The following is a 72,089-nucleotide window of genomic DNA, read 5'->3' on the forward strand; positions in this document are numbered from 1 at the left end:
CTTTTTATACATAAATGATTACTTGTAGTCTATATTCAAAGTTATTAATCATTTCCCAGATATTAATCAACTAATATTGATTATATATAGCATGATTTTGGGTTATTGAGTTATTATATAATCAGAGTTCTTGAACACAAATGATATCTATATTAGCCTCTCCAGCAATCTATAAGAAAATAATATAATTAAAGTATCCATACCCCATATTCACCTATACAATCGTAACCCCCTTCCCCCTATTGAATTCGTATTGATTATACAACTCATACAAAAATGATAACAGCTTCGTCAATATTTGACTTACTCCCCTTGCTTATTTCAGAGTCGAAAAATAAGAAGGCTTTTTCAGCTATAACTGCTACATTATAGTTTATTTCTTTATTAACATAACACAAAGAGTTACAGCCCAAAATATAAATCGGATTATTAGAAAGGCCCTCCCCTGATTAAACCCGTTTAAATGATTGGTTTACTAATTGCTATTTATTCTTGTAGACAATAATGCAAGCTCCCGATATAGGGGGTTTGGGGATAACCACTTGAGACTGTTTGGCTAGTATTGGAGTAAATGCCTTTCCCTTATATACTTTCTGAGTTTTCCTTCAACTAATAATTCTGATTTCTCTTACTTGTTAATAAATAAACCTAATCAGTTTTCTATTGACTGATTGTAATACCATTAAACAATTGCTATACATAAATCGAAAAGATTCTAGATATCCCATATATTAAGCATCGTTTTGATATTACTTATAAATCTTTCCATTAATATATTTAACAATCAGTTTGCTACACCTAAACAACAAACCAAGCAATAACACATATACAGGTTATAATATAACTAATATTCATTAGAGTACTATTGTAATTAAAAGCATCACGATCTATCAAGAAACTTCGAATATTCATTAATATTAAATAGCCAGAATAATTTTATTGTCTTCTTGAAACTAACTATTCAATTAACCCTCTCTATAAAAAGGTTTACCCCATACTTAAAGACTCTGTATTATATTAATTCCTTTTCTATTTATACCTTAATCTCTTCTCAAATAATCGTATCTAGGAATATTATAAACGTGCCTAACATATTGTAAAGAACCTGAGGCACAATATAATTATACCAGATCTCTATGGCTTAAACATTATTCACATCAAATGTAATAATCAGCCATATACGATTTTCGTCTTGCAAAAGGTTTTTGTATTCCTCTAGCGTTTTGCATCCCAAGGTTCACCCCATCCTATTACAATAGATTGATTGATTGATTGATTTAATTAACATCCCTCTTCAGTCCATAACTATATAGGACAACTAGACCAGAGAGGTCTAGCAGGTAAATTTTAAAGTATAATGATTGGAATAATGTGTTAGGGGAAGTGAAAACAAAGGTTGGGGCCTAATACCTACTATTATATGTGATTCATATAGTAGGTCTTTTGAAAGGAAGTATATTCCTTTTACTCTTCTCTCTCTTCTTTTCTTTCTTTTTCTATTCTTCTTTCTCTCTCTTCTTCTTCCTCCAATTCGAGAACTACTCTCTCTCCCTCTCTAATCGTCTCCTCCTCTTCTATTATTTCGTTTGGATATCGGCTCTGGCTAGATGCCAGGTCCGAGTTGCGATCTTGGTTGTATTGATGAAATTGATTGCTAGCTCAATCCCTATTGTAGTATGTAATAGGAATTGACGATTGCGCTTATTGTTGAGGAGGTTTTCGAAGATCTCTTTTCTTTCTTTCGAGTATATTGGGCATTCAAAAAGAAGGTGTGGAATTGTCTCAATGGCATTGCAAATACACTTATTATTCGAAAGTTTGAATCGATATAGATATGATTTGAGATACCTATAGCCTAGTTTAAGTTGGAAGAATGCATTAGCGATATTACGAATTGTGCCTTTCGGAAGTTTGATCTTGTTTCCTAATTTCCATAAATATAATTTGGAATAAGTATTATTGGATTGTTCTGATCGACGATCGTATTGGTCGAGGGATTCTCTCCATTGATCTATATCGTATTCCTTGACAACCATACCGAGTAAACCAAAGCTAGTGTCGTTTGTAAAGGGCTGTATTGTTGTAGCTTCCTTGGCTAGTTTATCCGCTAGCTCATTTCCCCATACAGTTGTATGGCCTGGAACCCAATTTAGTGAGATTTCAGCGCCTGCAGCTCTAATTGCTTCAGCAGCTTTTATAGCTCGTATCTGATATGCCTGTCCTGGATGATCTGAGGGAGTCTTTAGACAATAGAGTCCAGCTTGATTGTCAGAATATATTTTGTATTTTTGGCCTCTATATACTAATATATTAGCATATTCCATTGTCTTTGTTATTCTATATAATTCTCCATTATATACCAATTGATTGGAACCAATATTGATACACTCGGAATATAGAATCCGGTTATCTGATAGAATTGCAACAAAGCCTATTCCTATACCTATACCTTTCTCAATCGAGGAGGCATCTGTATATATATAAATTGTATTCTTATCTTTATACTTAAAGATAATATTGTGTAGTATGGCTGTATCCTTCTTCGAGGCTTTGCTGATATTGATTTTATAGGGGGTATCCCTTTTCCAAGGTGGGAAGTGGAAATGAGAGATTTCTTCGAATGATGAGTGATTTAGATCTTGTTGTATTGATTCTCTTATTCTATCTAATTGAATTGGCTTATATCGTTTCCTTTTTGGGGTTTGTATTGCTTAGTGATTGTTGTAATATTGAAGCAGAGCTTTCTTTTCCTTATTGATTGGATGATTAGGTGAGATTTTGGCTAAACGAAAGGCGTATTTCCTAATATTTGAGTCTAGTCGGATAAAAGTGGGTTTGAAACCTGCTTCTGTTTCTATTGGTTGGATTGGGGCTGTTTTGAAGACTCCTAATATCTTTCAAAGAGCTAGGTTCTGAAGTGATTGAAAAGTGTTTTTGAAATTGGCTTGTTGTTTCCATCAGATTATTGAACTGTAATCTGCTATACTGGTTATACAAGCGATATAGAGCTGTCTCATAGCTTTAGAATTAAGACCTCTTTTTATATTTACAAGTTGTGTTATACGTTGTGTCACGGATTGGTTATAACTCTACTTAGTAGGTTTGATGTTGATCAAACTACTTATACCCTTTTGGGGTTACGTGGCTTAGTGGTAGAGTACTTGGCGCCGTGACAGTTAGTTTGATCCTACCCGAAGGCTTTTCGTGATGGAATCCGATTAGTCAGGGAAAAGCGGTCCCGCCCACTTTTAGGTACGTAATCAATTTCTACTACTAGAATCCTTGGCAATCCTATTCCGGGATAGGGGACGAGATCCCGCTATGCCCATTCCGGGGTTGAAGGAGGAAGTAGTGTCACGGATTGGTTATAACTCTACTTAGTAGGTTTGATGTTGATCAAACTACTTATACCCTTTTGGGGTTACGTGGCTTAGTGGTAGAGTACTTGGCGCCGTGACACATTGGAAGGCTTCTTTTGCTTGTGCTGCTCTAATATTGACATATTAATCAAATTTAAAATTCGGATCGAATTATATATTGAGTTATCTAATTAGAATTTATAGTTCTATAATTTTTTGATTAGATAGTATGATAAAGTATTGAGTTGTTAGTCCTGATAAGGAGAAGTATATTAATTTTGTTTTGGCTAAATCGAATTGAATTGTATTCTTTAAACTAAGTTTGTATAATTGTTTTGTAGTTCTTTTTAATGAATTAATATTCTTTTTCCAAGAAATGGAATTGGATATAAGTGTAATATTGTCAATATAAAATAAAAACTTAGTTGAATTGTATTGAAAAAAGTCTCAAATATATATTAAGAAAAGGATTGGCAAGATTAAACTTCCTTAGAATATTCTTATAGATATTGGCTTGAAGATTTCTATTTGATTATTAAAGGACAGTTTTAATTGTTTATATTGAAGAAATAAGACTATCCAAGTAATAAGACTAATAAGCAATTGAAGTCTTTTACAAATCTCTAGAAATCGATTTTTTGATATATAATCGAATGCTCCTTTTATATTTATAAATAAAATTGAAATCTTAAATCCTTCTCATTTATTGCTTTCGATTTCTATATTCAAAAGAAGAGCTATATCGATTACTGATTTTTTTTGTTGTTCTCCTATTTGACTATTATATAAAAGATAAATGGTTTTTACAAAATACCCTAATTATTAAACTAATATCCTTTTATTAATTTTGTCTAGATAATTAAAAAAAACTATAACTCGATATACTTTAAATATTAAATAATCTGATTTGAAAGCTTTCTTTAGAATTGCTTTAGTAACTTGTTTCCAATATTATAGATAATATTCGATATTAAGGAGTTTACTATATAAAATATAAAAGGTTTGTAGAATAGCTTTATATACTCTTATAATAATCTCTTGTGAGATTCTATCTAGATTAAAGGTTTTGCCTTATATTTTGACCGAGCAAGTATTCTTTAATTCAATTTGAATAAGTTCAGGCTACTCCCATATATCCGATTGTTGATATCCTTCCCATATTGGTTCTAAGGTTATTGGGGGTTGAAAAAAGAGAATGGATCTGAAAGCTTTACATTTCCCTTCGAAGGAGGTTTCTATTATAATATCAGGAATTCTCTGATTTTGATAATTCTTTATATAAACCATTACTTTGAAAATTAATTGAATATCCTCTTTTTCTAGAAAGTTATTCTAATAATCTTTTTTTGCTGTTTTTATTACTTGAAAATAGATATTTCTGATTCTTTTGAAGGCCTCTTTTGAAATATCATTTTCGAGATCGAGATCAGCTTTTTGTTTAGCCTTACTAAATTCTTTTCGAAGAGATTTTAGCTCAAATGATCACCATAGTTTAGCTCTTTTATTGATTGTAACTTTCGGAGTTGAGCTTTTTATTACTTTTCTAATAATTCTAGTAAGTTCACTAGCTGCTTGATCCAACTTCGATTGATATATATCATTTTCTATTAGGAAATCAAAGAAGGTTTCTTTAGTAATTGGAAATGTCTTCAATTCAACTAGAGTGGGAAAGCGATTAGCTTTGAATTGTATATCGATTCGAAGATTTCCCAGTTGATAAGTTTTGTATAGTATCTGAATATTGGTATCTCAAGGGGAGGATTTGGATGACTTTTTCCTTTCAATTCGAAAAGGATTCCTAAGTGATCGGAGCCTATATTGTTGAGTGTTTGTTAGTCTTGTATCCTTGAAGCAATACTTTCGGAGGTTAATGTGAGATTTAGTACACTTGGATTTAGAAGATTCGTTCAAAGAAAGTACTCGTTTCGGGCTTGTTTAGAAGATTGAGATTTTGATTTTCGAATTATTCAGTTAATTGATTGGTATTTCCACTTTTATTAATATATGAATTCCATCAGGGATAGTGAATATTGAAATCGCTTAAAACAATAGTATATTGATTTAAAGAGATATTATATAAGAATCTCTCGATAATAGATCCTTATGCTTTTTTTTGATCTACTTTATTATATATATTGATAATCTGAAAGGATTCGCTTTTGTTTTGATAATCTATTATCTATATATCCAAATCTATTGGTAAGCTTGAAGAGAGGTTGAGTGTAATACAAAGGTTTTTTAACTATATAGAAAAGGGTTTGCAAATAAAGTTTGGGATTGAATTTAGATAGAGTTTGAGTAAAATTGGAATATAAAATAGATCTACAATTGATAAAATCAGTTCCACTCTTTATAATCCATGGTTTTTGAATAAGGATTATATCAATATTAAGTTTAAGAACCAATTGAAGAGTATTTTTTGTAACTTGAAAGCTTCTATTAAGGTTTATTTGAAGGAATTGTAGATTAATATAACTCATAGATTGATTTTATATAATTTTTGTTAAATCGATTTAAGAACTTTACAGCTTTTAGAGCTAGTGATATAGTTTCTTTGATAATTGGAGTATTTGGTGAGTAGATGAGAGTAAAGTTTGCTTCCCATATTGTATACCATACAAAGATGTATTGAGGTAATATGTTTATCTCCATATAATCTATAAAAAGGATCTTTCTTACAATAAGAATCTTAATATCCAAAGCCTTAACATTTTTGACATTATATTATAAATTTAGATTAGGTTTAGATTTATAGAATCTTTCCATTTTTATATTATTTCCTGTAATATAAATATGCTTTTGTATTGTTAGATCAGCTTCGGCTTTAGAAGAGAGAGCAATAATTACTACTCCTTCTTTCTAATTTGATTACTTGGTGAAAGGGATTAGCCAAAAGGGAGTTCCTATTGATTTGAATTCCGGATTGAAGGTTTTAATTTTATTCAAGATTAGCTCTATTCCCTTATTCTCTGAGAATTCTCTAATAGGGATATTGTAAAGAATAACTTTATGTTATTCTTGATCTCTTTGGATTTTTTCGGTTTTGATAACTTGATTTTAGATAGTTTTCTTTTCTATGAGAAATTGAGCTGTATATGGATTGTTGGTAGTGAGGATCAGATTATTATTGAGAGAAAGTATTGCTGCAGTTATAACTAGATCTTTAATTTTCATTTTCTGAAAAGCTTTATTAATATTATCTCTTATAGTTAATAAGAAAAAGATTTCCAGATTAGGAATATTGGGTTTAATTAGAATTAATCGTTTTTGAGTAATATTGAGTTTCTTTTCTTCGGGGATAGTTTTAATGCTTTTCCCTTTGGAGATTAGATTCCATGCTCCTTTTTTAGTGATGCTAGTATAGGTGGGTTTAATTGTAGGAATAGTATTATTTGGAATAGGTTTTTCTAGAGCTTTCACTTGCGTTTCGATTTTTCTAGTAACTGATTCGAGGTGGGTTATTTGTAATATAATAATTTTAGAGGTTAAGGTTAAGTTTCCTTTTTCGATATATTCACGGAAGATTTCAAGGAAATCCAGTAGTTTGGATTATTCCTTGTGTGATTAAGTTAGGGTTAAGGCTAGCAGGATTAGATCTCTAGCTTTCAATATAGCTTCTTTTGGTGTGATAAGAGTGCTTTGAGTTCGGGGTAGTTTGTTATAATTGGAGAGAGAGTTTGATGGGCCTCTTTTCTTATTAGAAGTAAATAGCTGGGGTTGGGTTTGGCTTTGAGTGATAAAGGGGTTGTCTGATTGATTGAAATCTTTGATTCTGAATATAGAATTGAAGGATTTGAAAGAGCTAGATAGTATATTGATTGGATTTTTTGGGGATGAAATGGGATTGGATTGGATTGAAGTGTTTAAATAGATTGTAGGAATAATAGGTAGTGATAGAATTACTATAATAATATCCTTTATTATATTTATATTATTGGATTCAATTAAACTAACGATATAGCTTATATTAGAGATATAGTTGTTATTCTGAAATATTTTGAGTAGAGTTTTTCACACATTTTTTCGCATACGTTTTGTATTTCGAAGTGCCGATGATAGTATTACAACAATTATTGGTTAGAATCATTTGAAGATAATTACAATAAGATTTTATTGATAACTATAATCTAAAGCGATCGTGAAAAGGTCGTATTTCGAAGAAAAGGTTTCCTTCGAAATTTGTTGTGTCTGAGTTCCTAATACAATAGAGCAAAGGAATCAGTTCAAGCCTTAATCCAAGAACTGCTTTTATAATCTTTAGTTACAATTCGAAAAAGTTATTAACAATTATCTGTTACCCACTTTCTATTTTTATAAAGATCGTACAGCTATTTTGCTCCCATTGTTCACATTCCTGTATCGTCTCCATCGTTTTGAGCATACTCGCCTTGGCACTCTTCAATACCTGAGGCACCCCCCCAGTCTTGAACACATCAGTATAGGATTTAACAATTCCCTTTGAAGTTGCTCTTATAATTAATATAAAGGTTCTCTATATAAGCCCAGCTTGTCTTATAATCTTAATCATACCATCAATACACACAAACCTCAACACATCGACATAGCTCAATTCCATCTTGCTTAGGATTTTAATACACATATCAATCACATTTACAATCTTTAAGATTACTCATTACTTTCCATCCTCCTTATAGAATTAATCAGTTATTGCTTTATAAATAAACCATATCATCATCTCTACTCATTTCAATTATCAATATAATCATCATCATTATCATTAAAACAATTAGATTGCAATTTGACATACTCGATAGTACAACAGATCGCTCATAATCATACATTAACAATATTATGGTATTATAAGATTCCTTCAATATGATTTGTTATAATATGTAAAGCTTTCAGATAACTATGCTGGAAATAATCCCTATATCTCAAAGAAAACAATATGCTTTTTAATCATATTTATAAGTTATTGACTTTATAATTTATTGTAGGTTATAGGCTAATAGTATTATATAAAAGTTAGCTCAATTTAATAACTAAAATAGATTATATAAATAGTATAACATATGATATTAAAAAATCTATATATTAATATTCAATTTCTTTTTTATATTTAATAAGAAAAAGGTCTTATTTTATACTTTTTTTTACTAATCTAACTTTTCTACTTTTATTAATCTTTTACAGATCTCTTTCTAATTCAGCTATTTTTTTGAAATAAAACTCCTTTTCTTATTCTTTAATCTGTAATCTGTCTTCAGATTTATAATTGTTTTCGTATTTATAACTGTTTTTCGAAAGCTTATAATCGACGATCATGTGATTTGATTATATAATACGCTCATATTAGGTTGAATGCTTTCAAAAGATATATATATATTATATTATTTTTATTAAAACAATAGAAATAAATAAGAAAAATTCGAATTTATTATATTTAAAGATATTAAAAAATAAAGAATAATAAATAAAAAATTGAATTATAAGAATTTTGAGGGTTCAAAAATCAATAATATAAGATTCAGATAAATTACTAAAATCTTCCTTCTTATTAATCATTCTTCTATATTTAAAAGAAATAGTTTTATATATATTAATAAAAGCTTATTAATAATAGTCTATATATATTAAGAATATTCTTCTTGAACTAAAATATTATAATTTGATATATGTTTTGAAAATATATTAATATAATACAAATATCATTTATTTTAAGATATTTAATTCTATAATATTATATCTTTCTTCTATTTTTTTTTTAATAAAATAAATTATTTAGGAATCTTTATTTGATATATATTCCAAATTTATATCTATCAATAATAAGCTACTAATACTATAAAATTTATAGATATTTTAAACTCTTAATATTAAATAATAATATAGATAATGAAATTAAAGAATTGAAATCAAAAAGATTATTTTATAAAAATTTAATAGATTTGATTTGAATAAAGATTTCAATATTATTATTATTATTATTATTATTAGTAATTTTCAACCGGGCCGTATAGGCGAGCCTCCCAGGGGGCATTACAATTGGGCTAACTGCGGGATAATCTCTAATTCATATGATTCTTTTCTTCTAAAAATGAGATTTCAATATCTTTAATAGCTTTTCAAGCGATAGCTAGTGCACTTGTGCTTTTGTCTCCAATCCTTTGAGTGCCTTTGTGTGCGCTTTCCGATCTTTTATATAATATTTTGATTGAAAGCTGCTTTATCCTGTAAGGATAGTTTTTGTATATATTCTAGTGTAATGCAGTGTATTGTGTATATCAATTTTATTCTTTATAGTCTTGCTATATCGATTGCCTCCTATTCTATATTTGTGTTCATCCGGATTGGTCAATCCATTTCCATTTCCTTTTCCTATTTTTCTGATAGCGTTCTAGGGTATATACTTCTATAGAAGTTTATTATAGTAATAAATTCAGTGAACTTGATTGATATGTATATTAGCTGTTTCAATAGTTATTCTTGAGCCACTTAATTACAGGGTGGATATTTAGGCCTGATATCTAGGAGCCAGGTTTTATAGATTGTAAGGACTTTGTGGTAATATATAATGTGCTCAAGGGATTTGTATACGCTATATAAACAATAGATTATTGTTTTCTTGTATTTAAATTGTTAATAATAGCTTTCGAAATTGTTGTATACTAAGCGGATTGCTAATATATAATGAAGAGTAGTTTATAAGAGTTCTAATTCATTAGGGCATTTATTTATACTTCTTGAATTCCATTTCTGATACTGTTTGGAGAGTATTAGTTTCTATTTAATCCACTACGTTTATACTGCTGATTTCATAGTAGTTTTTGCTATAAAGCGGATATTGTTTGTTGTAGGTCGATTTATATGCTTTGAGACTGATTTTCTTGTTCCTTTATAACGAGTGTATCCACACACTCATTCCCTTCAATCCCTATGTGGTCTAGCAATCATTTGATCTAGATCGAATGTGTTTGTATTAGTTTGTGATATTTGAGAAAAGCCCATTGCAATATGATAAAGGCTATGCCTCTCATTCCCTATATCACCAATGTGCTATTGATGTATATACAGATTTCCATTTGTTTTATACTGATGATATTTCTAATTACTACTTAGAGACCTTAATATACCCTAATCGCTTTCGTGTCGAATACATAAGAATTGTAATGTAATTTATTGTTTCCTTTGCATACTATTATTTATCCTCTATATACAACATATCCATATTCTACTCGTCTATTATTCTTATCGGTCTATTCCGATTCATTAGAGAATATAGTAATCTGATTATATATGCGCTTGTTTCACCATTCCTGAAACTACTTTGTTACTATCTCTTTTATAAAGCTTTTAGTAGGATCCGTTCGATATCCTAATGTATAATAAAACCTTACTAAAATCGTCTCCTTAATTCGGGGAAAGCATTGACTGATTATCTGGATTTTTGTTCTGACTGGCTGTAATTGGCTTTCCCTATTACCAGAGGAATAAATAGCTTTTATTCCTTAGTAATAAAAAGAATATTTTGAATTAATAGTTTAAACATAAAGGGCTGCTCTCTATTTTATTTGTTTTAATACTATTTCTACTAGTAGAAAAAGCGCTATCCCTTATTATCACTATATTCAGGGTTATTCGCTAGACTAGAAGAACCTTCTCTGATCGCTATTCGTAGAATCTTGTTGATAGCTAGAATCATTCCTCCTAATCGGGCATTTATTACTACTAGTATCCCGTCTCGATACTATCCAATGGTTTTTGTTTATCCTATATATTATATTTCTACCCTATAAAATAAAACTAGATATAAGCAAATAATTACTGCTTTCCATAAGGATACTACTAGGAATCTATTTGTAATCCAGGCTAGCCCTTGAATATGATAAGCCAATTTCCGGTTTTTGACTGCTTGCATTTCGATATACTGTTTGAATATAAACTTACAATCAAATCACACGCCTAGCCATTATAGAGCCGATCCTGATATAATCGAAAAGATAATACAATCACAGTTTATTTTATATACCAGATTGATAGAATACTTATATTGTATTATATAAATTATCTCTATCTTTTTGAATATAAAGATTATTTTATTTCTAGCTCCCCAATAAAATATACTTTCATATCTCTTACTAGCATTACAACATTTTGTTGAACGCTTGCCGATGATCGGTATAAACAGATATTATCTACATATCTAAATCAGAGTTTAGAGTCTTGCTGGAATAGCTTTGCAAGATAAAGCATATATAGGACTAGCGAAAGGGGTAAGCCTTATAGGATACCGCATTCCATTATACTATAGCTAATTATTGCTTTATTAAATCTAATCCTAAATTACCTTTAGATTAAGAAGAAGTCGATTAGAGTAATTAGATTTTGTAGAAACCCCTGTCCCCTCATTCATCTCAAAAGTCTGTTTTTAAATAGAGTATCGAACGCTCTTTATACATTTAGTGTAACTATTATAATCTCGTAGCCTTTATTGAATACTATTTCTATATTATAAACAAATGATGCTATTAAGTTTATAGCCGATTGTTTCGAAAGGGTACCGCAATATTGTAGACTGAGTATTTCTTGTGTTAAGGCTATCTACACTAGATGTCTTGCTATAATCCTTTCAAGGCCCTTTCCAATACAGAAGAGGAGAATAATAAACTGCTATAATCGTAGGGATATTCAGTCTGTCTTCCCCACTTTTGGTAATATAACTATCTCTACTTACTTTCATATTATAGGAAAGTGATTGAGCTATAAATACTTATTAAAAATGATATATAGAATTGGGTCTATTTTCATTCAAATAGCCTTTAGTAGTCTCACTATAATCCGATCTGTTCCTAAGGATATACTTAAGATCCCTATAGTGTTACGTTTCATTTTCTTTATAGAGATAGACTCCCCTCAGAATAGTTTTTCTTCATTTTGATTATATCCGGAGTCTGGGAGATTGTTAATAGTTTTAAAGTATTATAGAATCTCTGAATATAGTAGCTCAGCCTTTTCTTCATCCAATATAACAGTGTGTTTGCTTATTATAATCAATGGAAAGCAATATATAAAGCTCAGGTTATATCATCTGATCACTTTATATAGATCTCGATCTAATTTCATCTCATTAAAGAATTTCCTTCAATATTCTTTTTTGACCTATCATATATACAATAAGAATACTCTATATTCTATAAAGTAATTACTATTAATTGTATAGCTTTAGAAATATATATCTTGAGTAATTGTATAATCAGATATCCATCAGGAAACCGATTTTCCTATTTTCCAATCCAATCTTCCTATTGTTCTGATTACCTGTTGTAATACCTTCTATATATTTTCGATAACTCGATCCAAGACTATACTTATAACTATTATCTGTGCCTTCTGTTTGATTCCCATTATATTAGTTGATACCATTCTTTGAAACAAAGGTAGATCTTCCTCCCTAATACAATATACATATTGAAATCTCGATACTAAGCTCGTTTTTTATATAATAATAAAAAAAGTATTGTAATCAGATCCGTAATATATATCAGCCCTTATTTCTATATATATTTCTAGAATATTGGAAAAGATTAGATCAATTATATATCCTACTTTATATATCGCTTAACCCAGAATATTTATAAACTTGAAGTTTTTATTACTAGATTATTTCACAAGCCGATTACTACCATATACTATATTCACATCTAACTCGAATAATGTATAATAAATATTGAAGTCTCCTTTAATAATTATATCCCCAATTAATATTAGGTTAAGAATCATTTTCAGAATTTTTAAGATATTCGGTTTTCTATATAGATTTAATAGTTTAATTCCGTTTATAGAAAGCTATATATAATTTTTATACTCCTTTCCTGCTAATTATAATATTTGTAGTCTAGTCTCAGTTCTAATATATATCATTACTCATAAGTATCCCTACCCTTCCTCGTATATTCCATTCCCCCTCCAGGAGGTTATTGGGGACAGATATTAGTATTCATTATATATTTGAGTATATATATTGAATACTCAAAACTTTTATATATATATTACATTAATCTTTTCCTCAAACGCTCGCTATAATACTACTGTATATAATACAAGACTTTTCCATATATTTATTTAGACAATAAATAGCGAATTTGATTTATTTATATAGATCTTTTATTGTTATATCATATCCCCTAGTTATAATCTAATTATTCAGAGTTTCAAGGTTGAGATTCTTGTTGATCTTTATTACTTTATTATAAGTAATACGTTGATCTTGTATATCCCGTTTTTTATTTGTTGAGCTTCCCAAAATATCGTTTGCTTACTCTTTTTCAATATCGCTTTTCGAGTTGCTGTTATTTTTGTATCGGGAGACTGCATCCATTCTAGATTTCCTTTTCCTTTTTGTATTATTACTAGTATTTGAATTGTTATTGCTAATACTGAGGCAATAATAATACTGATCTCCCCTGTTTATCGGATGATCTGGATCTGTTTTCGATCTAAATATACTGTTTTGCTATTTATCCACTAAGGCTTGATAGGGCAATTGTTTATAATCCGCTGGAAAGGGCCTGCAGCATCCTGCACATATATTGGATAATTACAATCCCTGGTTGACTTATAAATAGATAGCAGGTGTGCACACTTTCTGTATACCGCTTCTCTTTTGCATTTCTAGTTTTCATAATATTGCTAACATCCTGAGTTATATCTTCCCAAGGCTTGTTTTCTACTTGCTAGGAATATTCGGATTTGTTGAATAGATTACAATGAAATGATTGCTCCTGAAAGGATAGTATCCAGATGATCCGATTCTGCTTATCTGCTTCGAGCTTGGATCTTGTTATCTATACTAAACATAATCCCATTTGATATAGATTTCTTCCCTCATTTGTTTTTCCCCAATTTTTGTGAGTATTCCCAGAAGATTGGTAATGATCATCGGAATCTCTGATTACTATATATGTATACCATAGCTTATTAATTACAAGATCTATAGCTTTAATAGTTGCTATAGCTTGTGCTTGTTTGTAAGAAGGATTATATAGGCTTCTGGGAAAACTATGACTGCCTACCCAGTTTGGATAAATATTATTACTGCAATAACTCTAGCCCCTAGAGTAACAATCTCTAGAACCGCTTTTACTAATATCTATCTGATCCCCTATAAGGACGACTCTATCTTGATTCGTTTGTCGAATTAAAGGAAAAGTCTTTATCTGTGCGTTCTAATCTCGGTACTCCGCTAATCACCCGCTTAGGCCCGTTTGCAGCCCCTGCTTCCATAGTTGAGCCAGAGGGAATAGCGATTGCGGTTTTGGGGGTTCAAAGCATCCCCATATACGTTTGCATAATTGGCTTTACGCTTTCTATTGCTAGCTTCGAGTTGAAGGTCCCTTTTATACCATCTATAATGACTGTTAATGCTCTGCATACCAATTCTCCTGCCAATCAGCTCAGATCCTGTTCCGCAAATTGCACTGTAAACTGTACAAGGATCGTCTCGAAGCTGATAAGTACTAGAGCCTTGTCTGCAGTACACTTCTATTATATATCGATCTTCTTCTGAATAGCTATCTTTACAGCTGTTTCAATAGTGTTCTGACCACTCTCGAATAAGCTTGAGAGGGGATCAGCGCTTTTGTTACTAATCCGCACTCTCTTCGGAGTAGTAATTGAGGAGCGATTATCGAGATCGATCGGGGAACCTGCTGTCCCTATAGGTAACGACTAGCTCGCCAGCCCTCTCTGATTCTACTACAACAACATTCTCGAGCCAAGCAGCTCGAGCGCTACAGCAATCGCACTAGTATATATATTATATAATATGATTTCGGGATATCCGTAGATATAGTTGTATAAGCTCGTGTGTCTTGTAAGATTTCAATAAAAATAGAAATTCTTTAAATTAAGAGTTTTCTTTTGTAAAAAATAAAATCTATAGAATTTAGAATATTCGAAATATGAATAAAAGATATTTTGAAGAATTGAAAGTAAAATAGAATAATAAAATAAATAATTATCTATGTAAAATCAAGGGATTTTATATTATTAAATAATAATTAATTTAATAAAATCATTATTTTATTCATTATTTTTAGAATTTTTAAAACAATTAAATTTTATAAAAACAATATTTCTAATATCAATATCATATTCAGGAAATATCAAAAATATTAAAATATTTGATAATATTAATGATTTTTATTTAATTAATAATAATTCAATTAATTCAGGATTTGATATAATTGAAATCTAAGAATAACCTCAAATTCGCATATTTCAGTTTATTCTATATCAATTAGAAATCCGTATTCCTATATTTTATTAGTAATATTTAATATTAGAATAATATTGAATTCCATACTATATATATATATATATTTCGAAAAAATTCGATATGCACCACTAAATTAACCTGTATACAGAATACAGGAAATACTAATGCCTATACTGTCCGAGAGCAAGATAAGTGGCAAAAACAGTCTCCCAAAAAGGAGCTTTCTGTGCGATCCAATGCCAGAATATATAGTGCAGACTTGTGGTCATGAATTGCCATTTTTTGTTCTCAGTATATCTTCATTGGAGCTTTAGAGAAGAAGCCTCTTACGCTTACCTCGGGAGTCACAGATATTATGTATCTCGCGGAATCTTGGAGAGAATTGAATGAGAGACTCTGTGCTCGCGCTGTGAGATGACAATTGCGGATCAGACGAGGTATCTCTTATAATTATCAGTGTTTTCTTTCATGAATTTGCTATTCAGCAATGCTAGGTTGAAGTAGACATGTTGCCACACACCAACAATGACATTTGGGAGAAGTCCATTCTTAATTGATACGAGCCTCTCAACACATTTTGTCACTGCATCATGTTTTTGATAAAGATCTTGCAACTAAGTGATAGAGGATTGCTAGAGAATCAGAATAAAGGGCAAATTTGTAGCCTGATAACTAGGTAATGCTAGCCATAACACATATGAGACAGTAGATCCATTTAACAGATTACATCAGCTTAACCCCCCTGCAGGTAATATAAGGCGGCCACGCCATCGCCTCGAGATACTGGGTATCTCATAGTTTCTTTGCTTTCTCATCGATACTATATGCACCTGGGCCATTTTTTACTAGAAGAATGAGACCTCCTGCGATAGATAAGGTTTGCAGAAAATCATATTTAGCAAAAGATTTGCGAGGATGAGTCTGATGAAGCTATATTCCTGATCAGCGGATTTTCTCGTTTGCAAATATCATCTTAAACTCACATTCCAAAAATCATTGATAAGAAAGTTGAGGACACTTAACATGGAGACGAGAATAACGGCGCTCATCTTTGCTTTGTATCCGACAACGACCATAACGCAGACACCAAATCCAATGATGGATATGAAGACGCTTAATATATTCAATTCCAGGCTGCAAAAGAATGCAAGGAAGGTTAAAACAATGAGGACTCGACCGGCGAGCTGAACATACATCTTGTGGTCTTTTTCTTCAATCTCAGGTAAGCCAGGTGTCCGCTGATCTCCTGCGCGCCCATGACTCGCAGAACATTATCAGCAACCCCCCAAGAACCGAAAGGTTACGCAAGAAGTAGCCAAAGTCCGAAATCATGCCATAACATAATGCTTGCGTTATAACCACGAAAATGAGGCCTCCAGCTGCAAATCCAGTGTGTTTTTCTGGCAAGAACGAGGGAAGAGCAGGATAACATCAAAAGAACATTAGTAAGAAGTATGAGATTAGCTAATCCGTAGTAAACTTGAAGTAAGTTAGCAAAAAAATCCATGGTTAAGGTTAACCATACAGTACATACTTTTTCGGTATTGATTCAGAAATATGAGCTGATTCTTCCACTCAGTAACAATCGTAAAAGCATCCTCCAAGAATGTCACAACTATCAGGAATCTGCCCACGAGTGGTATATACCTCAGAAAATGTCAGTAAATAAATGCCTCAGCTACGTAATTAAAAAACCTACTGTTTGATGGTGCCGTTGTGGTCCTTCATAAAAGCTTCCATCTTGCTCACTTAGTGAATTAAAGAACTGAAACAGTCCATATAAATGATTTGGTTATGAGAGCTCATAGAGGTATGCGTGTCACTAACGTAAAAAATTCGGATGTTTAATGGATGCAATATAAAAAGAGTATGAGTTAAAACAAACGAAATTAGCCCAAAGGAAATGTTGGCTGTTAAGCTTTATTTACAGTTTCAGTTTGGCAGTACTACACAACAAGTGTGACGGCGCAATCTCATTATCCAGGCACTGATGTTTAAAGGGGCATGTGGAGTGGCTCACTGCTGTAAGCGACTGCGCACATTCCTGTCTAGAAAAATTGGAATGAATCTATGCCCGATACTCTGAGGTCAAAGTGTATTTGACGCAGTTCTTTCAAAGAGCAGCTGCCCTCGGAAAGAGTAAGTCTCTGAACACACACCAAGACCCTACAAACTTCTGACTATATATAGGCAGTCGTTGCTGCGTAATCACCTAGTCACAACACATCACATCCAGACATCCTTATCAATATTCAACCTTTTCACTAGATCCAACAACTCCAACTCCAGACAGAATTCGCCATCATGCAGTTCTCTCAAATCATTGTGGCCGCCGCCGCTTTTTTCGCTACCCTCGCCGTCGCTGGTCCTTCCTACCCTAACTTGTTAGATACTCGCGAGCCTCAGTGCTCCAATGGCCAGGTTTGCGAAGGTGTTAGCTCCGACACTTGTTGTTACAACGGTGACTGTTGTTATAACTGCTCTGATGGCTCTGATTCTGAGTGCTCCCCAGAGGTATGGTCAATTCCTGAAACGATGTATGGAACAAAGACGCTGACTCAATTACTTATAGATCACTGAGCGCTCTATCTTCGTCGAGATTGCTTAAAGAATCTGCGCATTGATCAAAGCCTATAGCACGGGAGAGGAGCTCCAAGCATCTTTCTTTGGTCACAAAGTCTTAGTACTTGAACTGCAGAGCGTGGTAGTGGGATTAAATGGAACTGGTGTAACTTTGTCTGAAGAAGAATGGATCTGGTTCTGGGCCCAATTCGAAACTCAAATACTCTCCACTGGCAGGTTTCCATACCCAGTTAGCAAATAAAAACTTTTTGGACCTCCATTATTGTGTTCTTTGTCGCTCGATACTTCATGTACCAAAATATCTGATGTGAAAATCTCAAACTTGCAACTCAGAACAAGAAGATTTGTCAGCACAAGTTGAACATTCTCTTGTCGTTAATTTCGAGCTCATCATTGAATCAGCCTCCTTTCAAAGTCAAATAAAACTTATATCAGGATGATATTGACGGCTCGAAATAAGTGCTGTAATAAGTTTTAGCATCAAATTGAGGTAAACTTAACTTTCATAAGGGCAAATACTAAATCGAAATTTTTGTTCTTTCGCTAGGCTAAATCTTCGATAATTCTCTCCCTGTGAGTAATATTTCAACTTTCCTAACCCTAAGAAGAATAATCTAAGACCCACCTCGAACGAAACAAGCTTTGGACTACTAGGTATGATTATCAAAGAATATGCCTCAGATCAATAGCTTAATATTCTTAATCAATACGAACTCAGATCAAACCAATCCCCATCAATTTACTCGAAGCTATTTCCATGGAAAATAGGTTCCAAGATCAAGCTATCAAGTAAAACTATTCGAAATACTATTAGCACATTCTTTTAATTCAAATTAGGTTACGGATATATCAAATTCTATTTATATTATTTCAAACTCATTAATAACAAATGTATATACAGTAATATTGAGGTACTACAATATCTCCTTATCAGCTATCCTATATATAAAACAGAAAGAAAAGAAATCTTTAAGAAAATCCTATTATCCAAAATCACTATACAATTTCTATTGTATATAAAGATAGGTATCGAATTAACTATCAAATTTATCAATATCATCAAAATCGCTATAAGGGTATGGCATCTAATAAGAACTTTTGAATAAGAAGTAATAAAGTAAGAAGTAATAGTAGAAAAGGAGAAAGGAAAAGAAAATGAAGAAGAAGCAGTTGAGGAAATAAGAGGAGGGTTTGACCTCCTCATAATTTCTTGATTTTCAAAATTTTCTTATTATATGCAATATATATAATGAGCGGTGTCACGGGATCACCTCTGGGAGTATTCAGAAGCTTTACCGCTGAGCTAAACGCCCAAAAGACTAGGAGGTAGAACTGGAAGTTCTACCTTACTCTCACATATATAGCAGGACAGGACAGGACAGAAAGGGCTTAGTGTCACCCCGTGACACCACCCCCCTCCCTAAGGTATGGTCCTCCATACCATCACCTACTAGGAGGTTTCAGGATTCTGGATTCTAATGCCTCAGGCATTCAGACAGGCAGACAGAATCTATATATGCTAGCCCCCAAACCAATGAAGGCTTGTAAGCTATAAGTGGGCCCCCCACACAGCTCCACTTATAACCAAGGGTAGTTCTACCTAATGTCACGGGATCACCTCTGGGAGTATTCAGAAGCTTTACCGCTGAGCTAAACGCCCAAAAGACTAGGAGGTAGAACTGGAAGTTCTACCTTACTCTCACATATATAGCAGGACAGGACAGGACAGAAAGGGCTTAGTGTCACCCCGTGACAAGCGGACATTATTCCCCAGGATTTGTTTTCACTTCCCTAATTAGATCATATCCAATATTGTAAATTAAAAAGTTACCCGTTAGGCCCTTAGGGCCTAGCTGTCCTATATAGTCTTGGACTGAAGATGGACGTTAATAAAATCAATCAATCAAGAATAATCTAATCTAAATGAATTGATTATAACAAAATTCAAGTCATTGATCTAAAATTCGCGTGTAAGGTGCCATTTCAATGTCAACTATATCGTCTTCTCTATGTCGATATCTTTGTATCATATACACAGCCTGAATAATCAGTACCGCACCCATGCCAGAAGTGACATCAGGTATAGTATGCCAGATCAGCCAATCCGCAACGAGGGCAAGAACCACCTGGCAGTAGATCATATGAACGGCATAACCATTACCTTCATCAGAAAGCCCTGCTGTGAGAAGGTACTCCTAATTGACTCGGTCAGTGTTGATTAATGTTTGAGGAATATTGTATTACCATGAAGGTTCCAGAGAGCCCAATACACCCCATTATAGACCACTGTAACAAGCCTAGATTAAAGTTGAAGTTGACTCCTGGGGCGGCAGCAAAACAAACACTGCTCACTATCAGGATGCCAGTGGCAAAACAGTTAGTTGTCACAAGTGGGTGTGATCGTGTCCCGATCTTGAAAATTGAAGAGTAAGCGCACTGAAAAGCTGACGTCAGTAGAATTCTAGGGAAGAAATTGATATTTTCAGCTTACTACTCCGCCCAGCACCCCGATCATTGCACAGGCCAGTCCCTGCCGCGACTGAGGGTTCCAAGTCTTCTGGGGATCATATCCATCATTGTAGTAAAGCAGGTCGGTGATGAAACTTAGTTTAGTGATAAGTACCACACCAAGGAAACAGATTGCTATGGAACCAATCTGTATCAAGGTTAATCTTTTTGTTGTGACGAGGCTAGCTCCCAAGGGTGCGAGGAGGTTCAAAGTTGTTGCGTCTGCTAGAGGAAGATACTGCAGAGAATCTGAGACGAAATTGAGAGTCAGTCGAGGGTTCGGAGGTGAAGATGCTCTTAACCTGATGTCAAACGATTGACAGGATACCCACAATAAAATCCAGCTGAACCACAAATGCCACCCAGACTTCTCAGTATGAGCAGACCTCTAACACTTTTCTTACCAAGAGGCAGCTCTTTCGGATAGCGTATCGTGAGGAAGAGACTGTTGATACTCAAAGTGATGAACATACGGACTTGGAGAATCTGTTGGGGGTCTACCGAGGCGGTTGTCTCTAGGAACTTGGCCAAGCCATGAATCATTACAGCAACAAATTGAGAAGCAAGTACTAGTAATGGTCCGTTGCTGATCATCCTGAAAAGACTAAAATAATAGAGTTGATGACTTGGCGGCTAAAGACATACAACACCGGAAGAGCGTATGTATATTTGGAAGGAGCTGAAAGAAGATGCAGACTCATAATACGACTTCAATCATATCGTTAAGCAATTGTATGCGACGGGCTCAGGCTTCAGCACGGACTCCGCCCTCGCCAATTCACCCTCGATTGCCGGCTAACACTCAAAATTGCAACTCCTTCAATCAAGTAATGTGTTACCCGGGCTTTTTTCACGATAAGGTTTTCTCTCGGGGTTCGTGAGAATTATGCGACTCTTGTTTAAATTGCAAAGCACCCTGCCCCGATAAGCGAGGCGACGATCAGACCGGATTTATTTCGCGGGGCACTTGCCACATCAAATGAAAACCACATCGAACGGCTTCCTCTACATCAAAATACCCATCACAACCATCCGATTATTTGAGTTCTTCTTCATTCACTCTTTCATCCAACATGGCTTTAATTTCGTCATTGTTCAATCCTCAGGCCGAAAGATGGAGAGATCAACATACAGTCGACAAAGCATCAACGGAAAGTGAAGAAAATTTGCTACCGAAGGATGAGGGCGACACAGACGCACCGAGACCATTGAGACCTGTAAGTAATACGACTCAAGTGGTCATCATAGTTACCATATTACTCTTATGGGGTGCAGCGGCTTTTATGGCGGGTATTATGACCAGTAAAATGCAACGGGATAGTTCTTTCGGTTCGGCTGAAAATGGATTTGTTGAAGAGAGAATTATTAGTAAGTCAAATGAAATCCATGTTTCCTGCTTTCGCCTCAAGATCGTTGCTAACTTTCCTTGACTAATAGCACCCTCTCAAACATTCGAGCTTATGCAGACAAGATTTTCTGGCGGGGTGGACTTCACCCCTGAAGGCGTAGAAGTCCTCGCTCCCTCACTCTACGTCGGCGAGCCTAGTCCTGAAATCGACGAAGCATGGAATGCTATCATCGGTGGAGAATCTCATTACTTTTCGGTCTCTGAGGATGAAGCTAGAAGTCTTTGGGGTACAGAGTCCGACAGGTATAGAGACAGAATCAGGGGTGGGTGGACTGGCACGTGAGTTTATACCGACTCTTCCAGGTGGCTTGCATATTTAACAGAGTTAGGCTCGACATGTTTCACTGTCTACATTGCCTGGTATGCTTTGCACTGAATCATGTTCGATATAAACGCCGCTGATAACTTGGCAACAGAATCAATTAAGAAAAGCACTGCGGCGCGACGTCTATCCCGAGGAAGAACATCGAGGGATGATACACCAATGTAAGTGGAACAAGACCCCTCGTCTTATTTGGAAAATCACAGCCAATCTCATTAATTTTGCAGTGCATTGTATCGATCATTTAAGACAAGTGATAATGTGCCAGGGTAGCAGCGTTATATCCCCTAGCGAATGGCATGATAAACGTGGCCAGTATATTAATCCTAAGCAAGTTCATACCTGCAGAGTTTTTGAAAAGCTTCACGAGTTTTCCAAAGCGAGATACAATGGGAGTATTGCTGTCCCACGCGGGCCGAAGTTACCTCTGCACCGACATACATCAGTCCCGCTCTTTACCTAGATTTGAATGAACAAATGAAGCGTCGGAGCTAAACCTTGTATTTAATTCTCACATTGACCGTTCATGCCCGAACTCCAGTGATACCTTGAAGTTTTTCTGCACTTTTCCCATACTATAGACTCCTGCTTTCTATTTTGAAGTATTCACTGAAGGCAGATTAAAAATGAGAATGTTGCAGACTTGACTAGTAATTCCGCTCTGGTCGAACGTACGTGAGTAAACACAACGATTCTAATGTGGTGAATTTCCAATGAATCGTAAATGTATGTTAAGCGGGAAATATCGCCTCAAAAATAAATCTAGCCAAGAACTTTCAACTCACTCCCATTGTATAGCTACTACAAAAAAAGGCATCAACATCAGCACTTCCCTTTTGGGGGAACTTCTCATAGTTACTCCACAAGCAGTTTCAACCCTCCCAGCATATCTGGTTCTGCGGCTTCACGTGAATCGGCGTTCCAGTCTTAAACAATGCCTTCTGAGTCGAAGTATAATTCTCGGCGGTGTGAGCGGTGAGGATTCTTATACAATGCTCTATATGATGCTGGCTTCTTGTGATTGAGTCCAAGACTGGACGTCTTGAGTTTGCGGCTTTTATTTGCTTTTCCCAGAGGAAACTGTTATTTCATGGCCCAAAGTCAGTAAATGTATAGTACCACTATTGAAGAGCTTGCGAGATCTGCTGCTGATTTCTTGCAGCCATGAATTAGCATGAAAAGAGAGGCTTACTCACAGGCAGTGCTGGGTGTGATATGTGGCGTGAGTGAAGATAATATCGAATTCTCCTTTCTGCACTTCTTCCTGTGAAAGCTGACCCGTACCCTTGCTGTGCTCCCAAAATGTGAAGTTGTTAACGACGAGGTATCGATCCGAGAGCTCTTTATCATAACATGGCTTGGGTAGCCACGAGGACATCATAATATCGAAAACGCAACCGTTTGCTTTTGCTTCTGCGATCGACCACCCGCATTCTCCTCGGTGAGTCAGAGCATAAGGGGAGGTAGTTGTGTAATGATTGTACAAAAGGAGTCCGGATGTCCATGCCAATATAATTGTTGCCGACAACACAATGTAAGTGTACCAGCTCACTTTTGCTCGCGGCTTTTTCTGGCACTCGTACTCCTGGGATGAAAACAGCGTGGAATCGCCGCTCTCCGACCCTGTACCCAAGAGGGGCGATTTGAGATATTCCGGGGATTCCATCTGTAGATATTTACCAACAGAATAATGGATATAATAATAAGTGCAAGAATGAGAACAAAGATTGGAAACTCTTGGTGTGCTGGGACAGAGTGATCCTGCATTAGATGTGAAGGTAAAGCAGGTGAAGGTCAAGAAATTCAAGAGGAAATTGAATTGAACTAATAATGCTCACTAAGGTCAGGCGCTATAAGAAAACCTCTTGAATGTTGCCCCTTTAAAGATAGCCCTCGAATCACTTCCCCCATCAAGTAGCGCTGCTGGTATTGCCCCCTTAAAGACCGGATAGACTCCCCACATGAAGATTAGGGTATATTCAGTTGGTCTAAGAGAAGACATGAATTCATCAGTCACGGCGCATCTTCCATCTCTTCCATCAAACAATATCACAAGACCACGATGAAATTGACCCGCTCCCGAAGCTACGAAGTAGTGCGCCAAAGTGAAGATGGATCTGAAAAATCAAGTCCAGCTGTTCAGTCTCTCTCAACATCCTTCTTGTACATGGGGTGGGTGTTCGCTGTTCTTTTTGCATTCATCAATGGAGTCCAGATTCTTTTGCAATCCAAGCAACACAAGAGCCGCGATCTTGGTTCTGGTTCATTCGGTACTGGATTTAGTACTGAGTTTGACCCATCAAAGCCTTATGTCCGACAAGAATCGAAAATGTTCTATGGAGGACCTCGCTGGTACGATAATGGTACTGGGTACATAGTCCACAATCCATCCGAGCCAAGATACGTCGGACCGCCTACAGACGAAGTGGACGCGGCGTGGAAGGAGTTGGTCAAAGGTCGATATTTCAACGTCACCGAAGAGGAGGCCGAGATCGCATTCGGAACGCCTCACGGACTTTACAATCACCCTGGTCTTGGCTACCTCGTGGGACTGGATGTCTACCATGCTCTTCATTGCGTCGACGAGATCAGAAAAGCTTTGGACAAGGACTTCTATTACAACAAAAAGACGAAACATGCCTATCCAGACAGAGCACACCGCGATCATTGCCTAGATCACCTTAGACAGCAGCTAATGTGCCATGCTGATCTTACACCAATACCAGTCATATGGTATGAAGGGCATGGGAGAAGTTTTGTCCAGTCGGATGTTGTACATACTTGCCGGAATTGGGATATGCTTCAGGAATTCAAGGACTCGAGGATTGTCGAGACGGTGTTTTAAGGAAACTATGTATCTGGACGGGCTGCAGGCAACCAAAGAAGGGACGAGGGATGGAGACACACGTAATGGTTGAATTCATTGTCCACAGGCACAATTTCGAGCATGCACATTGGTAAATTTCTACCGGTGCTGTGATGAGTATTTTCTATATTTCATGTATTTCAATTAAGTCCCACTTTATAACGAGTGTCAATATTTGTGAGGATATTTCGAGAGTATTAGTCAATTGTATATCATTGAGAGTATTTTATGTTCCAATAATGAATGTCGTCAGTAATATGTCAGATCCCAGCATATCGGGTCTTGCTTTGCCCCCATAAGCTTCAAATGCGACCAAAGCAAATGTACTGTCTGAGGGCCTTCAATAAATCTACTTTGCAGATTATCTGTGGATAGCTCTTAGGTAAAATAATCTGGCAGAGAACAATGAGATCTTTAAAGCCAATAATGTCTCGCGAATGGCTTTTACATGAACGAAGATTTTTTGTGATTAATTTGGTTGTATTCAAAGGACCCAAAGCTGATGTAAATGCATTTTGGTCTCAGACGCATCTTGGGTTTGTGGATGTGGGATGATGGATGATGGACGAAGTCAGGATTTTGACTAACTTTGGTCGAGCGGGATGGACTAAGAAAAGTAAGTTGGTGACAAGATCGTTGTCCGTAAGTTAGCAAGGTTTTCGAAAGAGTCTTTTCATGAATTGAATGCACCCGTATGACACAACATTTCTATTCAATCCTTCTAAAATTAATTTCCCGCTCTGCTATCATCAACCACACCTCCCCACCACGATATTGGCTTCAAAAGACTTCCATCTCGCCGATCATACATCTAAGCCTGAACGCCGATCTCTTGATCTTCGTCCCAGTTGCAAGCTGGAGCTGAGTTACGTTCGGGCTCCCGACCCGGTTGTAACAGTGCTCAACGTGCTCTTTAGAACGTGAAACACTGTCTAGGATAAGAGGGGACTTCTTATTCGCACGTATCTGTTTCGCCCAAATGTAGGCACAATGTTGATAGTGAAAGGTCCCATGACTGTATATGACCTCGTAGTTGCCCAGACGAGCCTCTGCTTCTGTCATGATATTGATACCCTCTTTTTCCCTATAAAAGGTGAAATTGTTGACCAGTAAAAACTCGTCGGACAGTTCTTGGTCGTAACAAGGAGGATGTACCCAACCGGACATCATGAGATCAAAGACGCACCCACTGTCTCGGGCTTCTTGCGGTGTACGGCCGCATTCTCCCATGTTTATGAATTTGGCTGACGATGGGCCGAAAGAAATCCTTTCACCAAGAATCGAGCCAATACCAAATACAACGAATAAAAAGGCTAATCCGACATAAATACCTGTGTACTGCCACTTCCTGATAGAATGTAGATGCGCATCATCGTCGAGTTTCTTATCGTCGCACAGAGGCGGCGACAATGTGCGATCGCTGCTGCAATCTTCCGGGTAGGCTTGCTCGGTCTCTGCCTCTCCTAGAAGTGCCAGTCTCTGCTCCATCTGATACGATAGTTTTAGCAAAATTTCCCAGCAATATCACAGCATCGTCTTACCTTACTCGTGCTGTGAAAACTCATTCTTAGAGTGTAGGATATCAGAAACAGCTTAAAGTCGACACATGGAGGAAAAATCGAGTTCTTCTAGCTAATTTTAGTATCTTCCTAACCTGCAAAGATCTTGACGCAGTGTGACGAAAGTAAAATGAGCAGACTGTGAAAAAGAATGAAGAAGGTGTCTTAATCTCTTGAAATTCTGTGACTAATTTAAGCGGCGCCAACATCACCGGGAAAAATGGCCACATTACGCATGAGTGTCTTTCAAGTATAAAGTGCCCCTCGAAAGATGAGCCTCATGCACTATTCGAGAACCTGGCCGCTGTCACATCATTAAGGAGTCAAGTATTCTCAACATCGTTCTCTATATGAGCGAGCAGAAAGAATACCTCGAGGTGAAATCTTTCAAATATAAAAGTGAGCAAGTGAAAGAGTACATCATGCGTGCTTTTATATCTTTCCAATCGAAGGCGCTAGAGCTTTGTTGCAATTCAACATAATATATAATTATACAGACAGATGATCCACCAATAATTCGTGGATTATCTATGCTGGGTGAATAATTTCAAAGTCTACGAATAATCTGTAGTGAGGATAGAACTCTAGCAAGTAGCCTGTGGAGTGGACTATCCCCAAACTTCTTAGGTGTGGGAATAATTTCTGCGCAGCCTTTCAAATGGTATAGAGCGAAATGCTCCACTACATATGAATACAAATCACAGCACCAAATCCATCACGTATGGTGTTCTTCTAATGGATACATCCAGTTCCTCAAAGCACTAAAATCTCTGCAAACGTGCCACATATCTGTGTCCGCATGATGTATATGCTTAGTAGGCCTCAGAGTTCTTGGAATTGGAGTCATATCAAGCTGACACATAAGGAGTTGGTGAATCTGCATTAAACAATGTTCTGCGTCCAATTTAGTTACGAAAAGCATCCTATAGATTCATACTTTGAACTTACTGAGATGCATGTCAAGCGGTCTTTGTGGATTTGGATCTCTTACGGGGCCAAAGTACCACTCAGGTGACAGTGACATTCTTATATAATTCTGATTGAGGTCAATTTTTGACATAGAGTTAAATTAAAGTCAAACTTACTAAACAATGAAGTGAATGTAATCCATTTGTCCTATAAAGAGAAGATTCGATGGTTAAAATGCTATTCTCCGCACAGATCAGAAAGAACTTGCTCCAAACGTATAGTCCCGTGCACCAAGTCTTTTTCTAAGAACTCAACCGCTTCCGATGGCCAGTCTTTGGGTGGAACAGCAATAAATCGATCTGGACATCACGATAACGTGTTAGTAAAGCTCAGATTTTCACTGTAGTTTGAAACATGCCTTTTAAATCGAGGTTCCAATAGTGGTCTGTTTCACGACCAGGGATGCCAAAATAGTCAGGGCCAGGTGGTTGAGTTAGAGACGCGGTGCCGTTCTCATCATATACAAATCCTCCATAAAACTTGACCCTTTTCAAAGCTAATGTGTTACGATCAGGTCCTATCGGGTTTCAGCTTCCCACATCATTTCGGTGCCTCATCATCAGAGCAACCCACTTATTTCAGTCTCGAATCCTCTCTCATAACTACCTAAAGGACCATCACAGTCTGCAGCTTTCCCCAACATTGTGCTGGCCAACGCTACTGCAAGCAATAGTGATAAAGTGTAGAGGAATATGGCGTGGAATCTAGAGATGCCATTCCTATTACGGAAAGTTGTTGAGTCCACTTCTGCTGCTTTCGTGTTGATATCTTCTGTGTCGCTCTCATGGTGATTGGATTGAGGAATATTTAGGTAAGCATGGGGCAGTATGTTGCGGAAGCCGTTCCAGAAGTTGACAAGTAAAGAAGCCATGTGTTGAAATTAATAGACGTCCACTAATTAAACGTCTTGAGTCGAGCCTCCATTTTTACCACGCACTTATATTTGGATGTAAGTCAAGGTTGCCAAAGCAAAGTGAGGGGTGCCTTGATATGGGAATTGTTTGAGAGGACAGTTGCCACCTGGAACAATTGGGATACGCATTGTTTAAGAGGACAGTTGCCTCCTGGAACAACTTCACTAATCGTCCACATTTCGCAAATTAACACAATTTGACCCCGGCAGATATTGTATGAACTCGACCTACTCCGCTTTCCGTGACGAATCGAAGACTTTCGTCAGAATGAATTGAATGTTGCTTTCAAGTCATAGATTTGGTTTAAATGTCATGAGCCACTGAACGCATTCATTCATCTTGGTTCTCAACTCTCTTCAGAGGGGAGTCGTGAAGACGCTATACTTTCTGTACAATTTGAATTTAGAAATGTTTGAGGCAGCGCATGGCCATCTGGAATAGATTCTGAGTTTCTAAAACGGAAACTCGGAAACTTACATCATATAAGCTTTCGGCTCTTCTTACTTCTTTAGAGAGGTTGAACGGTGGTGAGTTTGGAGAGCGGTATGGACTAATGAGCCGAATAAAACCCGTCGTAACATCATCCTTTAGATTTGAAACGAGAATGGAAAAACTTATCTCAAATCAAGCCTTTTATATCTTCTTATCATTTCATATCATACAATTATTAATACCTCTTGTGACGTATGAGGAGCGGTAGAAAACAGGTGACTTGACCGGGTGGATAATGATTCGTGTTTGTCAGAAAGTGTAATTCAAAGATAATCACTTCATACTCCACTTTATTACTAATCTGTAGAAAGAATCCCCACTAACAACAACCTTTCGTCGGAAATCTCTTGATAAGCAGTATTCGGTTTCTGGGGAGAGATGGTATAAAGTCGGATACCCCACTTTCGGGCCATCCCTCTTTTAAGCCATCACAAAAAAGCTTATTATAAGAAGATATCTTTTCTATTCATTCTTTAATAACTTTATAAACGTTTTATTAATTGAATTTAAAAATTTGATATATTATTAATTATATTATATCTAAATTAATAATAAAAAATAATATTAATATAACTTTTATATATAATAATAAATAATATTTAATATAAGATTATTTTGGGATTTTTGGATTTTAAAGATTATTTTTTAGAACTATATAAAAAGTCATTTATTTTATTAAAGAATATTTAAAAATATATATAAAATAATTTCAATATGAAAAACAAATTAAGAAATTAAATTTTGATTCAAAAGTTTTTAAATATTAATTCTATATATTATAAATTTATAAAATTAAGGAATATCTTTTTAATATTTAAAAAAAATTGGATTTGAAAAATAATAAATTACAAATCTTTTTTTTAAAAAAATCCAGAAATTAGAATTGAAAGATAAATTAAAATCGATTTAATATATATTAAAAATATAATTATTAATATGTTAAGAGTAATTTTCAAAATTCGATTTATTCTCAATTATTATATTAAACCCAAGATTTCAATATTATATAAATAAAATAGATATACAAAAAAGTTAGGAATTAAATAAATTAATCTTAGAAAGTTTATTAAATATTATTTTGTTTAAAAAAAAAGCTTGATTTTAAAGCTTAAATATTATTTATAAATATGTTTTATTTTTAGCTATAGTTTTTATTTCCTTTATTATTTATAAAGGAAATCAATATAATATAATAATTTCTAATGAATTTGATTATTTACACAGGATAGAATTTATTACTACAGAAAACAGATAAAACTATCACGGTGTGTGAACTACGTAACATGTTGATCCTATCGAATAGAACCTAAATGGTGCTGCGCTGGAGCGCAAGTGGGCTAGGCCCGATCGGGCTAGCTCGCTTGTGAAAATTCTATATATCTTCAATTTGGAAGACTCTACATTATAGCTTTTCGAGTTACGTCTTAATCTTCAATCTGAACCTGTTATTTGAATTAATATAACTTTGTTAAATCAGAACAAAGTTACTAGAATCCTATTCTTGTCTGTCTGCCTCGCGATATAAACTATAAATAATATTAGTTTAGAATAACTTAAAAGGATTTTATTCCTTAAACAACTCTTTTCTCATTGAATAAACCCAGATTTGTTATATTAGATAGATATAAAAATTATAAAATAATTAAATTTATATATAAATACTTTAAGTATAATATATATTTTTTATTTCTATTATTATAACGAGGTTTATCAATAAACAGGTTATATTAGTGAACGGATTATTTCGAAAATCATTTAAATTAAGCTTTTTAAAATATTAATATTTTAATAATTAATTATTATTTTCTTGAATAAAAGATCTTAAAAAATAATTAAAGTATAGATTTTTTATTAATTTAATTTTTATAAAATAATTTCATCATTTTCTAAAAAAAAAACGGAAATTATTATGATTTTTGTTACAAAAAAAATATTTTTATAATAACAATTTCATAAATTCTAGTTTCTTAAAATTAATTAGATTTTTAAAATTATTTTATATCCAAATATTTTGTATTAAATTTTCAGAAAATTATATTTATAAATAAAGAAAGTATATAATTATATACAAACGAATTTTGTATATAAAATAAGTGATTTCTTTATTAATATAACCCACTTACTAATAAACCACGTTATATGTTATACATTTTATAATCTCTTGATTTATTTGTTTATATTTTTATTTTTTTAAATGAATATATAGATATTATATTAATAAATTACCTTTTTTATTGAATTCTAGATTAATTAAAAAAATCAATTTTCTTATATATTATTAGAGAATATAAATAGATACTTTAATAAAATATAATATATTAATTGAATAAAAAGCTTTAGGTTAATAATCTATAAAGTGTATTAACGTTTATTATATTTAAATTATTATTTCAGAATAGTAATAAAGAGATTATAATTAGAATATAGATTTGATAATAATCTTATTATATTAATAAAATATAGAATTTTGTAATTTTAATTTTAAAATATTTGAAAAAAACTAATGATTTAAGACAGATATATATATATAATAATTTGAAATAAAAAAATAGATACTTTATATATAATTAGCTTGTTAGAGTAGATTACAAGGTGACAACTAGTATAGAGTATAGGTGTAGATCTAGAATAAGACTTTTCATTGATTCCTTTAAAACCTATTTCTGAAGCTATATATATATAAAGTTCTTTAGTATTAAAATAATATTAGTTTAATATTAATTTTATATCAATATTTATAATAGAACTCTTCTTTTTAAACTTTTATTTTTAAAAGTTTTAAAGCTATTTAATAGCCAATTACTATTATATTATTAAAGTTTTATTAAATTCTATAGCAAGAACTAATTGTATAATACTTATATTCTTATTTTATAAGATTAGTTTTTTTATAGTTTTTGTTTCGAAATAATATTAAAGGTATATTATAAAAATACTTTATAAGTATTCTAAAAAGTTTAAACTATAAAAATAATTTTTTTTCTTAGCTTTTTTTTAACTCAATTTTGATAAAAATAGGGGGTATTATAATAATCTGAATAATATTAATTTGAATAATACTAATTGTTTATTGATAGTATATCTTAAACATATTGTAAACATATTATAATCTAATTGAAATAAAATCTTCGAAAGGATTATCTTCAAAGCTTTGAAACTATTCCTGAAAACTAATCGCTGATTTATTCTAAAAAGATTGAATGAAAAGAATTATTAGAATAGATGTAAGATAATAATCAGTATAAAATATAAATATAAATTTAGAATAAAACTTTTCATTGATTCTTTTAAAATCTTTTTCTGAAGTTATATATGTATGAAAATTCTTTAGTATTGGAATAATATCGGCCTGATGCTGGTTCAATATCGATGCTCGTAATATAGCTTTAAGAAAAATTATTAAAGGATTTGATATTAAAGATTTTAAATTCATATAATCTAAGTATCGAATAAAGCAAATAGAATATTAATTAGAATAATTTATTTTTAAAAAAATATAAAATAGAAACTAATTTAAAATCAAAGATATTAAAAAGGTATAAATCAGAATAAAAGATTGTAAAATTGATATAGGGTATTCTAATAATAATAATGAAAACATATCTTCAAGTATTTATTATAATACTAAATGATTATTGAATAATTAATATTTTAATATTATATAATATAAGTTTTTGAGATGGTTTAAAAGAGGTGTAGTCTGAAGGTGGGGTATCCGACTTACACCCCGCTTTTTTTCGATAACACCTTGACACCTTTTTGAACAACGTTTGCTTGGTCGGCAATTCGAAAAAATCCGAGAGTTTCAAACTCCTTCTTCGAAAGAGGCCTGTACCGGTACAATACACTTATCTCGATAATAATGCTTGACAGAACCTTTCGTTATAATCTTCCAGGTTATTCCAAGTAAAGCTTTTAGAACTTCTCACCCATTCAGGTCGTTCGGATAGGTAATAGTACTTGATAAAAGCCCTTATAGGATGACCTTCTGAATTCAAAACATGATAGGGAAAATGCTATCTCAACTTAAGGTTTCGGTCTTCTTATTTCTTTATGCGATAAGCTTTCTCTGGACAGCAGCACTTGTTGACAACCCGCCCAAGGTTCTCAAGTGCGATCGTCAGCCTGTCACAATCTCTTTATGAACTTTAATTTGATGCAGTGTTGGAAATAAACTCGATGGCACGATGGTACTTATGGTAGGACATCATTTTGTTTATAAAGACCCGGGTCTTGGATAGCTTGGCCGCTTGGCCGGTTGGCGAATTGAATTTTGAATATCCAAGCGCTGGCAAGCAACATGATTCGAAGACAGCTACTAGAACCGGTCACGGAGTTTCAACTGGCATTAGAGAACGTGTCTCTGGGGGATGTAGTTCAATCACCGGTCAGCTGTGGTCTCATGATTCTAATGCGGATGATGCTTTTTGTGTGTTAGAATGCTAACTAACCCTAAATATTAGGATGCTCTACATAGCTTCAGGAAATTTTTGCGACGTGGAACCATTCTACAGCGACGCCAACTTCTTATGGAAGCGCAGAAGCTTTCCACTCAAACTTCATTGTCACATGATCTTCATCTCATTCAATCGCCGTCCCTAGAATTTGACAACAGTACTACCTACACATCTGATGTCACATCTGAAAACTGTAAGAAGCGGCGCCTGGACGGTCTGTTGCAGCAATCCAGTCCTCTAAATGGCTCTACTCGCAAGCGGAGAGTTCAACCCTCAAGGGCGGCCTCTAGTTCATCAAATGCCACTGCACACTCCCCCTCTAATAGGATGGTCCCTTCAACTACGTCCTACTCTCAAGAAATTGACAAAGACCCAGAGGATGGCCATGTTCAAATTCACATCGATGAAGATGGAGGAGATTATGCCTTGACGCCGGACCGTGTACAATCGCCGCGAACTGCATCTTATGTCCCATCCCGCAATCCCGCTATTCCCAACATCCTTGTCAAGGCGAGGGAGTTCTTTGAGACGATGCTTACTAAGCGTGCGAACCGCGCTAAATATCTTGTTCGCGCCGTCCAGGGGTTTCTTGAGGCACCTCAGCTCCCGTGCGATTTCGCAAAGGAGATGTGGAACAAGAAATCAGCCATCTTTTCTAAACCAGAAGTTACAGGCTCCACAGCTCGCTTCCGAAGTCTCTATGAGGGCCATCGAAAGATTAAAAGAGGTGGGGAGGAGTATCTCGCTGCAGCTCGCTTCTGTTATATCTATTTGGAACATGATTTGGAGCAGATAATTCAATCTCAAAAACTTGTGTTGTCTCAAGGTAGAGGAAAAGTGACGGCTGCCTTTCAGCTACAGGCGAAGAACATCTCCGTCACCATGGACGCTCTTCGAGCTGAGCGTAAGGCCGGTCGAGGATATATTCGACTTTTGATGGAAGGCGGACCTGGTTTCGTGCTTCGCATGGGTAGCAATGTATCGACTATGTAAGTTTCATTTTTCTATGGTCAATGCTTTAGATGCTAAAGAATTTATTCAGATGGGAAAGAAAGCTTAGTGTCAGCGATATCATTCTTATTATAGAATTTATCAAGTCCTATGCCATCGAGTTATATGACGAGATTAAGTCATACGATCAAGCTGCTGTACAAGCACTCCTAAATGGTTTTATCGCATATGGTTGGACCAGCACGGAGATTCGTGAAACAAAAAGTTCGCTGTTTGACGAATTACAACGCTATGCCAATTTAAACAACCAATATCCTGGAAAAACAGTAGAAGAGAATTCCAATATAACGTCTCTCGCAACACCAGTATCAGAAATCTGGGATGGTGTAATGAGACAGAATGAATCCCCTTCTATGCTTTCAGACCTAGATCTGCTTCTAGAAGAGGGGAATCAGACGATGTCAATGCCAACGACCTCCGAGGAAGATCCAGAATCAGTCCTTGGCAGCGACGACTTCGGTAATATCGGAACGACGACTCTGGAGCTTGACCAGGCTTTTTTGGGAGGGGATTTGGAGACAATGCTTGATACAATAGAGACTTCTGGCTCTGAGATACAACATGATCTTGATTTCTTCCACGAGCTCTTCCCAGATTTTACTGCCTATGAAACTTCCGTTCATTCTCTAAACAGTGAGTGTTTGGACACGCTAGTCAGATAATAATCTCGTAGTAACCGATATCCCTACATCGTGCACGTCCCTGTATCGTGCACGCTTTTTTAGCTTTCAAAAACATCAATATCACCATCTAAATATTACGACAATATATCTTCAGAAAGCCGTATAAAGCTTGCGCTAGATTATATTAAAAGTCAAGAATATTCTAAATATATCCAGATAGCTCATTTATATAGAGTTAATCGTATTACACTCTCAAAATAGTATAAAGGCAAAACCATCTTCTGCAAGATAGGCTATGTTAATACATACTAATATCTTTCATTAGAGTAGGAGAAGGCTTTATTAAATTAGATTAACAAGTTAACATAAAGATCTATATTTCCTACAAGTGCTATAGTTAGAAACTTAGTAGAAGAAATAAGAGGATGCTTTGTAGGGAAGAATTGGATGGTTAATTTCGTCAAGTAATATAAAAGTTGTATTCAAAGTCGGTATCTCCGTTGTATTGATAATTTGCATATCAAAACCAATAATGTGAATATGTTTGAATACTTTTATGATTTTGTTAGTACTATTTTATATTGTTGTTGATTTATATTATTTAAAAAAGCTCTTGTTATTATTATTATTATTATTATTATTATTATTAGTAATTTTTCAACCGGGCCGTATAGGCGAGCCTCCCAGGGGGCATTACGGTTGGGCTAAATGCGGGATGATCTTCTAATTTACATGATCCCCCTTTCCTAGGGATGGGGTCTCAATACCCTTAGTAGTCTCCCAAGCGATGGCTAATGCACTTGCGTCTTTGTCTCTGATCCTCTGAGCGTTTCCGTGCGTGCTTTCCGATCTCCTATATAGTATTTGTTTGAAAGCTGCTTTATTCTGTAAGAATAGCTTTTGTATATATTCTATTGCAATATGATATACCGTATACTTCAATTTTCTTCCACATAGCTTTTCTAGATCTATCCCCTCCTACTTCCTGCTTATGTTCGCCTAGATCATCCAATCCCTTTCCTTCTCTCCTTTTATTCTTCTGATAGTGTTTTAGGGTATATGCTTTTATAGAAGTCTGTTATAGCAATAAATTTAGCAAATTTGGCTAATATATATATTAACTATTTTAATAGTCATTTTTGAATGTCTTACTATATGTTATACGTATAGTAAGTGGGCTTAGGTCCCCAATGTTCGTTTGCACTTCCCCAAATTGTTTATTCCTATTATTGTAAAATAAAAAGTTATCTACTAGGCCCTTAAGGCCTAGTCGTCCTATATAGTCTTTGACTGAAGGTGGACGTAAATTCAATCAATCAATCAATCAATCAATCAGTCATTTTTGAACTGCTTAATTACAGGATAAGTATTTGGGCTTAATATCTGGAGGCTAGGTTTTATAGATCACAAGAACTTTATGGTAATGTATAATATACTCAGAGGATTTGAATACTTTGTATAAGTAATAGATTGTTATTTCCTTATATTTAAATTATTAATAATAGCTTTTGAAATTGTTATATGCTGAGTGGATTGTTAGTATGTAATAAAGAATTGCTTATAAAAGTTCTAGTTCCTTAAAGTATTTGTTTATACTCTTTAAATTCTATTTCTGATATTATTTGGAGAGTGTTGATATCTATTTGATTTATTATACTTGTACTATTAATTTCATAATGGTTTTTTGCTATAAAACGAATACTACTCACTATAGATCGGTTTGTATATCCTGAGACTGATTTTCTTATCCCTTTATTAGCGAGTACATCTGCTCGCTTATTCCCTTCAATCCCTATATAGCCTAACAACCATTTGATTTAGATTAGGTGTGTTTACATCAGTTTGTAATATTTAAGGAAGGCCTATTACAATATAGTAAAAACTGTGCTTTTTATTTCTTATATCACTAATGTGCTATCAATATACATACAGATTTCCATCCGTTTTATATCAATGATATTTCTGATCGCTGCTTAGAGGCCTCGGTATACCCCGATTGCTTCCGCGTCGAATATATAAGAATTATAATGCAATCCATTGTTTCCTTTGTATACTACCATCTGTCCTCTGTATACAACATATCCATATCCTACTCGCCTATTATCCTTATCGGTTTGTTCCGATCTATTAGAGAATATAATAATCTAATCGTATATGTATTTGTTCTATCATTCTTGGAATTGCTCTACCGCTATCTCTTTTGTAAGGTTTTTAATGGGATCCGTTCGGCACTCTGGTGTGTAATGAGGCCCTACTAAAGTCGTCTCCTTGATTCGGGGAAGGCATTAGCTAATCACCTAGACCTTTGTTCTGACTGACTGTAATTGGCCTTCCCTGCTGCCAGAGGAGTAGGTGGCTCTTATCCCTCGATAATAAAAAGGGTGTTTTGGATTAATAGTTTAGGCATAAAGGGCTGCTCTCCATTTTATCTGTTCTAGTGCTATTTTTGCTAATGGGAGAGCGCTGTTTCTTATTATTACTATATTCGGGGTTGTTCGCCAGACTGGGAGGACTTCTCTGATTGTTATTCATAGAACCTTATTAATAGTTAAAATCGCTCCTCCTAATCGGGCACTCATTATCACTAATGTCCCGTCTTGATGCTATCCAGTGGTTTTTATTTGTTCTGTATACCATATCTTTATCTTATAGAATAAAGCTGGGTATAGGCAAGTGATTACTGCTTTCTATAGGAATGCTATTGGGAGTCCGTTTGTGATCCGGACTAGCCCTTTGATATAGTAAGCCAATTTCCGGCCTTTAGCTACTCGCATTTCGATATACTATTTGAATATGAGCTTATAATCGAACTATACGCCTAACTATTGTAGAGCTGATTCTGGTGTAATCGGAGCGATAGTACAGCCGCGATTTATTTCGTATGCCGGGTTGGTAGAGTGCTTGTGCCGTATCATGTGGATCATCTCCATCTTTTCAGATACAAAGATTATTTTATTCCTAGCTTCCCAGCAAAATATACTTTTCATATTTCTTGCTAGTATTGCGACGTTTTATTGAATACTTGCTGATAATCGGTATAGACAGATATCATCTGTATACCCGAATCGGAGTTTAGAGTCTTGCTGGAATAGCTCTGTGAGATAAAGTATATATAGAACTAACAAAAAGGGTAAGCTTTATGGGATACTGCATTTCATTATACTATAATTAGTTATTGCTTTGTTAAGTCTAACCTTGAATTGCCTCTAGATTAGGAAGGAGTCGATTAGAGCGATCAGATTCTATAGGAACCCCTATCCCCTTATTCGTTTCAGGAATCTGTTTTTAAATAGAGTATTGAATACTCCTTATATATTTAATGTAACTATTGTAATCTTATGGCCTTTATTAAATGCTACTTCTGTATTGTAAACAAATAATGCTACCAAGTCCATAGCCGATTGTTTCGGAAGGGCTTTGTAGTGTTGTGGGCTGAGTATTTCTTGCATTAAAGCTATTCATACTAGATGTCTTGCTATAATCCTTTCAAGGCCCTTCTCAATACAGAAGAGGAGAGCTATAAGCCACCATGATTATAGGGATGTTCAATCTGTCTTTCCTATTTTTGATAGTATAACTATCTTTGCTTGTTTTTATGCTATAGGGAAGTGATTAAACTATAGATATTTATTGAAAATGATATATAGAACTAAACCTATTTCTGTCTAGATAGCCTTTAGTAGTCTCACTATAATCCAATCTGTCCCTGGGGATGTATTTGAGATTTTTATAGTGTTACATTTTACTTCCTCTATAAAAATAGGCTTTCTCCAAAATAGTTTTTCCCCTTTTTGATTGTATCCGGAGTTCGGGAGATCGTCGGTGGCTTTGAAGCACTATAGAATCTTCGAGTGTAGCAGCTCGGCCTTTTCCTTATCTGTTATAGCGGTGCGTTCGCCTATTATAATCGGTGGAAAGCGGTATATGGGGCTCAGATCGTGCTATCCGATCACTCTATACAGGTCTCGATCTGATTTTATCTCATTAAGGAATTTCCTCCAGTACCCTCTTTTGGCCTGTCGTATGTACGATACAGAAATGAATTATATTATAACTACTTTCTAGAATATCTTATAATACAAAGTAGGTTCGCTACACCTACAAACGCTTTCCCAGCTCACTTATAATAAAACCACTAGTACTAGGCCTCTATAGAATCTTCTGACTACATTAAACCACCTATTGTATGATTACCTTTGAAAGTTTTGACCAGAACCAAAACCATTCCTCTACACCTTTATTCCTGTTTGCTCCTTAAGCCTATTTGATACCTCCATTATGCCCTCTGTTTTATAATATCCGATTATAGATTGATACACACATTCGTTCTTTCGAGCTATATAGATAGTATCGCTATCACTGTTATTATATACTATGCCTCACAGCTAATAACCATTTCACATTATCTTACCGGATCTCTTCTATACAATAAAACTGATTATATCTTACAGGCTTGCTATTTCAAATCTCTAGTCAAATAGCCTTTCTATAATGTTTCCAATCCACTAATCAAAGCTCTACTTATAGAATCTATTCCCCCAATATATAGTTTGTAATCGAAAATAGAGCACTAGGAGCATATTGCATATATATATTGTAGAATTAATCTCTACCTGAAATCCTCCGCCGCTATAATACCGATCGAGCATTATCAAATATAGCTTGCTAAAAGCATCCTTCCTGTATTAAAGCTTCTTTATCGCTATACCACTCCTATATATTCAAAAGTAAGATATTAAAAACATCCCTCCTTTTATTCTATATATACTCCCGCTAGTCTTAGTAGATATTATTCTAGCTTTTATATACTTTCTATTACTCCTCTTATCATTTATAAATATCCAATTTAATATACTTGTAAATCATATGTATTATTGGGTTATGAAAACTCTGTATGCTAGTACTCTAGAAATGTTCTATCGATTTTTGTTCGTCAAGTTGAGGATATCGGCCCTACTCTCAACACAGGCTTCAGTTAGACTCAGCTATATTATAGAAACTTCATTATCCGCTATTTCAAGGGCTAATTCCACTTCGCAAACACTCTATCGCGATATACTCTGACTCTACTCCTTATACAGATTTGTAAAGATATAATTCCACATCAATCCCGCTTTCATCTCCCTTCCATCATCGAATAGTTTTCATCTTTGTTATACTAGTAATCCTCTATTCCAAACATCTTCGCGATCACCCTCTGATAATCAGCTACACATATCTTCGCTTCCAGTATGGTCTCCGATTAGTGTACAACCACCACCCAGCTCCAGCTGACTCTACTTAGCTCTCCGATCACACAATCGAAGGTTCATAGGATACACCACATACAGGTGAGAGTCATCGTATCCCAAAAAGCTCTTGTTAACCTCTCTCTTTTATTCATTTAGTTAGTAAAAGCAATCATAAAATACGATATTGCATCGAAAAATATATACAATTGGGACGAGAAGGGATTCCTGATCGGTCTTGAAAGAGTTATAAAGAGGATAATGAGTATTAGTATATATAAAAGAGATAGAGTTACAAAAGCTAAACAAAACAGATCGAGAGAGTTTATTACCCTCTTAGTATATATAGCTGCTGACGATACAGCTTTATCATCTACCTTAATCTATAAAGGGAAATCAGGCGATCTACAAGATACATGAATTGATAAGATGGGTATAAAAGATCAAGCTTATTTCAGAACCTCAAGCAATAGGTAATCATCTAATACTTTTGGGCTTAATTGATTTATAAAAGTCTTTCAATATTATATATATCTAAAAGCAAGTAAAGGATACCGGCTATTAATTATAAATAGTCATTCTAGTTATATCAATATGAAATTTATATCAAAATACAACAAATTAAAGATTATATTGTTAATTCTGCCTCCCCACTTTATATATCAATTATAATTACTTGATATAAACTATTTCCTTCCCCTTTTAACGAATTATAATATAAAACTCAATAATTGGATATATAAAAATAGAGATTTAATTAGTATATCGAAACACAACTTTTGGGCCATCTTTAAAGTAACTTGAGCTCAATCTACAACTTCCCATAATATACTACAATCCTTCGAAAAAACAAACATTTATTTATTCAACAAGGAAACTACTATACCTAACATAAAGCCAGAAAGAACTACTACACCATCTATATCGATACAGCTTATAGGGAATAAATTTAAAACATTATATACATCAAAAGCTCTATATCGACTTAAATTAGAATTTCGACGAAATCAGAATCTCGAGATTACTTCGAAGCTTTTTAAGACTACCTTTACTAATACAACTAAAGCTGATATTCAATCACATAAAGTAAAAAGTTTAGAAGAGGCTTTAAAGATGGAAAAAAAGAAAAGAATTCATTCTAAACATTTAAACCTCGTAGGGAAAGAGATTAGTAATACTTTTTTATACTCCCCCTCTCAGATTGAAAGAACTAAAATCTTCCAATCAGAGAAAACACTTACTATAGAGCAGAAAAAGGAAGTTAAAATACAGAAGAAAGCTAATAAGAAAGCTAAAAAGGAAAAGGAGATAATTGAAGCTAAAGAAAGGGTAGCACAAAGGGAGGTAGATTGTTAACTTACAAGAAATACTAAAGAGGAGATTAAAAGAGCTTGTAAATCAATAGGATTTTTTATTAAAAGAAATTTAAAGTTTCAAAAAGGTTTATATATTATAAATCTAACATTTAAGAAAACTATAGAGCCCTTTAATATAATAGTAATGAATAAATCAATAATAAAAAAAGAAGAAGGGGTTATATAATCGAAATGAAACCGATAGATCAAGATTCCTATAAGATTTAAATAAAAAAGTTTTAAATCTTCTTTTTTTATTTATTTATTTATTTATTTATTTATAATGATTAACATCTAATATTTGACCTCCCAAGGGGTATTCTAGATGTACTAAGGAACGGGCCTATAGGCCGCTAGCATTCCAGCTACTTATAATAGTGTAATGTTAGCTAATCAGGGGTTTGTTGTCTTTGGTATTCCTTTGTTTAGTATTGCTTATGGCGATCCTGCGGCTGTTCTATCTAAGGGTTTGTGATCTTGTTTCAAAGAGTCTTGTTTTGTATGCTATCCGGATATCGGCAAATAATCAGGTCGATTGTTATTGATTGGGAGAGCACTCGGAGTGTTTATAACTATTCGGTATGGATCTTAGATTAATTGGGATGGAGAGCTTATCCTCGGGGTATTGGAGCAGGTTGGAATTCGTATAGTTTTGTATAGTTTGAGTATATTCTAGTATAGAATCTGGATCTAGCAAGAAGATCAGTAAAGCTATATTGTATTTACAGAACGCAATTGATATATGCTATCACGTTTCATTCGGATCGAAGTCGATTTGATGCAAACAGCTAATCGCTGTGTATCTGATTATTGATTAAACATTGAAAGAAATGTAATGAGCTTTTCTCAATCCCGTATATACAAATGTTTGTACTATTTTCGTAATTGAATCTGATGTGATAGGCTGCAAAGTCATTGTGTCCGGTCCGCATCGCTATAAGTCTGTATAGTACCCCGCAAAAAAGCTTGAGGCTTTCCGGCTTCGAGATATTATATACCGGTTTTCATACATTGTACATTTCGAAGATCAGATCCCTTTTTTCCTTTCATTATTTACTCTCGGAGTGCTAACATTTAATATGTAGGATAGAGCGGAAGCTGTTAACTGTGGGGAAATAGGATAAACTAGAATCAAGCGGCCCAATTATGCTCTAATCAGTAAGGCAATCAACTGCCTCATTGCCCTCAATCTCAGTATACTTAGGGGACCATTTGATTACAATATCGTAGTATTATATCGCTTGATAACACTTGTGATATACCCATTAAAAGGAGGTAGCAACACTTCTTCGTATTCCCCAGATTACTGAAATACTATCAATACATAATCATATTTATCCCTAATAAAAACAATCAATAATACTCAGAAGGTATTCTAATCCCCATCACACATTAATCGCCTCAATATCAAAAACATATAATTGTTTGTATATACAATTATAGCCGATATCGATTTATTGCTTGCCACAGTAAATTACAAAGCCGTATCCTACACGGTAACTGTGTTCATTATATTGTTTAGACCTATTTGAAAATACAAAGTAATCTTTTTGGGAGATTAAGTCCCATTATTCCTTGAATACTTTCGCAGTGTTTTCTTTGTTTATATTATTTATTAAATCAATATGGTACTCGGGAGAAAAGTAAGGCTATAAGAATTTAGGATATTTGGTGGTAGGGATTGCCTATCCCATTCTTTACAGTTTTGTATTGAAATCTTTCAGAATACTTGTATTTCGTTCTCTCTTTCTGATATACAGCTTTAATCGATTTACAAATAGGTATTATACATTCATTATCTGAAGCCGAAACACAAACCTCAGTCTAGCTTACTCTAGTATAACAATTCCAGCTAAAAGACTAGCTTCTACAAGAAATACAATCGTCGAGGTCGTTTTGTAGATAAGTAAAGCTCCTTGTGCTGCATTGTGAATTGTCTTGCTGACTAGGTCGATATGTTTCTTGATCCCAGTACCGATCGGAATATAATTTACATTTGAGTATTATTTGTATAGCCTATCGAACCATACTTCAGAGCTATAAAAGGCAATAGGGAATATATAAATAATAATTGCTTTTCACAAGCAGACTACAAATAGTCCATAGGCTATATAAGCTATTGATCGGATATAGGATACAACACATATAGCTTTCACAATACATATTTTGACATACTATAGAAATATTAGATATTAATCAAAAAAGACATCAAATTAGTATAAGATCAATTATACTCTATTGATAAGCTTTAGAGGGGTTAATATAATAACTAAGTCCTGACTTATCCTTATAGCCGGATTTGCAATTTTATACTTTCTCAATATATGAAATAGCTCAAACTTTTCTAAAGCGAAAAAGACCTTATTCTAATCTCCCCATTATAGAATGTATTGAACGATTCAGCAAAGTATATATATATTCATGAATAGGTCTTTAGATATATAATATATAGCTATATCATCAGTATATTCGAAACATTATACTCTATTTTGATTGAAAAGCTCAACAAGATAGAGAGTATACAGGATAGGGAAAAATAGTGATCCCTGGGGGGTACCATATGCAACCGGGAAATCCTGTATTGTAATCCCCTCAAGCCTTATACACATATATCTCCCAGTCAGAAATAAATCAATGAATTACAAGAGCACTATAAGCCAACTCTATTTCTTCATATATTATAAGAACTGTTTTTTAAGGAGTACATCATAGGCACCTTATATATCCATTGTTATTAATATAACCACTTTGCTAGCTACTAAAACAAGCTTAGCATTATGAGTAAAGGCAACTATAAAATCAATACCAGCTCTTTTCGACAATGCTCCACAATATTAAGGGCTAATAATATTGTATCTCATAGCTATCTATACAATTTGACTAGCAATATATCTTTCTAATTCTTTTTTAATATACAATATCAACACAATCGGCTTTCACAATCTCGGGGATATCCTATCCTTCTTACCAACCTTAGGCAGCATAACTACTTCAGCGAGTTTCCACTCGTTAAGATAATAGCTGAGCCTAAGGCAAACCGCGAAAATCTCATGTATTACATTCTTCGTATTAGGCCAGCACACCTTGAGAAGGCGAATGATTGCTTGATCGACTTTGAGTAACATGCTCCTAACTCCTATTACATGTTTTTCCACTTTCTCTGTGGTGATCATTCTTTTCCATAGTAAGATCGTCTGGCAACCCTGTTCCTGTAGAGAGTCGTGCTATAGATCGTCCGATACTTTGAAACAGTCGAGTACCATTGTAAAGAGTGCTTCGGCTTTTTCCCTGATATTAGTGATCTCCTGGCCTTTGATCACTAGAGGAGGGGCCTTGAGGCCTGCTTCTGGGATCAGCTTGTGCCAGTTCATGACTTTGTATAATTCCTGATTGTTCTGTATATCATTCAAGCGTTTAATCCAATAGGCTCGTTTCAATACTCGCACAACCCTCTATAGATCCTACTGGGCAGTTGCTATTCCATCAGCAATTCCAGTTCTCCTGGCTTATATATATATTCAGTATGCCTCCTTACACTCATCGGTCCACTATAGGGATAATCAATAAGGTTTGCAGCCTTTCTGCCCTACAACTATTACAGAAACGCTCAATACGCTTATAAGTCTGGCGATCAATCTATCGACATCGTAGGTAGATCGGAGATTTGGGTTCTGGAGGTTCGCTAAGCGGTTGGCTATTATGCCTGCTAGGCAGGGTAAATCTGAATCGCATATTCGGATATGTGCTTATTCGTATTTAGAGGTTCCTCTATTCGAGATAATAATAACTTGAGTAACGTAATCGGAGCCACTATACAGATCGTCATCAATCACTATTATAGTAGTAGTCAGATTGAAAAAGGTCAGATTCAGAACATATCCCCTTATATACATAGAAACACCAGAAGTCCCAATATACTCCATTCCCTGTTCAATAGCCCATTGTATAAGTGTATCACCTTAATTGACAATTACTACTCCAGGTTCCCACAGATTATACTTAACATTGAAATTACTTTCGATAATTGTACCAGTCCCTAAAGCAATCTTTAATTCAAGTATATATTCTATTGTTAATAGATCGAGTAGGGTATGGTAGGTATTGAAAATCGAGTATCTATTAATATTGATCCAAAGTAGATCCCTGCTTCCGGTCTGCCTTATTTATCTGATCTTCAAGTTATCTCCTTTTTGTATATAAGTGATTACTCGTAGCCTATACTCAGAACCATCAGCCACTCTCTAGATATCGATTGGCTGATATCGATTATATACAGTATGATTTTGGATTGCCAAGTTATCGTACAATCAGGGTTCTTGGATACAGATGATATTCATATCAGCCTCTCCAGCAACCTATAGGAAAATAATATGATTGGAGTATCCGCATCTCACATTCGCCTATACGATTGTAAGCCCCCTTCTCTTTATTGAGTTTGTACTAGTTATACAACTCATATAAAAATGGTAACAGTTTTGTCGACGTTTGACTCACTTTCCTTACTCATTTCAAAGTCGGGAGGTGAAAAGGCTTTTTCAATTATAACTACTATATTATAGTTTATTCTTTTGTTAATACAATACGAAGGATTACAGTTTGGAATGTGAATCAAACTATTGGAGGAGCTCTCCTCTAATCAAGTCTGTTTAGATGATCGGTTTACCAATTGCCATTCGTTCTTGTAGGCAATAATACAAACTCCCGATATAGAGAATCTAGGGATAACCATTTGAAACTGTTTGACTGGTATTGAAGTAGATGCCTTTTCCTTATATATTTCCTGAGTCTCCCTTTAATCAGCAATCCTGACTTCTTTTATTTATCAATAGGTGAGCCTAATCAGTTTTCCATTGACTGATTATAATATCGCTAAACAATTGCTATACATAGATCGGAAAGGTTCTAGGTATTCTGCATATTGAGTATCATTTTGGCATTACTTATAAATCTTTCTATCAATATATTTAACAGTCAGTTCACTGTATTTAAAGCAGTGAACCGGGTGATAACATATATATGGGTTATAATATAACTGGTACTTGTTAAAGTATTGTTATAATTAAGGGTATTGTGATCTATCAAAAGGCTTCAAATATTTATTAACATTAAATAACCAGAATAGTTTTATTATCTTCTTAAAACTAATAATCTAATTAGCCCTTCCTGTAAAAGGATTTACTCTATACTTAGAGACTTTGTATTGCATTGGTTCCTTTCTTATCTATATCTTAATCTCTTCTTAGATGGTCATATCTGAAAGTGTTATGAGTATACCCAGTATGTTGTAAGAGACCTGAAGTACAATATAATTATACCAGATCTCTGTAACTTGAATATCATCTATACCAAATATAGTGATCAGCTATATACGATTTTCATCTTACAAAAGATTCTTGCATTCCTCTAACATCTTATATTCCAGAATCCACTCTGTCCTGTTATAATAGAATAAAGGAATCAGTTCAAGCCTTAATCCAGGAACTGCTTCTATAATCTTCAATCACAATTCGAAAAGATTATTGATAATTATTTGTTATCTACTTTCTATCTTTATAAGGATCGTGCAATTGTTTCGCTTCCATCATTCGCGCTTCTGTATTGTCTCTATCGTTTTGGGTATACTCGTCTTAACGCTCTTCAGTATTTGAGGCGCCCCTTCAGTCTTAAGCGTATCAGTATAGGATTTAGCAGTTCCCTCTGGAATTGCTCTTGTGATTGATATAGGAATTCTCTATGTAAGCCTAGCTTATCTTATAGTCTTGATTATACTATCGATATATACAAACCTCAACACATCAGTATAACTCAGTTTCGTCTTGCTCAAGGTTTTAATATATGTATCGATCGTGCTTACAATCTTTAGAATTACTTGTTGCTTTCTATCTTTCTTATAGAATTGATCAGTTATTGCTTTGTAAATAAACTATATATCACCATCTCCACTCGCTTCAATTGTCGATATGGTTATTGTCATTATCGTTAGAGCGATTGGGTCGCGACTCGACACACTCGGCAACGCGACAGATTGCTTATAACCATACATTGACAATATTATGATATTGTAAGATTCCTTCAATATGATTTGTTATAATCGTCGTATTGCTCAATAGCTAAACAATATATCTATGCTATGTTTTACAATCAAATGTATTGAAATAACTTATTATATCTTGTTTATGTATTTGATATTAAGAAGAAGAAACTTTTGTATATAGTTTTCTTATTGGAGGATATGTTAAATCTTCTTTTCTAATCTATTATATCTTATTATACTCTTAGATAACTTATAGCTTTATATCTTATTGAATATATTTATTATTAAATATTAAAGTTGTTATAAAGTGAGTTTAAAAATGTATACGATACAGGGATGTGCACGATGTAGGGATATTGGTTACTTGGTCCAAGCGTAGGATCTTGTATTTGAAAATATCCAGCGTATTTCTTTGTCTTCATCTCGACGACACAGATTGAAATTTTATGTGGGCCGCTCTGATTTTCAATTTCAAGCGGTGCCAGTTAGTACTTTGGAACTTTGATGCATATCTAAGTATTGGAAGGCATAGATGATAGAAGGCCTTGCTGGTCATACGACTGTTACGGCACGGTGTTCATGCTTCGGGTTCTCACTTATATAAGTACGAAGCACATCGAGCATCAGCCCGACAAATCTATGAAAAATGAGTATCTCCCTTATGCGATATATTGGGGCTCAATTTTGCTTGGTCTGCTAAAGAATGAATACATGAAAGCATGCGTCCTGAAGGCATCTTGACCGTACCTCGGTGCTGATACATTGTTCTACGACGCTCTTACACATGGCAATGTCAAACGAATAAATGCTGGTGGTTGCGCTATCTGTATAGCGTTCATGTCTCCTGAGATATTGATCAATGGCGCGGAGCGAGTGTTCATGAATCAGAAAATGCTTAAGTACTGTTGCGTAATTCTGGTTTTGTATCTAGTAACATTCGAATAAAAAAAGAGTAGATAAATTGGCACAATATGGTGGGATGGGAACTACAAAACCGATGGATACAAGAGTGGGAAGAAGCAGACAGTTGTAATTTCCCATATGTAAAACACGCTATTTACGTCGCCGTATCCACCCACCATCCGCTTTAACAATCGCACGACTCCATATCGCATCCATCAAAACTCTTTCATCACGACAAATATGCTGTTGCTGTGAAGGCCACCTCGTAGAAGAGGGAAGCCCCTTGGGACGCTGCACGCTCAAGTCTGCTTTACACAAGATAAGCTTCAGATAAAAGTCAGTACTTTTTCACACTTGATTCCTTAAAGAACTGAAAAAAATCGAACGCACCTGTCTTAAAACTTCTATGCAATGATCCGTGTGAACGTTCTGCTGTGCCGTCATTTCACTACGATTCACGTAGGACAAATAGTGTTTTAGGACACCCTACAAAGAATTGTTAGCCAGGCCATACGAAAGCAATACTTTAGGTAAATTTCTGCGCACAACACAGTGTATCTGATGCAAAAAAGCCAACCCAAATCCCTGACTTCCAGCCACAAAATCGGTCGAATTCTGTGCTTCAGCACTTAATTCCACTCCACCCTGGAACCCAAACTGCTGTGGATTTTCGACCGCAATGAAATTGCTTGGATAAATATCGTCCCAAACTGTAGACTGACGTTCAGGATCAAAGTTTTGATTTTTGTAGAGAGTCCAAGCCTGGCCATCGTACGGATCAGCATGAAGAAAATTATCATTTCCACCGAAAGTCTGTCTGGTCCATGGAACTAGAGAAAGTAAGTTGACGAATTTACATTGAGAGAGGATAAGGACGAAGGAAGAGGTCATACTGTCACCAAAAATGGTGCGGGTCGTATAATCATTCTCTAAATGTGAAGAAATGCGTAGGTTCAAGACAAGAAGAAGCAGGAAGACAGGGCTCAGTATTGCGGAGAGAGAAACTATCTTCCCTCTCAGTCCATAGAACTGTGACTGTGTTGGCGATGTCGTGTCTTCTTCCGACTCAATGGAAGAGTATTTTCCAGAAGAAGGACTTGGAGATAATTTGGTTTGAAGCGAACTTATAGGACTCATCTTACGGCAGGTGTCGTTATCCTAAATAAACACGAAATGAGTACAAGCTAGAAAGATACCTTAAAAACTAGATATAATGATGGTGAGAAGTAGACATTATGATCGTACCGTTTCGAGTAATGCTTCTTTGATGGGGCAATTTGTCCCCCTCAAATCTATTATTTGGCACGAGCTCCGGCTGAAAAAAGACACATAGAGCTGGTCGTAATTCTTGGGACAGCTAGAACCTGGCGTTCCCTTACAGACATATTATTTTACCCAATATCTGAACCTTATCGATGCTAACCATGAACAACTCCTCTCCCCTTCAGCGTATTACAGGAATCAGGGTTGAGATAAAGATGTTAAATACGCTTCAACAATCTTTAACACTTCTAAGACTAACAATAACGTGACTACGAAATTAATTGTATTTATGCTGGCTCGGCACCCGGTGTTATTTATACTGGACTGCTAGTCTTCGAGGGTCAGGTGGCCTAGATAGCGGAAAAGACACTTGCGCTGATACAAATCCTTCCTAGAACGTACGATACATTTAATTCTTCACTTCTCATCACCACGTCTGTGGTAAGTCAGACATATTATGGAAATTTTCATACTGCTTGCATTAAAATGTTATACATGTCTTTGGCTGTTTATCTTAATTGTGCTGACATGGCACAGGCAAGATTTAGCGGCTGCTAATCCACAAGAATATACGCATTGAAAGAAATTTACGAGGAAAGCGGCTTCGTGTTCGAGGGAATGTTATGAGCGTCGCCAAAGAACTATAAAGTAGGAGAAGAGCATGGATCTTCTAGCAGATGGCGGATTGAATTACAAAGACGGAGTCCCTAAGAATATTTCTAGGACTTTTATGGTGGTCGCTACCAGTGGTAACGCATTTCAGTGGGGGCGGGGGGGGGGGGGGGGGGGTTGTGATCTCATTAAAAATGTCTTAATTGACCATCATTCTTTCTGGCTTCAATTCAGAGTTTTACAAAAATCTGAAAAAAGATATTGTCATTACAGCAAAACCTATCTATAAGGATACCGGTTTTTGTAAACTTTTTTAAGGATATATAGAGGTATCCTTATATAGAGGTATCCGACTAATCCCGACATAGTAGTATTCCGCTTCCGATTAGTCCCGATCGGATTATATTTCGTGATTGTGACGATTCAGTCCCTTTCAGGTTCCTTTCTCAGTCACTTAGCTTCTAGGACCTTAGCCTAGCACGTGACTCATTGGTGTATATAGTCCGGAGCCCTTACCGTTCTCTTCTTATTCTTTTCTTCCTTCTTTAGTTTTAGATTCTAAGGTAGAATTGAATCCTTTTATGACAGTCCTTCACAGTGATAATTTTCCACTTTCATAAAAATTGGCTAAAATTTCAATATATCGATTATATAATAAACTAATCCTAATAACTCTATTGGCTCAATAAGGATATACGTGATTATAGAATCGAAGGATATAAGAATATCCTAATAGAGGGGTTTTAAGGATATTATTACAATATATATATAATCGCGTCCGATCGAGCTAAGTATAATATTAAGCTTCGAGCCGATTATATATATAGCTTTGTAGTATACTCTCTTTAACTCTATAGCTTTTAATTCTAAGATTGATCTCTAAATACTTATTAAGTTCATTACAAATATAGGTTATTTTTAGGCCTAGAAAAATTTGAGACCTAAAAAAAACAAGAATAATAGAGGTTACTCTTATAGGAGGGCTTCTGATAGAGAGGTTTTACTGTATATTCTGTTACGGATCGTACTCAATCGTAGTTGTAATCGCTTACATGCGCGTTTATATATATTATCACGGGGCAGGCAGATATTGATTGATTGATTGATTTAATTTAACGTCCCGCTTTAGTCCATGACTATATAAGACGGCTAGGCCATAAGGGCGCTAGTGGATAACTTTTAAAGTACACAATGGGAATGAAATAATAAGGAAAGTGAAAACAAATACTGGGGCATAGCGCTCATTATTGTATATAGTCTATACAATAGGTTTTGAAAGGGATTTTGCTCTTTTCTTTTCTTTCTTTTATTTCTTTCCTCTTTTTTTTTGTATTTCTTTTTTTAGCTCTTTAATTATTCTTTCTTCTTTGCTTATTGAATCTTTCTCTTTAACTATTTCGTTTTGAGTTTTGACTCTAGTTAGATGCCAGGTCCTTATAGCAATTTTAATAGTATTAATGAATTTGGTTGCTAGTTCGATACCTATTTTTGTATATAGCAGAATTGTAGGTTGGTTTGGGATATTGATAGGTTTTTGAAGATTTCTTTCCTTTCTCTTCTGTATATCGGATATCTAATTAGAAGATGAGTAGCAGTTTTGATATTATTGTAAATATACTTATTATTGGAAAGCTTGAATCGCTACAAATAAGACTTGATATATTTATAACCTAACTTGAGTTGAAAGAAGGTATTAGTAGTATTTCGTTTTGTGCTTTTTGGAAGCTTGATTTTTAAGTTAATTTTCTATAGAAAGAGTTTCGAATAGGTTGTATCGGATTGGTTTGATTTAGATTTGTATTAATTGAGAATATCAAGTTATTAATTAGTATTGTATTCCTTTATTATTATACTGAATAGTTTAAAGCTGGTTTCGTTTAAGATAGAGTGTATTGCTGTAGCTTCTTTCACTAGTTTGTTTGCTAATTCATTTCCCCATACGTATCACGGGGCAGGCGGGCTGGATAGGGTTCTAATAACTTTGCCCTAATCTGGCAAGGCTATACTGATTCGCGTAATAGGTTCAGATTGAGGATTAAGATGTAGCTCAAAGAGCTACAATATAGGATCTTCTGAGTTGAAGATATACGGAATTTTCATAGCGAGCTAGCTCGATCGGACCCTAACTCGCTTGTGCTTTAATACAAGTATTCTTTTCGATCTTTTTCGATAGGATCAGTATATCATATGAGCTCATACTATAATATTATCTTTTTTCTAAGGGTCGAGCTCTGTCGAGGCGGTACGTTACGGTTTACAATCTACAGGCAGGCAGGGCCCGGTCAAACGGGATTGGGTTTATCAGGGTATCTATAGTGGAAGTTGTGGATTAGTTTTTGTATGTTTTCTAAATAGCTTGCAGGTTCTTCGGTCGATGTATTGTAACTGATTTAACGGATAGTGTATTTCAGGCAAGGTCTTCTACGACCTTTTCTTTCCTAGCAAGAGTTCAGGATTTCGGCAATCTCAAAACGCTCGAGGCCGTCTATTTCTATAAGGGGTGGTAATGGATTACGTTGCCCAGGAATAAAATTATTGTATACAGGATATAACAGGTTGATATAGAAAACAGAATAAATCTTTATCGAAGTCGAAAACTTTAGTTTATAGGCATAAGGGTTTATCGGATTCAGGATTTTGAAGAGCTCGAAATTCTTCTAATCGAGTTTCTTTTGTAGATGTAGAGTCTTGATATTTCTGGTATTCAGTTAGACTAGATTACCGGGCAGGTATCTACGGGTAGGGGAACAACGGGTATCAGTATTCTTCGAGTATCGGGTTTGATTGGTAATTAGTTCGATCTGTAGGTATAAGGAGATGGCTTCTATTTTAGCAACGAATTCTTCAGTATTTCGTACAGCAGGATGGTTATTCTGGAACGGTGTGGGCTTGAAACTTAAGCAGGAGTGGAATCTGTAGTTCGAGAAGAATAGGGTTATTCGGGTACTTTCGGATCAGGCATTATTGATAGAGAATTCGGCAAGTAAAAGCTATTTTGCCTAATCGTTTTGCAGATAGACTACATACGATCGGAGATATTATTTCAGTATTGCATTAGCTCTTTTGATTTGTTCATTAGTTTCAGGATAATAAGCGATTGAAAGCTTGGCAGTTATGTTTAAGCGCTTATAGATATGTTTTCAGAATTCAGAGATAAATTGAGCTTTACGATCAGATATAATGATTAAAAGTAAGCTATAAAGCTTCCAGATATTCTTTTGGAATAGACGGGCAACTTCTTCGGAGTTGCAGGTATTATAGCAGGGCAAGAAATGTTTCATTTTCGTCAATCAGTCGATTATTATTATAATAGTATCGAAACCGGTATTTTCGGATAAATATATAATGAAATCTATTAAGATATCTTGCCAAACTCTTTATAGAGTCGGGAGTAGGCGGAGAATTCCCTTCTGGCCTTTGCGATTCGGGGTAGCGTGGTGGTAATTATAGTAGTTATGGACCTATTGCATAATATAATCGTAGTATCCAGGCCAGTAATAGTTTCGGGATAGTAATTCGAAGGTTCGGGTATGGTGTAGGTAATCAGTAGCAAGCGATTTGTGATACAAACAGAGCAGATAGGTTTTCAGGGGGTCGTGATTGGGAATATATAGTTTCTCTCGGTAATATAGTAAATTGTTGTTTTCGATATACTCGGTAAGAGTGATTTTCGGGTATTTCGGGGATTCCTTTTGTAAAGATTTCAGGACAGATTTGGATACAGGGTCGGCTTGGTAGCCTTCGTGGAATAGGGTAAGCAGGTTGGTAGGAAGGTTTAGAGGGTTTTCTGGGTTCTTTAGTTGTATTGCAGGGTTGGGTACAAATATAGCATATGGGATTGCAGGCTCTATAACTTTGCTATTTTCTGGCAAAATTATAATATCGTTGGAATCCAAGTGGTTGGTAGTATCGGTAGGGTTGGGGTTTTTCTGACTACAAATGATTACAGCGAAGCATACTCTCTTGACAATCTTGAATTCGATTAAGGTAATAGTAACGAGAAACAGGTTGGGATCCAGGTTCTTTTGTTTCAGGATAGTACAGCTTTGGTGCAGGAAGTGTTCATCCCCCTCCTTAGAAAGATCTTCTGATTTCCTAATCAGCACATCAAATTTGGCACCTAGCTTTCCAGAGTGATAAGTGATTCGGAAATTAAATCGAGATAGAAATTCGGATTAGTGGGCTTGACAGCGGTTTAATAGCTTTGTTATAGTAAAGTATTCCAGATTTCTATGATTGGTAATCACTTGAATTAGTGATGCGGCGTTTTTCAACTCGGAACGCCATTCTTCGAAGTAATAAATAATAGCTAACAATTCTTTATCGTAAATCTCGTAATTACATTCAGCTGCTGAGTGTTTTTTAGAAAAGAATATAACAGGTTTAAGTATTCCATCATTGTTGTATTGAGAGAATACTCCAGCGGATATGTAATCGAAGGTATCGGTTTCTACAATCACTTCCTTTTTCTAATCGAAGGAAGCCAGGACAGGTGCTTCGGTAAACGCTTGTTTCAATCGATCGAATGCTTCTTGACAAGCAGGGCTCCACAGGAATGGAATATTCTTTCTGATCAGGTTTACCATTGGGTTGATAATCTTCGAAAAATCTCTAATAAACCATCAGTAAAAGTTCGAAAACCCAATGAATGCTTAAACATCGGTTACACTAGCAGACGGTTTCCAATCCACGATTGTTCGGATTTTCTTTGGGTCCATTCAGATACCATTGCTTTTTACAATAAGGTCTAGGAATTTGGTTTCGGATTTCAGGAATTTGTATTTTTTGAATTTAGCAAACAAACCGGCTTTCCTTAATACTTGCAGAACCTTTTGGATATAATAGATGTATTCCTCTCGAGTTCAGCTGTATATCAAAATATCGTCCAGGTAAACAATACAAAATATATCCAGGTATCCTTGTAGGGAATCATTGATAAACCTTTGAAAGGTTGTAGGAGCCCTTGTCAGCTCGAACAGTATAATTAAGGATTTGAACAGTTCGAATCGGGTATAAAATGTAGTCAGATATTTCTACCCTTCTTTTACTTTTATATTGTTGAAGGTAGAGATAATATCGATTTTATTGAAATACTTCATTCTTTTTAAATTGTTTAGAAATTCTTTCGTTAATAGTAAGGGGTATCGATTCTTAACTGATAAGTTGTTTAAAGTATAGTAATCTATATAAAATCGGAAATCTCTATTGGCCTTTTTGATAAACAAAACAGAAAAAGTGGTAGGGGAGGAGTTTAGTCAGATGAACCCTTTTCTAAGATTCTCTTCCAGCCATTTTTTTAGGGCTTTTAATTCGAAATAGGATATAAAGTACAAGGTGCCAAAAAAAAGAACAGCTTTTTCTTTAAAACGGATCTCATAATTATACAATCAATAAAAAGGTAACTTCTCTGTATTCTTTGAAAAGAAAACATTTTTCCAATTTCGGAATTTGGGTAATAAATCTTTGGGGTCGAATACCTTCTTCTTCTTATTTAGAATATTATCGATTTGTTTGATCGATATCTGGAACATTTTATATTTCCGGTAAATATAAACTGAACAGACTCTCAGAGAGATTGCGGTTATATTCTTATTCTTTAACCTTTTGAGGCAAGCAGGCAGATATACAGGTTGGGCTTTTGGAAAAACATTTGGTAGAGCTTTTATATAGGACAGGCGGAACGGAGTAGTATTACAAAATTCATAGCAAAACAAACTATCAAACTAGAACAAGTTTGTTGCGAAGTCGATATGGGGATTGTGTTTCTTAAGTCAAGCTATCCCCAATACAATAGGATAATGGGCTAGCTCAATTACATACAAAATGATCTTTTTCTCGATATAATCGTTGATTCTAAATCCTATTCGGATGTAAAAGGTAACTCGATTGTTGGATAAAATGTTTTTATCGAATTCTATAACTTCAAATACTGTAGATAATTGATATATTGATATTTTCTGGGAAGATATCTAATTTCGATTTGCGAAAGCAATTCCTTTACATCCGCTATCGATTATAGCATATATCGGGAGGGTATCTTTTTCCAAAAGCAGGATAACGAATAGAATCATCAGATCCATATGATTATTTAGTTTATCTTCCAAAAGAAGGTTATAAATAGCAGTAACAAATAAACAAAGGATACACAGAGGATTGTCCTAATTGCAATTTAGGTTAGACGTATTCCGTTTCCCGAATTGATTGAGTTAGTTGGTGAGTGGGAAGAAGAGTGAGATAGAAAACGGATAAAGACTCGGCCCCTCGAAGGATTGTTTGGTACAGGGCTGATTTTCGTAGGGCTGGTTGTAATAATAATAACTTGGAGTTGAATAAAACGAATATCGAAATGCAGGCAGTCTTGTATCAGATAGCTAATAAAACTGCAGCGATAGTATTCGCCGCATTCCCGCCGCAAATCCAGGTTTCTAGCAGTATATTCCTTTTTTTCTAAGCTCAGGTCTATTGGATCTTTAGAAATAGACTTCGGACTAACAAATTATAAAAACAAAACAGCAATTATTCTCCGGAATAAAGTTTTAAAAGCAATAGAATGAATATAGTAGACTTGTTGTTGGTATTGATGGAATCGATTATCGAGTTATTATAAGTAATTAATATATTAACGAAATTCATAGATCGGAACAAGGTTATACAACAGCATGTCTTATAGTTTGCAAAAGATTCCTTGAAATAGGAACAAAGTTAGAATATCATCAGGTATCTCTCCTTCTAAAACGAATCTTTGGAATTCTACAAAGAAGATGTTAAAATCGAGGTGTTTTTACTTCAATACATATAGTTTATTCTGTACGTTTTGTATTCAATCAGGATCCCTAAAAGTATTTTCGAGATATTCGAGGAGTGCGGTATAGTCGATGAACTGAGGAATCCTATGGGAGATTTTAGATAATATAAGCTCGTATACCTTTCCAGTAAGTCTTCCAGCAATATAAGTCAAGTGGACAAAAGTTGTTGGGAATTTATCATTATTCGTATTCAATTTTCTATATATCTGTTGAATAAATCTATACAGATCGAAACAGATGCCATCAAATTCTTTCGGATTGGGGATGCACTCATTCAATCGAGTAATCGGAACAGGTACAGTAAATTCGAGGATAAAGTCAGCAGGAGTTTCGGGGAATACGGTTTCTAAACGAACAAATATAATAAGCGTGGATTCGGTAAAGCGATCGAGTAGATAGGCATTTTGAGTAACAATCTACTCGTATAAAATGGCTTGAATATATTTGCAAATTAGGGATTCGAAAATTTCGCGTTCGAGTGATTTGTTGGTTTCCTCCAGTTCGATATAATACACAGATACTGATTGGAGATATTGATATCAAACCTAGAGGTCCTTCAATACAGAAAACGCCAAATTCCGAGGAATCCCCAAACCAGCCAGGCAGGTGCGGAGCAGTTATCGCGAAAGCGATATTTTAATGGATAAGAGCTACATAGTATCACGGGGTAGGCGGGCTGGATAGGGTTCTAATAACTTTGCTCTAATCTAACAAAACTATACTGATTCGGATAATAGGTTCAGATTGAGGATTAAGATATAGCTCAAAGAGCTACAATACAGGATCTTCTGAGTTGAAGATATACGGAATTCTCACAGCGAGCTAGCCCGATCGGGCCCTAGCTCGCTTGCGCTCCGATGCGAGCGCTCCTTTCGGTCCTCTCCGATAGGACCAGCATATCACGTGAGCTCACACCGTGACAATACGGATATATACCCTAGAGCCTAATTTAAAAAGATTTTGGTTTCTGTAGCCTTGATTGCTTTAATAGCTTTTATAGCTTGTATTTGATATACTTGCCCTGAATGATTTGAGGGGGTTTTTAATCGATAAAGTCTAGCCTGATTATCTGAATAGATTTTGTATTTTTGACCTTTGTATACAAAGGAGCTAGTATATTCAATAGCTTTTATTACTTCATATAATTCTCCATTATAAACTAATTGATTGATTCCGATATTTTTGTATTCTCGATATAATATATAACCATTTGATTGTATTACAACTATGCCCACTCCTATTCCTATTCCTTTTTCAGTGAAAGAGGTATTAGTATATATATAGATTGTATTTTTATCTCTATATTTAAATATAATATTATAGAATATAGCTATATCTTCTTTAAAGGCCTTACTAATATTGATTTTATATAGAGTATTCCTTTTCTATAAAAGGAAATTGAAGTATAAAATCTTTTTAAATATAGTATATTTAATATCTTTATATATTGATTCTTTAATTCTATCTAATTGGATAGACTTAAATTGTTTCCTTTGAAAAGTAAATATCAATTCGTAATCATTTTAATATTGGATTAATAATTCCTTTTCCATATTGATTAAATAATTGAGTAAAAGTTTAGCTAATCGAAAGACATATTATTGTCACGGGATCACCTCTGGGAGTATTCAGAAGCTTTACCGCTGAGCTAAACGCCCAAAAGACTAGGAGGTAGAACTGGAAGTTCTACCTTACTCTCACATATATAGCAGGACAGGACAGGACAGAAAGGGCTTAGTGTCACCCCGTGACATATATACAGTAATATTGAGATATTGCAACACTTTCTGATTAGCTGTTTTATATACAAAACAGAAAGAAAAGAGATATTCCAGAATATACCATTATCGAAAATCACTATACAATTCCTATTGCATACCAAAATATATATCGAATTAGCTATCAAATTTATCAATATCACCAAAATCGCTACAAAGGCATGGCATCTAGCAAGGATTTTTGAATAAAAAGTAATAGAGGAAGGAGTAATAGTGGAAGAGGAGAAAGGAAAAGATAATAAAGAAAAAATAGTTAAAGAAATAAGAGAGAGGCTTGACCTTCTCACAATTTCTTGATCATCAGAATTTTCTTATTATATACAATATATATAATTGTCAGAAATAGACAGCAAGTTGCGTATAAGGAGTGATATATTGAAATATATATATCAAATCTATATATCCGGGAAGTCCGAAAAAGGAGTTTTATAGTGGTATACATATACCATATATATGCTACACATGTGATTTCCAATATCCCTTTTATAATAGGAATCTACTATCTAAATCACATAAACTCTCTATATATACATATTTGTAAAAAGCCTTATTAACTTCTACGATAGTATCAACATTCCAGAATTGCTTGTGGTATCTATATCTCCAATGGAGTTTGATAGCCCTACGATTTAATATCGTATTGCAGTATAAGAGTACTTTTTATCTAAATCCTGTTTTCTCTATCCATATCAGATCGGATTCAATCCGTCTAGCAATTCGAATATCAATTTACTTTTGTAAAATCCTTTTCGTATATACCAACAGATTACTTCGAATTTGTTATCTTCGGATTGTAGGGTCACCTTTTTAATATAATAAACGACCCAAATCCAATCTCATATGAACAGACCTCCAGCTTATCTGTTATCCTATATAGTTTTCTTAAAATAATAAATTTAATCAATTTGGTTAATTCATAATAAATTGACCAATTCGACCAATTTAAACAATTTTTGATAAATTCAATAGATCTGGTGAATATAGTGAGTCTAATGAATCTGATGAAATTATTGAAATAGATATATTTGGTGATTTTTATTAATTTTGTTGGAAATCACATGTGTAGCACGTGTGTGACACATGCACACCACTATAAAACTCCTTCTTCGGACTTCCCGGATATATAAATCTGATATACATATTTCAATATATCACTCCTTATATATAACTTGCTGTCTATTTCTGACAGATTATGAGCGCTGTATCATTATAAGCTTCATTTTATACCTCTATATCCCCTGAGTCTCGAGTTCTCATTCCCCTACAGCTACCCCCACTCTTGATATCATGGCAAGCAAGACTACTGTCGATACAGTCCAAACAAAATGGGGAACACTAGTCATTTTTAATAATCATAACTGGATAGACTTTTATAAAGCTATTCGAACTACTATAATAACAGCATCTGTATTGTCTCTGTATACAGGGAGAAGCGTAAGACTAGCGAGCAGTCGAGCCAATATCACTGAATGAGATAGAAAAGCAGGAATTGCATTCTCTATTATCAATTCCTATATTATTCCTATATACCGCTTTTAACTTATGTATACAATTGATACAGAAAACATTACAGGAATCTGGACGAAACTTTTAATGTTCAATAATAATGCGAATCTTCAATACACTCAGAATCTCTAGCAATAATTTATCCACAAGCAATTCGATCCTAAAATAGAAACGATTCAATTCTTCTTCGATCAACTCCTCGACTATTAATATAAATTATCTGCAACAATACAATCTCTATCCGAAATAGAGGTCTACTTTTATCTTTTGAGTATATTACCAGATATAGAAGTCTAATAGATATAGCAAAACTTTATTATATTATCAAATATAAATATACGAAATGCATTATATATTCTACAACAAGCTAAGAGAATTCCTCGAGATACAATAAGTTATTCAGTAATAACTAATGCTATATAAGAAAATATAAGAGAAAAAGGTAATAAGAAAGCTTGAGAAAAGAACAGAAAAGAACATAAAGAATATTATAGGAATAAAAGAAAATATACACCTGAGAAAAACAACAATACTTCGTTGAGTTCTGGTAAAGCTATTAAGGCTAGATCTTATACTTACAAATTCTATAAGAAAAAAGGATACTAACAAAATGCTTATTAGAAGTATAATAAAGTCAAAGAAGTCTGATATTCAAATAAAAATACTGAGAATGATGGTTTTATATAAATAACTATAGTAGACGAATATACTAATTCTCTATATCCTAATACTACAATATATATTAAAATCCAAAATGATATATAGATTTTTGATTCGGGAGCCTCTTATTACTTTATTGGTTTTATTGAAAATCTCTCTAATATTATACAATGGGGTATTCCACAAAGAGTCAAAACTGCGAATAATATATATTCTATAAGCATTGCATACGGAACAGTTACTATTGGAAACTCTATATTGAGAGATGTCTGGTATATCAAAGACTTTCGGAATAATCAACTCATTTCAGTTGGAACACTTACCGAAACAGATCGAAAAGTCATCTTCGAAGGGGATTCAGTGTTATACTGGAAAAATAATCAGCTAGAAATAGCTGCAAAACATATCAATAACAATTATATTATTCGACAACCATTTATTCAATAAACATATATAACAAATACAAACTTAGAAACAAAAGAGATTGATATAAATAACAACAAAGCTAAGATTATATATCGACACTTAGATCATCTCAACTACAACCAGATAGACAAGCTAAAGAAAGCTTCAAATAGGTTGCACTATACTAAAAAAAAAAAAGTACTAATTGAAAAACTTATAAGCCTTGTTTTGTAGGAAGGATAAATAAACATTTCAATAAACACACAGTTATTCGTACATCTACAAAACTATAATACTTGTATATAAATCTATTAAGGATTCAAAAACCTTTTGAAAATGGAAACAGATACTTTATTACAGTTGTTAATAATACAACAAGAGGAACTTGGCTTAGATTCACAAAAGATAAATCTACAGAGACTATTGTACCTATATTGATAGATCTCATTAATCAGATTGAGAAAGAGTTTAATTGCAAGGTTACTATTATTAGAGTAGATAACAGGAAAGGTGAATTTGGGATATCCTTTCAAATAGAGATTGAAAAGAGAGAATTAATATTTGAATTCTTACCCCCTAAAAAGCACTCTATGAATAGAATAGCCAAAAAGAAGATTCAAGATATTAGTATTATAGCGAGATTGTTATTGAGCGAATCAAATATCAAGCCTAGTATATAGGAACTCATTATCAAATATGCTGTATATCTAAAGAATAGATTATTTACCAAAGTATTATCTTTTGAAAAAACAGAAATGCTTTCTATATTGATAATGCTATATAAGATTATATATAACAAATAGCCTCATATATTACAAAAGACAGCTACAATCGATTCACATATACTCCTTATTTATTTCCCCTGCCCCGGCAGGCTTAATCCTATCAAACCTTGTAACCACAGGAGGCTCCCATCATGCTGATAGCGATACGCGCTCCTAGCGCGTCGAGCGGTTTTTCAACCTAGAGGGCACTCCCCCCTCAAACAGTCATCAATACCTCAGGGGCTAGCATACAGCTCCTACCAATTATAAGATCGCTTATAGGCTCTGCCTTTGGTATAATCAAGAAACGATTCGAAAGGATCGATAAGATAGAGGGGAAAAGACGGGAGGTGATTGAGGCATTCGCGGTGCTAACAGATAAGTTTGCACAAGGGTTCCAAGGCCAACAACACAAACTCGCCGCGAAGTTTAAGAGCACAATCATCTCTGCTCTGCTAGGAGTAACAGAGACTATCCTTGATCAAAAGAGAAAGCCCGCAACGAAGCAACTATAGCCAAAAAGCAATACACAGAAAACCTATATTGATACATTGAAAATTCAAATAAAGCCTGAAACAGTAAGTCTTATTATAAACTCCACTAATACAATACACTCTATTCCTAGTGAAAACACAAACACTAAACGCTCGAGAGCATACAGATTCAAAAGGGAGAATGATCGAATCGAGAAAACAATCCTTATAATAACTAGCAGAGAAGCTCTACTTTCAGAGACTAGCCTATTCCTATTAAAACTCAGAATAAAAAAGACAATTGCTGGGATTATACTAGTAGAGATTCCTTTCTTTAAAGGAACAATACAGGCTGAACATTAAGGTATAGCTTTAATACTAATCGAAAAGAGATTATAAAAACAGAAAATGTCGAGCGGATACTTAAAACCCTTTATACAATAAGTATATGTAAATTAGAAAAATGATTTATATATACAGTCCTACAAATACCACACAATTTCTATCACATCGAAGATGCTCCTGCTCCTATACCCACTAAGCTTATCAAGAAGGAGATTACAACTCAAATCGACAAACAATTAATTAACTATAGATTAACACATAACGGAATCAACCCGATCACTAAAAGAGCCACCTGAATCATTGACTTCAATATTACAATACCACAATTTCGATTATTTAATAACAACTCCTATTCGATTCTTCTAAACAAACCCCGGGAAATTTAATTTTATAGTACTAGCTGCCTAAAGTACTATAACCTCTTTACTTGTAATAGAGCCTTAAGATACTTGATATACAATAAACTAAACACTGAGTATAAGAATGCACTTGTATATCAGTAATACACTAGAGCAGCTCAATACACTAATTATCATAAGCCCTTCTACACTAGCCATTCCAACTACCCAATTGCTTCTAGGGTTTACACTAAACGATGGATCGTTCTGATCGCAAAGGAATTAGCCGCAATCAAAGCTGTTAGCAGAAAAGATTATAAGACACTGTATAAAGTAGATGTAAACAAAGCGGATCACATTCCTAAACCACCTTTGCCTTCTAGAGTAACAATCGCAGAAACCCTGGTCACTCCGGGGGCAAGAATCATAATATATGAGAATAAACGCTTCAGCAAACACCCGCACAGGCTTAGTACAAGTCTGCCAATCACACCAACCATACTATACATACACTCAGTTTGTAGCCAAAGCCAACAGAATCTCAATATAAAAGTTTTAGCAGAAAAAGTCTTCACTTCAATAAATCTGGAAATGAATGATGCAAAAACCTCTATAACGATAGATACTATATCTAAATTCTCTCTATAAATAGTACAATCGACAAGTACACTCAGAGAAACAAAGGTCTCACTATCGCTTGGGTAAATATAGGCCAGGGACATGCGAATCATATCACACTATTACAACTAGTAGCTGAAGCTCAGTTGAATATAATCTATTTATAAAAACCAAAACTATACTGAAATTCAACCATACAAAATCATAATGTATATAATCGATATCAGCTAATCGATAACTGGAACCTGCAAAAAGACTTGGAGGAGAACAAACAAGGCTCTCGAATTATAATATATATACAAAAAGATATACACTTGAAAGTAGAGTAAATGGATCGATTCGAAAACAGAGATTTACTCTGGATACAAATCAATAAATACTCGATCCTGAATATCTACAGAGCTCCGTACACTTTGAATATTATTAATTATATTACACACTTGATCCCAAATGAATGTACAATTATAGGAAAAGACTTTAATGCAAAATACGAGCTGTAGGAACCAAGAGTGATTGCAGCCAATCAAGAGGCGCAGCTCGCAATATAGGCAAACGAGCAGGGCATGGAGTTTATAGATACTCTAGGTATACCTACCCATACAAAAGGGTATATGCTAGATCTAATCTTCTTTAATGTATTATTCGTTTATACAAAGATATTAGAAGAACTTTACTGTGGATCTGATTATACTATTCAGGTTACTAACTTAACGAACTATGAAACAACAGAGTGGGATTAGTATTACTATCGGATAAAGAAGGCGGATCTGCCGAGATTGAATGGATTAATAGCTAATCAGCTAGCCTATCTTAGTAATGTAGATATCCAGACTATAATCGAGATCGAGATCTATATTAGTAAGCTTGCAAAAGTGTTAGACAAATCGATCTGAGTGATTGACAAGATCAATCAAAAGATAGGGAAAGCCTTATTATAATGAACGGATAAATACAAAAAAGCTTATCAAGTATATATAAAAGTATAGAGAGGAATGGATTTGGAAAGGAAGACTTATACTATATACTTTTTACAAAAAGTAATACAACAAGCCAAGAGATCCTATTGGGCTATACATCTAGATGGGGTCAAGGATAATAAAGAACTCTATCGAATTATAGGATAGTATAAGTTGACCCCCGAAAGTAATGCGAAATTCTCTTTCCTAATAATCGATAAACAGAAGATTTGTAATATAAAAAAGAAAGCGGATACCCTATTTACAGCAATTCTGGATCGATTCAAGGCAAACGATAATCTTCCAAACGATTCACTACACAATCAAACATATAAGGGAACCCTCCTTTAGAAAAGAATGATCTCAGTTGAAAAAGTAGAAAAGTATGTTATAAGAGCCTTGTGTACTGTACCAGGAATGGATTGAGCTACTATGCGCCTCTTTAAGGTATACTAGCCGAGCGTCAAGTTATTGATCCGGGAGATATTTGTATCATGCCTAGCTCTAAACTATTATTTAAAAGGATAAAAGCTAACAGAAATAGTAATGATTCCCAAGATAGACAAAAAAGACAAAACATCACTACAATCATAATAACTAATAGCCCTGATCTCCTATATCGGAAAGAGTCTCGAATGGTATATAGCCAGCCAAATATCTTGAACAACTTTAAGATATAAAGTAATCAGCTCACAACACTACAAAGCACTTTTTAAAAGATCAGAAACAGATCTAGCAACTGCCTTCACTCACAACACGAAACTTACATTAGCAATTAGCAATATAGTTTCGATTATTATTATAAATATATAGGAAACTTTTGATACTCTCTTGAAACATCGACTCTTGAACCGAATAATCAAACAAGAGTAACCAACTTTACTGTTCAAGCTGATAAACTCATTCCTTACAAACAGAAAAGTCAAAATAAGATTTGAAGATATTATAACTAAAAAGTATCTAATAATATATAATATCCTTTAAGGATCCCCACTATTACCTATACTCTATATACTCTATCTTGCTAAACTCCTCAATCGAAATACGAAATTCTATTTCGATTATACAAATGATATCACAATCTACCACTCTTTCAAATATCTCTCTACAAATATTAGAATCCTACAATGACAAATACAGCAGATTATCAGATGAGGTAAGAAGAACAGAATCCTATTCGTCTTTGAGAAGTTCGAACTACTTTATATTACCAGATAATATAATATTACTAATCTACTATTAATAATAAATCCAAATCTAATAATCACTCCAATACCGATTACAACGAATGAAAGCGCTTAGCCTATTCTAAGATGACTGGATATCTTCTTCGATCGCCGACTCTTGTTCTTATAATACGTTAAAACACGTATAGCGAAAACTATGAAAATAGCCTCGTATATCAGATCAATCGCTTGCACTATACATAGACCACCAGCTTCCTCTCTAAGAAAAGTAATAATCACCTGTGTTCTCCCAATAGCACTATTCGGCACAGAAATATAATACACTAATAAACATAAGCCTAGCCTAAGCCAAAGCGATTCAAATATAAGTACAGGCATAAAAGGTCATTTCCGTTGCATTAATAGAGTAATCAATACTGCTACAAGAGGAGTGATCCCAATATACAAGACTACACCAATCGCAATTCTTATCAAAGAAGCGGGCTTGTTATTGGGGATAGTTGTGTTAGAACATATCAAGTTGCAATTCGCATTCCGATTAAAAAACAATTAACAATCAACATTTACTAGTAAATCGTTTGAAGCTAGTAATATGAAAACGCAGATGAGAAGTAGGTACAATAAAAAAGTCTCTTACAAGAATCCAGTGGTTTAGCTATTTTATCCCAGAAATACAATACTCGAAGCTACTCTGCTTATACTTTTCAAATGGTTATAAAATGAATCTAACAAAAGGATTAACTAAAGAAGAAGCAATTTAAGCCTTTAAAAAGTAATAGCAATAACTTTTACTCAAAAACTATACAATCTTCTCTAATAGATTAGAATAAATTATTGATTACAAATATTATATTAATTACAGATATGCAATATATTACAATAACACTCAAATAGTCTTCGGATTTAAGTAGATTCAAAGCGATTTATATATATTCAATATAAAAGCAATAAAAGTATAGTGTGGATTGAAGTATCTAATCACTATACTTGAAGATTCTTTAAATAGTTAAATCTAGATATATATTAATAATACATCAGTCATCTAAGATATACACAGAAACACACCACCTACAATATAATAAGCTTTCCACAAATGTCATAAAGCAATAAAACAACTCGATATCAGGATAAAGTGATTACCTGGATATATAGAGATTGAAGGTAATAAGGAAACAGATTGCTTAGCAAATACAGGTGTAATTGAACCTATGGATCAAGTAATCGATAAGCTACCAATAATTAATAAGATCCGAACAATCGTTTGTTAGAAGTGTCTACATACAGAATCTACCTGATAAAAAGAGATAAACTTCTCTCTCTCCGCTAGCTACAAGGAGTAGTCTCCTAGATACAATATAAAGAAACTAAAGGAACTAACTCTATCAAGAGCAATCTTATATCGATTGATAACTATGAAAACAGGCCACAGCAACTACACCACTTACCATCAGCGATTTGGTTATCAAAACAACAAGCTGGATTGTTTATACAACAACGCTAAAAAACCATATCACTTCTTTAAATACATTATAAACAACCTAAAACGCTTAAACTGACCCCTTGCCCCTATAGAAATGCAATCTAACAAGCAGGCGATTATATATATCAAGAAACTCTTATACACACCTAGCAAGCTCACTCAACTGATCACCAACTCAGAGTTTTACACTCAGATCTGTCCTAACTATTAAAGGACCTTTAGAAAGCAATAATCTTTTCAATAAAGTTTATTACCCATCCCTTATAAATTCATTACTCAACTGATTACTCGAATACACTACACCTCTAAAAACCGCAAATCCAATATATAATACAAGAACCCTATTGTTTGATTAAATAAATAGTAACCCACTCTTACTTCTTTTCCTCTACCATAAGGATCGAAGTCTATAACGAACCTATCCACCCGGGAATCAAGCTCTACCTCAACAACAACCCGGATCAGACATTCCCTTCTGGAAATAGAAGCAGATCGTACCCACAGAGAAGCGAATAGCCCCTGGCATTGAAGTTAAATTGCTAAATTCGGTCGCAACGATCACGCCGCTCAAATAGTTCCTTATCTTAGCACGTCTAAATACCCTTAGGGAGGTCCAAAACAGACGTTAATTAATATAAATAAATAAATAAATAAATAACAAATAGCCTGACTTTAAAAAGCTCAGGATATTTGATTATAAAGTGTAAACCAGGAACCCCTAGTAATTAGGTTTAATAACTAAGAAATTCGAGTCTAGAATATTTAAAGAAGAGTATATTATAATTAGAATAAATAGAAATAAAATCTATCACCTCCTTAATTTTTATACCAAAACTATTACTAGAATAACAAATACTGACTTCAATAAATATAGATATCCATTTAAAGAACTTAAAGAAGAGAGTATTTCAGAACTATTCGGGATAGAAAGGAAAAGGAAATCTTATTTATATAATAAGCAAAAAGCTATAAAAGAAGGGTGTAATTGATAATATAAAAAGATATATAAGAAAATATATATATTAATAAATAAAAGGAAACTCAGATCTAAAATGAATATGTTAGAGTAGATAATAGCAATGAATCAACTAGGTGTAATGTAGCACAAAGACTTTTCATTAATTCCTCTAAACTATGAAAATTCTACAATTTATAATTGTGTGCGGGTTGGCGTCGGCCCGGGGTAGGCCCGCAGGGCTACTCATATGTCCTCGTTAGCCCTTACACGGATTGACTGTAACAGAGCCCCCCATTTTGTATATCGCACCCTGAGATATATATGTTTACCTTCTGAAATCGGTTTGTGTAACATAAGAAAATGAGGCGTTATATAATCGTATCCAGACTGCATTTCAAAAGAAAATAAGAATACCATAAAGTTATAAATAATCAATAAACAATATTCCAATATATTTACCACTCTCGTCGATAAATCACTAGAGGCTCTATAAGTTCCTTTTACTTTTCCGAATACATTTTCCCTTTTAGTAGGTTATTCTTTATTCATTCTTTTTTCCGATTCTTATCTCATCATAGCCGCTCCTCAATCTGTCGGTTCCCAGGTAATTACAGCTCGGTTTGCAGTAGGCTTTGCTAGTCTAATTATTCCTATATATTTTTGTTGCTCTAAATGTATTGCGATCTCTACTCCTGAAGATTTCTATCATTACAACAAAGATCCTAACTCCTTTTATAGTTATTGCTGTGTCCAAAAGAAAGTCTACCAGCCAATACCTTTGCGATACATTCCCAATATCAATCTTATATATCAGATTCAAGCTTTTTAGCTAATTACTCCTACTAATAATCAAGAGGAACAGGATACTGAAAATGTATTAAGGCACTGAAGTAAACGCTACATCAAGAATATAAAAGCCTTTTTACGGAAGGAAGATAAGCAGAATAATACTAAAAAGCCAGAGTTAATAGAAGTACTATCTCTATTTGTTATAAAGAAACTGGATTGAATAAATAATCTCATAAAATATTTTGTGGATTCCTATCGAGCTGTTATCAGTTATTCCTCGTTCCTTTATAAAGTTGTTTTTTACTGATATTTTGGATTTTAGAATAATTTGTCTATATTAGATACTGCTATTCCGGGTTTTATTCTGAAACTAATATTCACAATGAATTCAAATGATAAAAGCAAGTTCCTTACCCTAGTTGTTTACCCCTGTACTCTTATCGCTTCTGTCCCGCTCCCTGTTCCTATAAGGAATAAAGCTTCAAGTACTATAAACATAATAATTGATTCGAAAGGCTGTTAACCCTTTCGTACTGATACTAAATCGTCGTCTCATCCCCATTCCCATATTTATTTCTTGATATACAAGAAAGATCGAATTAGGTACCCCGAGGAATCCCTTTCTAGTTTTAGTGAGGATAATAAGGATAATGTCGGTAATAATAGTAACACTACTTTTCTTTACCGAATTATTGGTGCCTTTTGATACTCCGATATTTTCTATATCTCCAAAGGCAATATTAATGTTATTATTCTTTAGATAAAGAAACATGTTTCTAGGGGTTTGATAGTTTCTACCCATCGATTTGTAACCGAGAGGTCGACTCCTCAAATTATCCTCTCTCCTCGTAAGCTTTCCAAATAGTTTCAAAGCAAAAAGTGGTATTGGCTACTGCTGATTCTCTATCTGATTCTCGATATCAGGGTTATAATATTTTATAAAAATCTAAGGTTTTCCTTATAAATTGTAATGTCTATATTAGAGAGTCTAATATTTGTATGGGTTCTCCTAAAAGTATTCAATTCTGTAAGTACCAACAGGTTACTGATGACCAGTTAATGGAGGGTCGATTGCCCAGCAAAGCTTTTATAGAAATGGAGAAGAAGGAGAGTAAGAATAAGAATGAAGTTGATATACCTTTAATAGAGAAGGATAAATACAACAATAACGATATAGGTAATATTATCTTTAATATTCTTCTTTTTATATTAGATCCTTTTAATACATAGAGTGAAAAAGTTAATTCTTATTATAAAACTCTTTCAATATATTAATATAATAATGCCTTTATGATAATGTTTTTATACTAATTAAAAGTGTACTCTTGTAAGGGATAAGGTTTTATAAAAGGAATGGTAATAATTCCATATGCCAAGTATCAATAAGGATTCAGTTAATATTGATTTTAATATTCACAAGTTGAAGTCTAAAGTATTCAAGAGATATCAGAATGAGTTGGTATACTTGATAGTAATATATAATATACTGGCGAGTGAAGGATTATATCCTTATTCTTGTTAGAATAGGAAATAATAAAGGAAGGAATATTATGAACAGTTTTGATTTACTGATGGTTTGCTTATGGGTATATAATGTAACCCTATTGTTTTATAGCTTTTTTCCTTTTTTCTTTTGAATTCTGTATTGGTAATTTCTCCTTTTTATTATATTCCTCTAATACTTCTTTTGTATTATCCAGATTGCGGGAGGCTTCCCATATATCTTTTACTGACTAGTAGCCCTTCTATCAAACTAGATATTGAATATCTCTACCCTTCTTTCTATATACTATGATTTTCTCCATTTTGTATTTCAAGTAATCGTCTATCTTCTCTAATAGCAATAGATCAATGATACCCTATTGTTTATACTATGATTCCAATAAGAAAATGTGGAAGATATTATGAATTTTATAGATAAATAATAGCTTGAGTTTATATACTTAACCACTGGTTTTTATATCTATTACTCGAAAAGGACCTATAAATCTATCCGAAAACTTCTTTTTGGGTTGAAGTTACTTGATATTTCGAATATTTAGTATTACTTTATCCCCAATATTGTATTGCTAGGATACTATGCTCTCCGTATTCTTTGATTTTCGGTTTATAACTATTTGTTATAGTTTTTTCAATTTATCCCTTTCTTTATTGAGAGAGGCGATTCGCTTGTATATAACTAGTACCCTCCTTGTAGCATCGATATCCTTACCGATATAGTGGAATATTGATAGAAATTTGTATATCGCTTGAAATAGATTTGTATTTATTGTATTATATCATATAGCATTATAAATGAACTCTATAAATAGTAATAATGAA

The 72,089-nt window shown here is 34.2% G+C and overlaps 9 protein-coding genes across 9 annotated transcripts; 4 read left to right on the forward strand and 5 right to left on the reverse strand.

The window, feature by feature from the left end:
* Positions 1–16,389: 16,389 nt before the first annotated feature.
* EAF02_007133 (uncharacterized protein) lies at positions 16,390–17,337 on the reverse strand (the record flags this gene model as incomplete). The annotated part of the gene is made up of 5 exons (XM_038903181.1): positions 16,390–16,527; positions 16,581–16,857; positions 16,902–17,076; positions 17,132–17,244; positions 17,297–17,337. 5 exons carry the CDS (start codon positions 17,335–17,337, stop codon positions 16,390–16,392), a joined length of 744 nt encoding a protein of 247 aa, XP_038756660.1.
* A 564-nt stretch (positions 17,338–17,901) lies between these two features.
* EAF02_007134 (uncharacterized protein) lies at positions 17,902–18,205 on the forward strand (the record flags this gene model as incomplete). The annotated part of the gene is made up of 2 exons (XM_038903182.1): positions 17,902–18,111; positions 18,170–18,205. The coding sequence occupies 2 exons, from the start codon at positions 17,902–17,904 to the stop codon at positions 18,203–18,205; spliced, it is 246 nt and encodes an 81-aa protein (XP_038756661.1).
* Positions 18,206–20,137: 1,932 nt separating this feature from the next.
* EAF02_007135 (uncharacterized protein) lies at positions 20,138–21,282 on the reverse strand (the record flags this gene model as incomplete). Its single annotated transcript, XM_038903183.1, has 5 exons — positions 20,138–20,173; positions 20,235–20,375; positions 20,425–20,616; positions 20,672–20,937; positions 20,991–21,282. 5 exons carry the CDS (start codon positions 21,280–21,282, stop codon positions 20,138–20,140), a joined length of 927 nt encoding a protein of 308 aa, XP_038756662.1.
* Positions 21,283–21,761: 479 nt separating this feature from the next.
* On the forward strand, positions 21,762–22,881 carry EAF02_007136 (uncharacterized protein; the record flags this gene model as incomplete). Its single annotated transcript, XM_038903184.1, has 5 exons — positions 21,762–22,056; positions 22,126–22,375; positions 22,426–22,456; positions 22,513–22,582; positions 22,646–22,881. The coding sequence occupies 5 exons, from the start codon at positions 21,762–21,764 to the stop codon at positions 22,879–22,881; spliced, it is 882 nt and encodes a 293-aa protein (XP_038756663.1).
* A 1,599-nt stretch (positions 22,882–24,480) lies between these two features.
* Positions 24,481–25,263, forward strand: EAF02_007137 (uncharacterized protein; the record flags this gene model as incomplete). Its single annotated transcript, XM_038903185.1, has 1 exon — positions 24,481–25,263. The coding sequence occupies one exon, from the start codon at positions 24,481–24,483 to the stop codon at positions 25,261–25,263; it is 783 nt and encodes a 260-aa protein (XP_038756664.1).
* An 832-nt stretch (positions 25,264–26,095) lies between these two features.
* On the reverse strand, positions 26,096–26,849 carry EAF02_007138 (uncharacterized protein; the record flags this gene model as incomplete). Its single annotated transcript, XM_038903186.1, has 3 exons — positions 26,096–26,184; positions 26,247–26,772; positions 26,826–26,849. The coding sequence occupies 3 exons, from the start codon at positions 26,847–26,849 to the stop codon at positions 26,096–26,098; spliced, it is 639 nt and encodes a 212-aa protein (XP_038756665.1).
* A 709-nt stretch (positions 26,850–27,558) lies between these two features.
* On the reverse strand, positions 27,559–28,683 carry EAF02_007139 (uncharacterized protein; the record flags this gene model as incomplete). Its single annotated transcript, XM_038903187.1, has 6 exons — positions 27,559–27,737; positions 27,792–27,879; positions 27,929–27,959; positions 28,021–28,111; positions 28,171–28,329; positions 28,386–28,683. 6 exons carry the CDS (start codon positions 28,681–28,683, stop codon positions 27,559–27,561), a joined length of 846 nt encoding a protein of 281 aa, XP_038756666.1.
* Positions 28,684–33,518: 4,835 nt separating this feature from the next.
* EAF02_007140 (uncharacterized protein) lies at positions 33,519–35,239 on the forward strand (the record flags this gene model as incomplete). Its single annotated transcript, XM_038903188.1, has 4 exons — positions 33,519–33,593; positions 33,682–34,664; positions 34,718–35,145; positions 35,226–35,239. The coding sequence occupies 4 exons, from the start codon at positions 33,519–33,521 to the stop codon at positions 35,237–35,239; spliced, it is 1,500 nt and encodes a 499-aa protein (XP_038756667.1).
* Positions 35,240–48,979: 13,740 nt separating this feature from the next.
* Positions 48,980–49,966, reverse strand: EAF02_007141 (uncharacterized protein; the record flags this gene model as incomplete). Its single annotated transcript, XM_038903189.1, has 4 exons — positions 48,980–49,153; positions 49,220–49,315; positions 49,376–49,659; positions 49,723–49,966. 4 exons carry the CDS (start codon positions 49,964–49,966, stop codon positions 48,980–48,982), a joined length of 798 nt encoding a protein of 265 aa, XP_038756668.1.
* Positions 49,967–72,089: the final 22,123 nt, after the last annotated feature.

Source organism: Botrytis sinoallii (genome assembly GCF_014898435.1).
Source record: "Botrytis sinoallii strain Bc 23 chromosome Unknown BSIN_012, whole genome shotgun sequence".
NCBI classification, from domain to species: domain Eukaryota; kingdom Fungi; phylum Ascomycota; class Leotiomycetes; order Helotiales; family Sclerotiniaceae; genus Botrytis; species Botrytis sinoallii.